General features: G+C 38.7%; 1 long non-coding RNA gene across 1 annotated transcript; it reads right to left on the bottom strand.

The window, feature by feature from the left end:
* Nucleotides 1-32,944: 32,944 nt before the first annotated feature.
* On the bottom strand, nucleotides 32,945-62,070 carry LOC148413198 (uncharacterized). Its single transcript, XR_015867804.1, has 2 exons — nucleotides 61,931-62,070; nucleotides 32,945-33,283 (listed from the first exon to the last, which is right to left on the bottom strand). It is a non-coding gene; the product is annotated as an uncharacterized LOC148413198 (long non-coding RNA).
* Between the last annotated feature and the right edge of the window lie 10,019 nt (nucleotides 62,071-72,089).

The following is a 72,089-nucleotide window of genomic DNA, read 5'->3' as shown; positions in this document are numbered from 1 at the left end:
TGTATTAAAATGAATAAACAATAGTCTCTTCAGTCATAATTCAATTTGAAGGTAATGCAAATGACAAGCCTTCACTATGCGCTCCAACTGTGCAAGCAGCACTCTCCTTCGAGTTGATCTGTCCTATCAATCAGATGTTCACCCTTTCATTTCCCATCTTTTCATTGGAGCCGTCAGGCAGTGTGTCCCCTCTCTCATTTTGTGTACATTTGGATCCCAAATAAAGAGTCTGTGAAGTATTTTTTTGCGATTTCTTACAGAATAGATTAAGCATGCCTGAAAATAATTTGTGACATTGTACAAAGACTGAGAACAATTCAGCACTGAATCGTTGAGATTTAGTGTTACACTTTTTCACCTTTTCAGTTATTCAGATTTTTGGTGGGCTTGGCTAAAAGAGGGTACCATGATGCATTTAGGTTTTTAGCATGATGAGTCGGGCCTCCCACCACTTTTGTATACAAGGATTTTGAGTGTCATCCTTCCAACAATGGATAACCGCCACAAAAAGCACATTTTCTCTGAAAAATGAGGTGCTTTGTGTCATTTGCCTTAGGTGTCTTTACATTGTGGGTCTCTAGAGTTTTATTTTGTCACACAGTGCACGGTACATGCCATGAAATTGTTTTTGTTATTATTTGTGCACAAAAACCAAATTTCATTAATCAGTCACCATATTTTTCCACTTTAGTTTTATTGTCATATGCATAGTAACACTCACATCCTCGAGCAGACTTACATTCCACACAATAGAGCAAATTATAGGGTAGGCAATAAAAACCAGAAATAAGACAATAAGGGCAGATGCAATTTAAAAAGAAAGCCACACCGCATTAGATTTTTCAGACCTCATCACCCTCCATAGTACATTATGTTGATAACAAATGGCTTGGGTGGCTTGGTTTCTTTGTGGATGCAAAGAAAATGGATGGCATAGGCTTTCAAAGGTCCAAGGTTTGATCATTCTTGATTTATTGGTATTTAAAAAAAAAAAAAAAAAAAAAAACTTCTTAATGTGAGATTGCCATCACTTTCAGAAAATATGCTTACCAAGATGCTTGATGTAGGTTGCGTCAACGTTGGTCTAGGTCTGTGGATCATTTTATGCCTTGCAGGGATTTCATTGAGTTGGCTAAAATAGCTAATGACTTTAATTTTTCAATTGCATTGCAAGTGAGAATGGAATTACTGAGTTTGTTTTCAACCCATTAATGAGATTTGTGGGTTCATATTTCTATTCCAAGAATCCGTAACCAGGTTACAATGAAATTTTAACAGAATAACAGGCAAAACAGGAGCTGCATGGTGAAATCACAATACAAGCCCACAATCTGTTGGCTTTTCTTTGGCTGTTGGAATTGATTTGATTTGGCCTGCATTCTCTTTAGACTTGAATACACTCCAAGTGGGCACCTGAGTAAACACAAGCTCACGCACCGTCGATACGCATTCTCATATGGCCTGAACGCACAGGTGTACATAAATGCTTGAGAAAAATGTCCCAGCCCCATATTTGCTAATGCCACTAATCTCCCTTTCTCACAAATACAAATATATATTTACTCACAATGTGCCTGTGCTGAAAAGATAACCCAGAAAGCATTTGCTGCTGCATGTTGAGAGGAAAGAAAACACCTTTGCTGTGTGTTTGTGCGAGACAGAGAAAGTGACGAGGAGAGGCACTTAGACACAACAGAATGCTTGTTAGAAAAGAGTTTTGAACTTGTTTACTACTGTTTGCAAAATAAGAACATGAAAAGACTTAAAATGTCATCCAAATGCCTTCTTTAGTCAATGTAAGCTGCATACAAACACCACTCAATTACATTTCCATCAAAATACAAAAAAAAAACTGTTCAAAAATTCTAATTCCTTGTGCCCCTGTCATTGTATCAGGGATGACATTTTATAAGGCTAAATTCTGGTGCAAGCGTGCTCTACATGATTGTCTGTTGGATTCCTGGTATTCACATGAAAAAAAAAAATAGGGTGGGCAGGTTTTCGGCACACTTCCAGTATCTATTCCAAGTATGTCACATTTATCTTTGTTTGTCATAACAATGGCAAGAGATTATGAATGAAACAGCTCAGTAGACAAACAAATTAAAATGCAACATTTCAGCCAAGATCATGTGACTTCTGATGTGGGCAAACAACTAAATTACTGTTGTATTTTTTGGACTATAAGTCACACCTCTTTTCAAAGTTTAGCTCAGTGGTACCAAACATACGGCCCACGGGCCAGATATTGCCTGTGAGGGGCTTTAATTGGGCCCACAAGAGATTTTGTTAAGCATTAAAAAAAACAAATTGTCATGCACTTGCGTGAGTTATAGTATTCTCTCAGTTGTGGTTCTGTCTATCTTTTATTGAAAGAAAAAAAGAAAAAAATGGTTAACAAAAGCATCATCACTAAAAAGTTATTACTTCATCTTTATATTTTTTAATGATGTACCTTTCAGCAATATGTTTATAATCTACCCCAATTATTCGCAAAGACGTGAGACCAAAACCGACATGCAAAATCTACATGCAAGTGACACAAAATGTTTTGGTGTTATGTACTATGATTTTACCATTTTGACATGCCAAATCTACATGCTAGTGACACAAAGTGTTTTGGTGTTATATACTATGATTTTACCAGTTTGGTCCACTTAAGAATAGGTTATTCACCATGTGGCCCCTGAGCTCAAATGAGTTTGAATCCCAGGTTCAGCTGATTCTTTTACTTTTATTAGACCTCGGTAGTGGAGTCTCCAGTGACCGCATAATGAAACCAACCAACAAAAAAAATTGAACATTAACCCCTCACCACTCCAACCCTGTCAATTACCTACTGATGGGCAATATGAGAAAGCAGAACGCGCACCTGATCGCCATACAAGATGGCTTGGCGTTCGCTTCCCAAATGAAAGTATTTTGACAAAAGTTCCTTCAGATCAGAGAGAAATTAGAAAATGAGCCATAGTGCAGATATGTCAAACCAAGGCAAACGTACGGTGGTTGACGGGCAAACGTGCTGCAAAGGCGCTGCAACTGGCAGAACGCGACAAACACAGGAATCTGGCAATATAACAAACAAACCAACTGCAAACCAAAAAAAAAAGGCAAACAAGAATGCACAGCAAACAAAAAGATGCAATCACTAAACTGGAATGGAAGCAAATTAACCGAAACTTTTAAAAAAAGTTTTAGTGAAAGATTTCTCGCCTCTAGTCATCCAATTCTCCCATTCAACACGGAGCGACACTTTAAATGCACGATTCACACTAATGTCAAGCGGCTGCAAATACTTCATTGTGCCCCCAGGAATCATAGCTGGAATGGAGTTTGTCCTGCGTCATATGCCTTTCTTTTCGCATTTTCCATGATGAGGGTATGTTCACGCTAATTTAATTTATGCACAAGACAGGAAGTTGCAGTCTTCCTCGACGCATATATTCCACCGGTCTTAATCTTACCTTTTCTACTCGAGCGCCCCTAGCGGCCGTTAGAAAAATTACATAAATTGGCCGCATCACTGAATAAGCCGCAGGGTTGAAAGTTTGGGAAAAAAGTAGTGGCTTATAGTCCGGAATTTACGGTATATATATATATATATATATATATATATATATATATATATATATATATATATGTAATGTTTTAATTTATTTTTTAATTCCATTCATCTATCCATTTTCTTAGCCGATTATCCAATTTTTGTCAATGAACCCTAAATTGTTCATATTTGATTTCAATTACCAGATAACTTTATGAGGAAGAGCGAAAAGCCGTACTCTCCCATTGGTGTACTGTCTTTAAAGAACAAACAAAATAGGTTTGAGCTATTTCTATCACATCTCTTTCATTGTATCGTCATATCTGACATGGTAACAGTGACATTATATTGATAGCTACAATTTTTTTTTCCTCTTTACTTTCTTCAATCTCACTCTTCTGAACTGTTGTTAAATACTGATCGTCTGCTTTCTGTAAACATCATCTCCAGGACATCGTTGCAAAAGAGATGTAAATCTCAATGCAGCTCTTCCTGGTTATATAAAGGTTTTTTTTTAAAAAAAAAGCAAAAACAAGCTATTAACTGTAATTCATAACTGTGAACTGAAAGTCATTCAAGGTCATAAAGTGGCGAAGCGGCTGTATAAGTAAACTCTGCCCACAAAATCTTATTGTAAAACATTCTTTTTTGATAAAACTTTTAAAATTTGTGCACAGCTAATTAGTCTGTCCAAAGTCAAAAATTTTCATGCAGTGAACGGACCCTGGATGAAGAGACACAGTAATGGACAACCAGTTACACTCACAAACACACCTACCATGCTTGTTTTTGGGAATGTGGGAGTCAACCGGAGTACCCATGCGCGAGAAAATATAAACTCCACACAGGCCAAAATCAAATCCGTGATCGCTGATTGACCTCAGAATTGTGAGCCGTACATGCTAACCATTCTTCTACCATACCGCCCTAATGTTTATATATATTACATGAGTGTGTTAATCATGGTTGGTGTATTTTATTGGGTTCATCTTTATCTCTTGCATTTACAATAACTGCTAGCCTATAACTGTCACCTGGTTGTCAGTTGTGTTGAGTGCTCAAGGAATCGACCTTTATTTATAGTGACATCCTGTCCCAGGTGTTGGACTAACAGCCTCAGTCACCTGGAAAACCTGCATGCCACAACTACCATTATGTCACAAAGACTGGCAACCTTGAGTTGTCTCCACAGTCCTCTACTGTGGCGTGATAGTATATTTAACATCAGCTGTGTTTTATGTTGACTGACTTATGGTGCTTCGTTTCTGCAGCAAAAAGTGGCATCCTACAGGACGCTCAGTCCAGAAGAATCCTTACAAAAAAAAAAAAAAAAAAAAAAAAAAAAATATATATATATATATATATATATATATATATATATATATATATATATATATATATATATATATATATATATATGTATATATATATATATATATATATATATATATATATATATATATATATATTATATATATATATATATATATATAATATATATATATATATATTATATATTTTATATATATATATATATATATATATATATATATATATATATATATATATATATATATATATATATATATATATATCACAACTGAGTGAAAATTTCAAGCAAATACACACGACTTAAGGACTACATAAGGTTCAGTAAGTATATCACATATTTATATAATTTATTTCTGGGAAATTTCACTGTATCACATATAATATTTTAAAGAGTTCAGCATGTTTTCAATTGTACATCATGAACATTAAGTTTTGGACTTTTTATCTTGTATTCACCCAGTATTTGTTCTTATAAGCAGCGTCCACATAATTATTTTCGTGTATAACTCGCACGAGTACTATGTAATGTGTTCAAGGTCACTGAAGTTGTTGCCTAAATTTCGAACGAGATTGTCAAATGTTCACTTGTACTGCTCTTTTTTTACTGCGCTCAAAAAGAGTGAACCTTGAAGGGATCAAAAGATATACTATCTTTGCACGCACTCGTCAATGTTCAGAGGGGTAGAGCTTTCAGAGCATGTCCTGAATTTTGCACATATTCTGTTAATATTTAAAATGGCATTTTTGTCATTCATCCAGTTAAAAACTCTGTTGTCTTATGTGGCCTCCTACTAGCACCGAAGAAAAATTGTGGCCCCCTCCAGCATTTTGACCTGTACAGAAAATAAAAGGTTTAATTATATATTGTTTTGTTTAAAATCCATGATTGTGGCCTATAAAGACATGTGTGAACTATTAATAATTTAGAACGATAAATGATTGTGGATGGAAGCTAATAACCAAATCCCTCATGCTTTAGTATGCTTTATGAGAAATAAAAACAAACCAACCAATCTTTCATGAATTTACAAAAGCTGTTTGTGTTGAAAATAAAAATGCAGACTTGATGGAATAGTTTTTCCTGCAGCCAAAGATGACTGTTTTAAAGCTTGTTGGAAATACCAGTGGCATAGTTGACACATCCTCCAAACACTACCAGACACAATTCTTTCAAAAAAAACAGTGAAATGCACCATTGCATAAATAAATACAGTTTCCAACATGACTGTAATGTAATACATTATCACTACCCGTCATGTCTACTGGATTTGTCTACTGGATTTGTTACAGTCGATGCATTTTCTTGCAAACAAACGAGACAATAGTTTTTTTTTCGTTGATGTTTACTCAGGTCTTCGACTTTATACTTTATATCACTTTATATCTTTACTTTATATCACTCGTTTCATCTGCACTTCCCACCAACAATTTACACCGTAGAGCAAACATAAAATTGATATTAGCAATGGCTAACATTGTAATTATTCACATAAAAACACACTAAATACCACTTTCGGCTGCCGCGTCCGATGTTAGCCTTGTTAGCACTGTAGCAATGACATCACACAGGAAGCATTTTGCGTGACCCCAAACTGAATTTATGCAAACTTCAAAATAATACAAAAAATATATATATTATTGCTCCTGTGGACTTATAAATGATTACTGGATCACTGGAAATGTAAGATAAAAGAAAAAAAAAACAACACACAAATGAAACGTCCTAAAAGGCTGTCTCTCTCTCTCTCTCTCTCTCTCTCTCTCTCTCTCTCTCTCTCTATATATATATATATATATATATATATATATATATATATATATATATATATCTTTATGCACTCATCACCAACACACCAGCGTCATCTCAAGGCAAACAAATGAACTGCATTCATATTGTCAATTGCTACAATGAATATGATTAATTTAAAGGGTTTAGGAGTGTTTTTTTATTATTCAGGACCTGAAATATTTTGATTATTATGCACTAATTCTAATATGTATTTGCTACTGTTGTTGATGCATTTTTACCATTTTATAATATTCATTTTAAGGGGTTATGAGCATTTTTGAGGGATTGGAATGGATTAGGCTATTTACATGTAAAAAAAAACGGCTCTACTTATGAAAGATTCACACAACGAAATCAATTCTGGAATGAATTCATCAGTAGAAGTATCACTGTAGTACAAATGCTGAAAGAATGGAAATATGTCATTAAATTTTACTGTAGGCTTATGTCTACCTAATCCAAGGTTATTAGGTGCCGTCAGTGGATCTAAAGAAGCATAATTTCACTTCAGAGATTTTTCTCTATCATTCGATTACATGAGTTACACTGTGAAACAAAAGCTATTCTATATGTACTTTGATTTAGAAACTGTATTTACGGTCCATATATTCCACAGAGAGTCACTTTCATGATCAAAATGAAAAACAGCATTGTCGCCATGACTGTCTGGAGTATTCCTCTATTGTTTCTTTGACACTTCTATGATGATGATAATGCAGTAGCATCTGTGCTACTGAAAAGCGCAAACAATTCCAAAGCAGCAGGACTCCAAATACTGATGGGGATATATTGGGGAAATTAGGACACCTTCCCTGAACAACAAAGCAGTGATAAACAAAATAAAATATTTCACTGCCTCTTAATATGGACAGAGATGGAAATGGGGATGGAGGGGGAACGTTCTCCTCACTTTCTTCACGCAAAGTACCAAAAATAATTTCCTTTGCCCTTTATTCGCACAAAAAGCAATCTATGATCTCTCCGGGTCGGGAATGAGGTCCTGCCCCAAGTGGAGGAGTTCAAGTGTCTTGGGGGCCTGTTCATGAGTGAGGGTCGGATGGAGCGTGAGATCGACAAGCGGATCGGTGCAGCGTCTGCTGTAATGCGAACTCTGTACCAGTCTGTCGTGGTGGAGAAAGAGCTGAGCCGAAGCTACATTGCTGCCCTCACCTACGGTCACGAACTGTGGGTCGTGACCGAAAGAACGAGATCCCGGATACAAGCAGACGAAATTAGTGTCCTCAGCAGGGTGTCCGGGCTCTCCCTTAGGAGCTAGTTAAGGTGGTTTGAGCATCTGGTTAGGATACCTCCCGGACGCCTCCCTGGTGAGGTGTTCCGGGCACGTTACACTGGGAGGAGGCCCCGGGGATGACCCAGGACACGCTGGAGGGACTATGTCCCTCGGCTGGCCTGGGAACACCTGTGGATCCTACCGGCAGAACTGGATGAAGTGGTCGAAATATGGTCTGGGCTTCCCTGCGGTGGTTGCTGCTCCCACGACTCGACCCTGGATAAGCGGAAGAAAATGGATAGATGCATGGATGGATGCAAGCTATGCAAAAGCAATATGTTAATTGAAACATAAATACATTCAGGGGGGAAAGTCTCCAATATTTAAAAAAAAAAAAAAAAAAGTATAATCGTCTTTCACAATGGCACCAGAAAGTATGTACCCTTGGTAACAACATTTGTCATGTTGCTAAGGCAAGGGTCTGTAACCCACATCACCAGCACTGCACGAGGCTCTTTCATCCTTCTGTGCCTCTGGTGACTTCAGAAAATAATGAAAATATTATCAAAACTTCAAGTAGCTTGTTGGTTTTCGTAATGTAATTGTAATCATGGAGATTATGGTACTTGTAACATTAAAACATTTTTGGATGTGAGCTGTCAGGACCATTCAAACGTGGAAAAATATGCATTTTTTTCCCCCACATCTCAAAATCATAGAGGTCCTCCAGCCTATGCAGCAATGTGAATCATTTAATAAAATCCAAAATATTATTCAATCCAAATGTTATCAATCAGCCTTGTGATTTGGATTTTGCTTTATGACCTAGAACAGGGGTGTCAAACTCATCTTTATTGTGGGCCACATTGTTTTTATAGTTTCTGTCATAGGGACGGTATAATTATGAATTCAAATACATTTTAAGAGTTTTCGTCACATATTTACTTTGTTTTGAAAGCATAAGCTTGTAAGAAATGATCAAAATATAGAGATTGGGATGAAAAAAAAAAAAAAGATTGTTTGGTTTTCCCTCCAAAATTGTAAAAGTCAATGACAACTTACAAATTTGCTATTTTAGCCAGAAACGCAGGCCACATAAAATGATGCAGCAGGCCTAATCTGGCACCGGGCCCGATCTTGACACCTGTGACCAAGAATGACTTTCGGTTCACAGCTGTGCATTGTGAAGAATGTTTTTACCTCTTAATGAGAGCACTGGAATTTGAAGGTGTTTCCAAGATTTTGCCTGATTCTTTAAATCACAGGTATCAAACTTAAGGCCAGATCAGGCCAGACATTATTTTACAGTACATGGCCCGCAAAATATTGATTTGACTTCATGGCCACACCCTATTGCCCTTAGGTGAGCTTGTGCATCTGGATGGTTGTCTGTGTCCATGTGCCTTGTGATTGGCTGACAACCAGTTCGAGATGTTTGATGCCTACTCCCCGAAGATGGCTGAGATTGGCACCATCGACCCTTTTGAGCATCAGTAGCTAAAGAAAACAGATAGACGTTATTCTCACTTTAGCGCCCACTGTTTTGTTTTTGTTTTTTCTAGGAGACAGTGAAAATGTCTCTGAGTATAAAAACTTGCCAAACCTTGCATCAAGTCAATGTTGGTGCTTCATCTTATGTCTACTGTGACATGAAAAAAATAAATAAATACAATTCAAGGGAAAAAAGATTAACTATGAATTAAGATTAACTGGGAATTTTTATGATTGCAGGGACCTCAAACTACAAAACAATCCTGAGTTTGGAAGTCAGCAAATGTAGAATACGATTGTAATTCAGGCCAAAATGAAAATAAAACTCTTTGAGTAGCAGTTGATCCATGATATTACATGAGATGGTGGTAGTGATAACAGCAATACTAAATTCAGTTTTAATTCATGCTTACTGTTTAATGTTTGTCAGATATTTGGGATGGATAAATGTTAAATTAATTTAATGGCATATAATTTATTATATTTATTGACATAACTTTAAAAGAATAGGACTTATTTGGTTTTACCACATATAGTGGTTAGCGGCTGATCAATTAGAACCAAGTTGGACAGTTGTCAAATCAGCCAGAACATACTGCAGAAAGGAAAATATGTATCCAGGAGAAGTTTTGTGTATGTGTCGGTGATTTCAATGACAACATGGTTGTTAAAGGAATGAAAGGCTTTGTTGCGGACAGAGACAGATTAGCTGGTTTGGCAGCAGCCAATTACATTGTTCATTTCCTCCTCTGTGTTTTTGCATTTACATATTTATTTTAACTCATCATGGCAAATGTTTGTACAAATGCGGTATAATTTTGCACGCAAAAATGTTTTTATAATCTAAAATAAATGTCTATTTAGCAAAAATAAAAAAAATTAAATCATATTTTTTTAGCGCTATAATGTTAATACCGCAATACCGTAATATTTTTGGTCAAGATTATTCTACCGTCAGAATCTGATATCCTCCCATGTCTAGTGTTGATATATTTTCTGGTTTCTGAAGTTGCATATTTTACCCACATCTGATATTCTGGTCCTTGTGGGGCAGTTCTTATTTCGTGACTCAATATTGAAGTCTCCCAAAAGGTACAATGCATAATGCTTATCGAGGACGATTTTATCTAACATTTCCTCTACAACAAGATCATGTTTGCAGCAAATGCTTTGCAACAGGGGGACTTTTCACTATAGCAAATCTATGTCTCGGATGTAAACATAATAAATGTGTTGTGCAATCAACAATCTGACTGAAGTTAAAGCAAAAACCACTCTACATTAAAAAAAAAAAAAGTCAAAATCTACAATAAGCATTTATTTTCATACTTACATCAATTTCTTGCATATTGTCTTTTACTTTGCTTCATCCTTTCCTCTTTATTTATTTTATCCTGAAGTAATCCACTGGGAGAAGTGTTGGCTTGGTTTAACTTATGCACAGCTGCACGTGTCAAAATGACGTTATTTTGGCAACCACACCACTCCGCGTGGAGTCCACGTGGACCAGATTATCCACAACTTGTTCACCATTTACGCTCAAGTTGTCTACTTAACAATTTAAACGTACACGTTTTATGCGTAAACCACGGAGTGTGCCGCTTCGAACGAGTTTTAAGTCTTAACGGCATAGAGTTTAGGGAATTTGAAAGAACCGGATTAAAATATTTTGTGAGTTTATCGACTGAACCAATGAAAGACGGAAAGGCAGTTGTTCAGAAAGTGCAGGTGTGGTTGATGAGTTAATATCATGGCTCTTAAAGCCTTGGTTGTGGTCAATAAGACCACACTGAGCTAGGGCTTCGAATTATGTAAGATAATGATCAGACATAGCGTTAGTATATGGCAAAATTGTGACATTTGAAGCAGTTAGGCCACTGGTAAACACTAAATCTAAGATACTGTATTACCATTCTGGTGTGTCGCTGCTTCTATTATTTGTGTAAAACCAAATGCATCGATTATTGCTTGAAATGCTACAGTAAGTGGCTCCGATGGGGAGTTCATATGAATATTGAAGTCACCCATAATTAATATATTATCTGCTTGAGTTATTAAATCAGCCATAAATTCAGGGAATTAATCTAAGAATCCAGATGCACATGCCGGTTTCATAGTAAAGGAATTTTATACGGTATATCATCAAAATACTTTGTATTAGCATTGGGAAGCCTATGGCAGCAGCTAACTTGATTTCACTGTGGCAACTGTATCTACAACCATAAACTATAGTTACTCAGGTTTCCTCCCTTATTCCACAAACAGGTATGATTGGTTGATTGGAGTTGATTAGACTGTAAACTATCCATAGGTGTGAATAATTTGTCAATTGGTGGTGTTTCCTGCCACTCTAAAAGATGTTGGGCCACTGGGCATCTTGTACCATCTCTGCCAGATGGCCAGTCCAGCTGTGCATGAATCTCATAAAGGCACATCAATTTCCATACATAGCATTTGCAAAACCTGCACAAATGCTTACACGCAAAGAGCTGCTACTTATATACAGTACCTTCCACTGCCATACCCAAAGATTATTATTGCATATTCATTTATTTTTCTTGTTCAGCTTCAATGTCCCAATTAACGAGTTTTGTATGGCCATTAGACAGGAGAAAATAGCAAGGCAATTTGAAACACTTGACAACAGTTCATACTCATTATATCTATTCATCATAATTTGATGTGTGGTCAAGTGTAAGGTCATGGGAATGGTACTGAGACAATATCAATGAATTGGCAGCCTCAATATTACAAGATTGAATGCAGTGAACCCTCATTTTTTGAAGGTTTACTTTTACAATTATTATATATTGGTACACTTTCTTTTTTTTTTTTTTTTTAATATGTAAAACGTATTGTCATGCCTGCCTCACAGTTCAGAGTCCCAAGTTGAATTCCAGCGTGCTTTAACCTTCCTGTGTGATTTTAACATGTTCTACCCATGCTCGCATGGCTTCTCTCTGGGCACTCCGGCTTTCTCCCACGTTCCAAAAACATGCACGGTAGGTATATTGGACACTTTGAATTGTGCTTGGGTGTGACTGGGTGAGTGAATGGTTATTCATCCCTGGATGCCCTATAATTGGCTGGGAAACAACTCAGAATGTCCCCTGCCTGCTGCCCAAAGTCATCTTAGATATGCACAAGCAAGCCAGCAACCCCAGTGAGGCTAAGGAATTCTGGAAAGTGCTGAATGGATGTATGTATGTATTAGGAATGTGTATAAGTACTAGGTATTCATACTTTACATATTTGAGACATAGATTACTACAGTACACATTTTTACTTAAATCTTTAATTATTAACCCTTATACAGGAACTGCACTCTTATCTAATGGTGTTTCCATTTCTTTGGTGTAGTCGGGGGACATGGAGGCCAGAGATGCCCTCAAGATAATGGCTCTCATGTGACAATCTCACACACTCCTCTCTTACTTGGATGCTATACACAGCTTCGTCACATAAAGTCTTGATAAGTGTAACACTACTGCAACTAATATTCAGCAACACTGCCAGAGAAGACGCTCTCTCACTTGACTTGTTAGGTTGACATTCACTTAGAGACTGCTACAGGAAGTGGACTCTCAACAGCTTGGACAAGACTGACGAGACAATCAGTCCATCAGCTCATTGGATTACAATCTTTGATGTCGCGCTGGGAGCCTATCAGGTGTCTAGATGTGTCCGCCGCAAGTGCAATTACTCGTCTTGGTCTGGCATGCAAGGAAAACCTTCACAGCGTGTCTTTTAACAGTGTGGCTTTATTTTTAATGAAGAAAAAAAAAGTCTAATCACTGAGGGCGTGAAAGATGACGCAAGAAGTGATGTGGGTTCACACAATATACCTATCCTGCATGTTTTTTGAAATGTGAAAGGAAACCGGAGTACTCGATAGTTCTCATCCTTTTTGCATCACAAAATCTGGGCCAAAGTATACTTGGGTTAGCCATAGTTACACTTGACCAGCAATACAGCCATACCCCTGGAACCTACAAATTAACAAACATTATTTTGGACCATCACAACTACATTAAGTAGTGAGGCGAGGTATGCCAACAACAGCTTGCTTGCCCAGATTTTTCAGTGCCTGTAATTAATGAGGCCATGTTGTTCATGTTTTGTTCTTCCCCCAGGAAAGTGGCAGAGGTAAACACTTCTGTGTAAGAGTCCAATCTTATCTCCTATTTATCAGTTGTAGCCATATTTAGCTGAGATTAAAAGACAGACCTTAGCTCTATTCAGTTATCGATTTAATTGTCGATGAAAGAAAAAAATCTGATTAAAATACAATGTCTAGAACGGGGGTGGGCAAACCTTTTGGCACGGTGGCCACATTGACTTGTAAAATTTGACAGCCGGGCCGGGAAAGCAACAAGATACAATACATACAAAAACAAAAACAAAAAAAATTGCATATGTTATTAATACATATCAAACAAAAACATAGCTGAAGTAGTAATGTAATAACATATTTTTGATTGAGAACAGTGTTACCCATTTTAGCCAGTGCATCAAAGTCTAGAGTTAATCCTGCTGTGGCAATTCTCAGAAAAGATCTGAGGTGTTCATCACTCATAACACTCATAATACCCAAAGACAACCTATGTTATTCATCCATCCATCCATTTTCTTATCCTCACAGGAGTCGCAGGCTTGCTGGCGCCTATCTCAGCTGGCTTCGAGCAGTAGGCAGGGGACACCCTGAACTGGTTGCCAGCCAATCGCAGGGCAAACAGAAACGAACAACCATTCACGCACCCAATCACACTTAAGGACAATTTAGTATGTCCAATGTCTGCCATGTATGTTTTTGGGATGTGTGAGGAAGCTGGAGTGCCCGGCAAGAACCCATGCGGGCTCAGGGAGAACACGCAAACTCCACACAGGAAGGCCAGGGCCAGGTGGATCTGAACCGGGACCTTTGAACTGAGACGGATGTGCTATTGCACCACCGAGCCTCCCCTGTGTTATTTAGCTCTGGAAAATTGTCAGTATCTTCAAGTAGCTCCAAAAATGAAATAATCTTCTGTTTGAGCTTCCAGACATGTTAACATACTTTTCCTAAACTTAACCAGCGTCTATTATGATTCAGTAATTGAAGCCACATGTTCATAATACACATCCAGAAGGTCATGTGATCAGCGTTAGTTTCTTTGAGAAAGAGAATAAACCGGTGATCCCGAAGTCCGCTTGCTCATTTAAAATTAACAGGATTTTTTTAAAGTGGTCAACCTGCAACACGGTTTTACGTAGTGCTTCCTACTGAATTCTGCAGTGTAGAAACATTACCTCTTGAGCATCTTGATATTTTTCCTGTCAGATGTGGTGATCCATCTGTGGTAACGTTTAGAGCATACTCCATGGTAACTTATGCCACTGTATGGCCGTTGATACGCTGTTAAATAAGTCCTCGCCACATGTTTTTCCTTGTAGGGATTGCATATCCAAAAAGTCCTGATAAATGATAAATCATTATTTTCAAATTATTATTTTCAAATTTGTTCTTGCTCTCAGGATATAAAATACTTGAGGTCTCTACCTTGCACTCTTTAGGAAACTCCTCTTCGGGGAAAGGCTTGCTGGCTTTTTCTAGTTTGAATGGCAGTAAATAACTTGGCTTTGTGTTTGCTACTTGGATTTGAAGTTCTTCGAATAAAGGTGTTTTGCTAAGCCTGCACGCGAGCTACCAACCTGTCAGTGGTAGAGTAGCTGTACATCCTTGTGTTAGATAGTCACCGGATTGCCTTGGTGGACAAGTGACATGTTACCCACTATGTGGATTTTAGTTTAAACTACATTATAACTGTAATGCGTTCATGGAGTCTCATTGTCAGTGTCTAAAAAAAGTCGTTGAATTTAGTCAATTTTATTTTTTCAAGCGGTTGCACAAAACAAAATTGTCAAAATCCAAATATGTTTTTCAAGTTGAGGTATTGTCTACTTTCAATTAAAACACTTTTTTTATTCAGTGAAGAAGTAACATGGAGTTTCACCAATTACAGTGGGCCCCTGTGTTACGAGATTAATCCGTTGCGCGGTTGGGGTCGTAAGGCGAATTGTCATATAACGGGCAATCCAAACCTATGTTAAATAGCTAATGCATTTAGAAACCTAGGTAAGTACATCAAAATTGGACCCACATATTAAAAATTGGTACCAAAATTGTATAGTAGGTGCTATGTATGTATAATATACATGTACACAATAAGAAAACATCATAAATAAAAATATAGATAGATAGATAGATAGATTTATTTACCTTTGAGTGCCACTTGTTATGCCTATATTCCCTTATAAGGGTTATCTCCAGCATTGTTTCCATATAAATCTTCTTACTTGTCTCTTTAACGTCACTAGCAATGCTGGGATCCATGGCTAACCCTTTCAACTTTGAATTAAGCAGAAAAATGCACTATAAATATGGTTTTGTAACCACTAATGATAGAACAAAGCTACATGGTTTCGAGATTTTAAACAAGTGAGGTTGACCAATAGCAGACCACCATCTCCATGAGGAGACGAGGACCAATAGCAGACCAGCATTATAGTCACGCGTTGCATGGAAGCAGTTAGACTGCATTTGTAAATAAGTGCAATTACCTATAAACGCCAGCAGATGTATGCAAAACAACACAAATACAGCCAAGCCTCTAGGGTCATGACAGCTATTTTGGTCGTATAACCGGGAAAATGTCATAAAGAGGGGATGAAAAAAGTCAGTATTCCACGTCGCAACATGAAAATGACGTAAATTGGGGACTTTGTAATACGGGGGTCCACTGTCCTATTTGTAACGTTTCACGACATTGAGACAAATGATGGGAGCACTGTTTTTCCAAGAAAATGACATTTTAGTTGTGGTTGTTTTTCTGAAACTGTAATTGATTGTTTTCCTCATTTTCCTCTTGAGCAACAATAGCAGTTTACTCGAATCTGAAGTCTTAGTATACGCCAGCGGAAATAAGACCAATACCACCAAAAAATACACAGACCATCTGTTCAGCTCTTCCACTCTTGTTGTTTGGAAATTTGGCTGCTGCCAAATTTCTTCTAAAGGCAGAGACTGTGCATCGGTCTTCTTGATAAACCCCACATTATAATAAACTGCTCCCAAAATGGAATAATCTCCATTTGTTTCTTTTGACTCTCTGAATCACTTTTGCACAAGCAGCAACCTTGGATGCAAAGTTGTCACGAACAGAGGTGGGCACTTCGGCTGCACGAACGAACTGTCTGTCCATCCGTGGCTGACAGAAGCCCTTTCACCCACGGACAAATGAAAGACTTTACTGGATTTTAATGGAGTTGTTCCCTTAGTCTCAGTTTCATAAACCAAAATTCATGCTGTACACAATAGTGCCGATCATAAGTTAAAAGTAATGTTTAGAATTAATTGTTGAGAGATTTGTGTAAATTTGTTATTTGTTATCTTGTGCAATCCAACTTGGAGTAGCCAGAATTCAACCTCAGCAATACTTTGTTTTACTTGTAGTGAACGGTGTGTTAGTGATGAAATTTTGACAAATGTTAATGAAACAGTCTTCTGTAGTTGTAAGGCAGGCGCTTATAAATGAGAACGGACATCTATCATTTGAGTATCATGTAAAGCATGAAAATGCCATCCAGTGGACATGATTGCTAATTGCACTCTTGTCCCACCAGCATTCCCTTTAAATGTGAGTGAATAAACATGATGTATTATAGCCGAGGGTTGAACCCCTTAGCTGGCTATGCTTTCATGTTACATCTATATTACTGTGTTAGGGTTAGGGTTGTTTTTTTAATTGCAGTGTATGTCATGGTTTGTTGGATTTTGGGTTGTGGGTTTATTTTGAGGGGTTCTGTTCCTTTCTGTTTACGTATATAGTTCCTGCTTCTGCTCCTTTCAGGTCTCCCTGCGTTAGTTTTGATTTAGTCCACCTGTCCATGTTACCTGCCCCTCGTGTGTCCTCCAATCCGCTCCCTTAGCCTATTGTTCCCTTCCCAGCTGCCGTGCGTAAATCTGATTAGTGTGTGAGTGTATTTAAGCCGAGTTTTTGTTTCAGCCCGTGTCGGATCATTGTCATACTGTCATAGGGTCTCTGTCGCATTTTCGTAGTCGTATTGACGTCTTGTAGTCCCATCTTGCCCATCGTCCCTCAGCTCCGTGTTTTCCTGCCAGCCTGCCCGTAGTGTTTGTTTTCTGTTTTGCCAGCCTGCCTGCGCCTTTAGTTAGAGTTTTTGCCATTCCTGTTTTTCCCGCTTTTGTTCCCGTTCGTTGAGTTAATAAATATGGATTTTATGAAGCCCCTGTCTCGACGCCCTCCTGCTTTTGGGTCCTCCTCCCCCGTGACAGTGTAACTGGACAACCACAGACATTGTGTTAAAATATAAGTACAAAAACAGAAAAAAAGAATTAGTATGAGTGCAGATAGAAGTAGACCAGCGCTTGACGAATGACGGAATGATGGAATTGTCATTTGTCGCCTTGGGCAACGCTTGGGCAAAAATACACAGACGGACTGACATCTGACCGACATCTGGCTTTAAAAAATGACGGGCCGGCGATGACGGAAAGGGGGCGGGGCTCTGACAAATGTCAGACCGGCAAAAAAAGGTTAGTTTGCCCACCTCCGGTCACTCAAATATTTAGTCATCATTGCATCAAAAATTAGGATATATTCCTGCAATGTGATTGTCGTTGTTGTCGTTGTTTTTTGTTAATCTGGTTTTGATTGGATTTGGTTTTGACATGGCAGCACAGTGGCAGAATTGTTAGCCTGTTAGCCCCATAGTGCAGAGTCCATGTCTTCTTTTCCAATTTTACCCTTTCTCTATGGAGTTTGTAATGTTCTCCCCGTGCCTACAGGACTTTCTCTGGGTACACCAGCTTCCTCACATATTAGAAAAACATGTATGGTAGTTATTTTGGATGTTGTAAATTGTCCTTAGGTATGTTTTTGTGTGTGGATCGATGTTTGTCTTTCTGTGGTCTGCAATTGTCTGGCAACCAGTGCCCCACCTGCTGCCCAGAGACAGCTAGTATAGGCCCCAGTGAATATGGTGACTGCTGTGTGTGTGTGTGTGTGGGGGGGGGGGGGGGTGTAGATGCGTGTGCGCATGTGTGTGTTCAAAATGTATAAACCTGATGTGCAAGCATCGTGTTAACTTAGCTCAGACCAGTAATGATTGAGGCTGAAGCCAGATGGGCCTTCAGCATTGCCGTGGGAACACTGATTAGCTGTGAGGGGAATTTAACCACCACTTGTCAGAACACCACCTTTTGATTAGGGTTAAACCCAGGTGTTAAAAGATGGGATTTTAAGGCAGGTGCTACCAGCTGTCATCATATACACTGCAACGCATTTGTGATCTCAAAGGGACCTACAGTAGCTTGGTTGTTAAATGTCTACCTTCCTCTGCTTATTGCATCCTGGTCACCCATCTGTTCACGTCAGTCATCTCTTTGGAACAAGCACAGCTCCAGTCTTTCAGTGCCATCATTAAACTAACTGAAACACTGACATTTCAGTCATTGGTGTTTAAATGGCAGTCAATTATAATTATCAATGTTGTATTTACATGTAATAAAGCATCTCTACTTACAAACGATTTACGTTACAAAGTTATTTCCGGAACAAATGAATTTCATAAGTAGAAGTACCACTGCACTTGAATAAATATATATTCAAGACAGGTTGCCACCTAATCCCAGTCAACTATTCACATTAAAAAAAAAACACACAGGTTTTTCCAAACGTGGAAGTTGTAATAGCAAGAAAACGCCACACAAGCACAGGCGGAACCTGCAAACTCAACACAAATCAACACAACTGTGAAGTAGACATTAAAACACACACACACACACACACACACTAAAGCAACCTTGGTTCTTTATACAACAAAGTGTAACAATGGTTCAAAAAGTAAATTGAAAGTTGAAATCAATTGAAATGTTGACTGGCAAAACCTAGTCAAATACAATCTTCACAAATGTCAAAGGTCAACATATCCAACACACATTCCTGTCCACCCCCCACCATACCACTCCACCCCTTTTGCATTAATTGCGGTTTTCATGTAATTTATTATTGCATACCCCAGATCTGTGGCTACGACCCTTTGCTGCACATTAAAAATAGAATATCCATTTCTCCGCCTACCTCTTCACCTTTTCGCATTCCATCTCAGATCTCCTCTCTAACGTCCTACTTTTTCTCAGACACCGAATCATCTCAGACCCCTTCAATCGTCTGCTTATTTTCCATTCTGCCTCCACTTATTTTATTTTCTTGTCATTCGCACTTTGCTCCAATGCGTTGTTTCTCATCCATTTGACTGAGGTGACCCTTACCTCTCTTTCCCCTCACTTAATTCTCCTCCATGATCCTCATTCATCTCATTTTTCTTTACTTTCACTCACTGTTCCATTAGTGATTCAAGTGTTATTTTTTTCTATCATTTGTCTATTGGTTTTATGTGCATCCAGTCGCTCTACCCAACTTTCATTTATCCCAATTTTGATTGCTCTCCCACCCTTTCATTTCTCTCCAATTATCTAAAATGAAACAAACACGGCAATACAAGATTTACTGACAATGACATTAATATGATAATAAATTGTCTTATGATTGTTAAATAAAATATAACTTACCATATTTGTCAGAGTACAAGTCGACCTCGATTATAAGTCAACCTTTCTTATTTAGTTGAAGTTTTACAAAAACACAATTATAAGTCGACCCCCGACTTTAGTGGTTACATAGATCAGTGGTTCTCAACCTTTTTTTTCAAGTGATGAACCCCCCCTGCGAAATATGTTTTCAGTCAAGTACCCCTTAACCAGTGCGAAAAAGATGAAAAACTAACCATTAGTCAACTTCAACCTCATTTGTATTGATTCACAATAAAAAATAATTAACATAAAGTGTCCTCTTTTGGATCATAGAAGAGATTTGTTATCAAAAAGAATTAACCTAATTTTCATAATTATTTGCCCACGAAAAAACATCACAATAAATTGTCAAACCTGTTCTCAAAAAGAAATAATTATAAATAAGTAATTGTCCACAGAAAAATATTAAACAAAGAGTTGTCTTTTGGGATTACAGTAGATATCTTTGACAAAAATAAATAATTTACTCAATTATTAATAAATATTTTTCCACAAAAAATAATCAACATAAAGTGTCAGACCTGCTCTTAAAAAGAAAAACATTATAGATAAATATCTGTTTATAAATAATATCTAAAATTTGGTTTTTAAAATAATAAATAATGAACAACCAACTGAACATAAAATTTGTTTCATGAACTTATTTCCCTGAAATAGTTAATTTATTCAAAAAACATTTTTCAAGGATTTTTGCATTTTTGTTTTATTTAAAAACTCAATTACCTCCTGGAATTCCTTCAAGTACACCCACGGGTACCTTTACCCCCATTTGAGAACAACTGACATAGATGATGGCTGTCCAATTAGAAGACATAGTGTGTGTTCTAAATATGACAAAATCATGGTACTTTGAGAAGCATTTCTTCATCGTATATCGAGTAACATAATGTTGTGGTTATGGGGCTGGCGCAGACAAGACTGCTCGGCAATGTATGCGTAGATGCAAATGCTGAAACTAATGGTGCAACATAAAAATTGACACAGCTGAATAGAATTTGTCAAAAAGTGGTAAAAGTCATCATCAATATCTGACCTCTTTACTCTTCCATGGGAAGTGATTTTCAGACCCAACTCAATTTGTTTCAAACGGTCTTCGGAGATGATTTGTTGATCAACTTACTTGGGATATTCTTAACCCAAAACCGTTGTGAGATCAGAGCGTGGAAGGCGCTTTGCTGCACCCCCAACCTCACCTGCTGCCATCTATGGCACACATCCAAGGGCCGACGGAGACAAGTCAATCCTTCTTTTACTTTATATAAAGCCTTAAAGTCCACCAAAAACATTTTTTTTAACCACACAGCCTGGTTGTTGATCAACAGAGGCAAATAGAGTGGTACTTGACAAAAGTGCATTTTTGCAATGTTTTCTGCAAACGCTCTAAAACATGTGGTGACTCTCTTTTTTAAATTGTTTATTCTGTGTTTTTATTGCATATTCTGTGTCTTAAATTGTATGTGTTATTGTGTATTTTCTACTGTGAAGCACTTTGCTCCACCTCTAGGTGGTTGTAAAGCGCTATATAAATTAAGCACATTTACATTTTACATTTAAAACTGCTGCATACTATATCAAAATTTGAGGTATAGATAATCATTTTTTGAATGGCATGATATTACTTATTTCACATTCAAATGAATGTTATTCAAACACATATATGTGGAAAAAAAGGGTCTCTTTTGAGTTATGCGGTTATAAGTCGACCCTCCCAATACAAGAGCTGAAAATGAGGGGGGAAAACCTGACTTTTACTCAGAGGAATATGGTCCTACTCAGATTTTGTATGCTCATTTCACAAAATATACAGTAATATTTTGGCTGCTGCGTATAATAATGCAAACAACTCAGCATTTACTTGAAAAGCAGCCAACCTGTTTTTAACCCAAACACTGGACAAATGTCCATAAACTATTGACTCATATTAAGGACACTAAGACTCACATACAATATGCACTTTAACTAATGCTTGAGATTTTCACACATCCTTAATTGCGTTAAGAATAACACTGTCTTTAGCCACATAATAGCAATGTATTTGAACTAACAAGTTCCCGAATAAAATGTTTATCTGAAAATGCATTAGTCTGATCGGGTTTGTTTGAAGCAGGGCTCACAAAAGCTCCTATTATATACAAATTCACGTCTCGAGTGATGTTACGTGAAGTCATGGGTGTGCCTTTACATAGGAATTCACTCACCACTCTCACTGGCTTTAAAAAATTGAGACATTTGAGGGTGCAAAATTTTGATTTCCATCAATTTTATTTAATTCACCACAATTGCACTACTTAAAATATACATAAAAACCAAAATGAATAATGTAAATAGAAAAGCAGATGGCCCAAGGATGATGTCTGGCCAGATGTTCCATCAGTAACAATTAGGAATAATTGTAGGTGGGACATTAGTGTCTGATGATTTTTAGAATTAATGTTATGGTCCTCTCTGGCATTCCATATTCACCAAGCTTGATTTAATGGGACAATTTGTGGTTTTCATTTTTGGTTGAATGTGTATAATTTCATCAGTGGTGTGTCAGGGACTTCAAAGCCTTCTCTGCCAACACAAACACTATCAGAAACACAGACCTAAATTTACAACTTACATGAAATGGTGATCATATATTTCCAACTGTCTTTGTCTTTATTTCATAGTCTGTGTCCTTGGCAGTTTTCAGCTTTGATGTGTTGCCATGCATATATTTATTCCCCTATGCCAGGGGTTGGCAACCTTTAACATTCAAGGAGCCATTTTGACCTGGTACCACGGATAAAAGAACACTGGGAGCTGCAAACACTTTATTTTATTTCTATCTATCTATCTATCTATCTATCTATCTATCTATCTATCTATCTATCTATCTATCTATCTATCTATCAAATGTACCATATTCTTATTGTAAAGCTAGTAATGGGGTGAGTGGGAGGGTGAAAGCGGATGGAATCAGGGTGTTAGCAGCCAGAGAAGTTGCTTTCCACAGCTTGTGTTAACCAAAGTTGTACCACATTATTTTCATTTAAAAAAAAAAAGAAGCAAGCAAACCAGACCAATGTCGGAATCCATCAATTTTCACAAACAGGGGCATAAAGATGAGATTTACTCTGTGCTAAGAAGTATTCAAGCGCCCCAGTTTGTATTATTTACTTACTTATCGTATTTTGGAGTAGTGCTTTTTATCTGGAAGGCCGCACTGTATTTCCTTTTTACGTCCTCCATTCATCAACTCTCAGCGGTGTGCATGTTAACAAAGGTTGTTACCTTCTTGCTTTCAACAAAAGAACTAGCAGACTGACCTAATGTTTGAGTCTATCCTTGCTCACACGTAGGAGGATTAAAATGACATGTATTCTGTGTAAAGTATTCTTCAAGCACTTTAGTTTTTAATGTTCAGTTATATCTCACAAAAATTCTGTGCTCTTAATGTGGAAGGCTGCACTATATTTCTGTTTCCTGTTTTCACTTTCCTGAAACTGATTGTCTTGCGTCACATTTCGCATCCCCTCACAGTCACACCAAAAATGTCCTATTGATGTCACCCAATCATGTAAATCTTATTGACTGCAACTCCAATGTGTTGCTTGCTACGCCATCCGTGTAGTCGATCTGAATCAAGCATGACTTATTTTACCAAATCACAAAGAGCCGCAATATAAGGATCAAAGAGCCACATATAGCTCCAGAGGCACAGGTCGCCGACTTGTTGCCAATTAGTAAATTGGACTTCATGAAATTTCGTATATAGTGAAGGGATTTATGTAATTTCATACATGATAATGAAGCTTTCATTAATTTTCTCTGGAGATATATCGTGTAATATAGGTTGGTAGCTTCTTTTCACTCTTGACTTGTGATAAGATCTGTTGGGCATTGTGGTCTGGTCAGCCCCCAGGGGGCCTTCCTGCTGTTACCGACGCCATAACAGAGAAGTGAAGGAAAGCGTCTGCACTGGGCATTGTTTCATTCTCAACCTCGAATACACATATCAGTCAACTGACGCCCAAGGGTCTCGGACTGTGGGGGACTCCAATGTATCTCCATGACCGTTCGCTGCTGAGGTGGTGAGATTCAAACCCTCCACTTGAAAGGGGGCAGCAGAGGACCGGAAACATCATTCTCACTGTGACACGGGAATGATCCAGAGATCTGTTTTGGACAATTGCCTTGTAAACTGCATTAGACAATTTGGTAATAAATCATTGAAGTGTTGTTGAAGCGATGAACGTGTGCATATGTGTTTATCCCGGCTCATACCCGAACGCGTAGGAATCTTTCACAAAGGTATTGTTGGAGAAATTTAGGAATCCTTTACTTTTATTGTGCAATGAATCAGTGTTTAATCGAATGTGCCAATCAATTATGACATGTTAATTTATGTCTTTAATACAGCAATCAGTAATACTCAGGGAAGTAAAGCACATGTACTAATCACTCATGTGTTAGCCATTATGTTGATCAGATATTTTAATTGATGAAGTGATTTAATAATGTTGTTGATTCACAGTGATTATACATTTGACACCTTGTCCTTATTATTAGGATAGCAACATGTTCCACACATTTCAAGTGCTAGTGTTAGTGGTTTTTGGGAGTCTTTTCAGGGCCCGTCAAACAGCATCCTGGACCGGGGTCACCTGGAAGGCTCCCCAAGAAAGAAGAAGTCGGGTGGGGAAGTGCGGTGGACCTGAGCGTTGGTCTTACTGGAACGTGTTGCTGCATACTACATTGTGCCATACACCTACACGCGCGCGCTCAGCTTTCACAAAGGTGTATTACAAGATTTTGGATTCCGGACGCATACATCGCTCCCCCATGCGTCTCTACCCTTTAGGGCCGGAACCTTCATGTAACCTAGGGACCTCTGAATAATAAAACTAAGGGGAACGAGGAAGTACCCCAGAGCGCGGCAGTACTGCGGCCTCTGTGGTCCTGTCTCGTTCTCCTCATGCATGAGCATAAACGTTGCCTTCTCTCTTTCTTTTAGTCAAGCGTTCGGATTGACGGTAATTGGCTTGGTGAACCTGACAGGTATGTAAACAATATAGCATTATTCAACTGGCTCCGGAATCAAAACTAAAAATTGATGTGAAATATCCAGCAATAGTTATTTTAAATTATTATTCATTCTTTTAAGTTTTGACAGCATCACGTATAATGAGAAGTTTTAACCGTTTTTTTTATGTTTAAATGCACAGGAAAATAGCCTGTGTAGCCCATTAATGTGTACATGTGCGCATGAGGGCTATTTATTCAAGTGTCTCACATGACTGAAGGCATGCATGTGAAAGTCAGGGACAGCTACTGCCTAACACTTAGCTCAACCAAATTTCAATTTAAATCTGTACTCTAAAAACAAGTTTTGAACCTCAAAAAGAGGCCTGAACTTGTGAGGTCCACAGAATTGGTCCCCACAAGTGCAGTAAATCCCCCAAAACAGTAAAACCCACTTGCAAACCACACACAGTTATGAAATCGCTGGGTCTTCTTTAAGCCATTGAGATTTTAGATGCACCTCTCTTTGTTTTGTCGAGTCCTGACATCATCACTTTGGTTCAACTATGTATAGCCTCTGATTGGTTGACCTCTATGTCCATCAAAGTTTGATTTACATGCAGGACAGTATCAGACATAAATTAGACCATGAAAAGGCTAAAAATAAACTGGACTTTATGAGGCGAGGTAAACAAACATTTTTGCATGGATGGCGTTTTTAGATCCGGAAACTTTGTTTTGGGCACTTTCATTTTCAGACACTCGGTGACAACAGAACATGAAAAAACAGGCCAGGAAACAATATCACAATACGTTCCTCCTGCCGGTTGTGTTGACATGTAAAAAAAAAACAACAACAACAAAAAAGCAGACCACACACATGAAAAAGGGCATCATAAAGATGAGCTGAGTGTAGTAATAAAAACATTAATTGACTGCTGCGCGTGCTTTTGTATTTTTAATGGTGAAAAAGTAAAATTGGTTAATTTTGAACAAAGAAACAACTTGGTTAATCTTGACAAGATACAAATCTTCCATTATGTTGAAAAATTAAACATCTTTGGCTAGGTTATGTTTGCATTTTTATGTATGAGGAAAAAATACATTATTTCACATCTATCCAAGTCAGTGTTATTTGTTCAACAGTTAAAAGTCTGTTTTTTTTTCTTTCAGTTTTGCTATTCACACATTTGGTTCAGTGATTCGTTATAATATAAAGAAAAAAATTCATTACGGTGCTATTCATTACTGATTATATGAGTATTTAAATATGCAGCAGGGCTACCACTTGTGCTATCATTAGTGATTGAGGGATGTAGCCGTGTGGACTATCAAAACATTCAGCCAACTGTGCCGACACGTTTACCAACACTAAATTTAGGTTCATTTATGCTATGGGGCGATCAACAGTTTATTACAATCTAATTTCCACCTACAAAACAAGTGATAGGACCACAGTGAAAAATGTATTAGAAATAGGAATGAACTTGTTTTACTTTGCATTAGTGCTTGTAAAAAATTAAGAATGAAAACATTGACAGGTTTCATTGGTTTTTATTCATGTTGGTTTTTGTGAAAAATCCTCTCACATGACACATATGACACTGGTGTAGAAAGATAAGTAGCAGCCAGTTTGGATAAATTAGGGAAAATATGTTTTTGTGGTTGCCAATCTTCAAAACGACACAAGCTGTGCTGGGGACTCCATTGTGTTTTGCTGTTTATTTTATGGTTCAAATAACGCACAGTCTACACCACAAAACCACTTCCTGAATCAGTCACATGGTAAGGTGCTTCAGGAAGGTTCAAAGGGCATTGCTTGCGCCTCCAAACCTCGCTTTGTTGTTGCGGCTGCACTAATTACTTGACAAACACTTCAAAGTCTCTGTTTATTTCACCCATCACTAGCACAGTGTGTTCAGAACAAAAGCATCAATAATGTGTTGCATTGTGCAACTTTCACATGAATTACTTTCCACTCTTAATGCTTCCTGAACATGGCTGAGACCTCATTGTTTGTTGAACAATACACAGTCATGATATCGTGACGTGAAATGCATACATGTACGATATGCAACCTTGCTCCACAAATTCATTGTACAGTTGGGAACAAGCCTTAAGAGATTTCTTTCTTCTTTCTTTTTTTTTTTTTTTTTTTACATATCTGAATGAATAAGTTGCACATAGCTGAGAATCGCATTCTGGGATGCCCTTCTTACCTCATATGACATGAGGATGTGATGACACGTGCAAGCGAACTACAAGCAATCAATGGTCTTATCTCATCTCTTTCATTGCACATTCCTCACTTCACTGTTTATATGCTCCCACCAGAATTCCTATCAAGGAGTGAGAATATTGACACGGAATCAAGGAGAGAAGTGGCAGAATTGTTTTGGTGAAAAGAGATGACAAAAAAGATGACAAAAAAATAAACCAAATGGAAAACTGCATAGCTAGTAACAAAAAAAAGAAAACCAAATATAAACTGACGAAAGACTTGACTACAGGTTCGTGAAAACTCAAGAATCGAAATCACGAGGGCAACGAGGAACTGACAGCAACAACCACATCAACTTTGAAAAGGGCCCAACAAGAACTGAACAAAAACAGGAAACTAAATACACTCAAAACTGATGTGACAACAAGGAATACCTGAGCATGACACAATAGATGCTGGGAGATGATTGGCACACACAAGGGAAGCTGATTAATGAAGACATGTGGACGCAATGAAACTAACAAGACACTGACTCAAAGGGAACAGAAATGTAAAAACATGAACAAGACCTCATCAACAAAAAACTCAAACACACATAAAAAAAAGCCCAGAGAATAAAATAAAACCCCACAAAAACCCAAACACAACAAATACCAACCAGGATATAATATTACATTGAATACATGCAATCAAAATTATGAAGAATCATTCAAACATTTTGTTAATATGACGAAATAAATAATGCATTTGATAAACAACAACTTAATTAACACCTAGAAGTTATTTTAGTGTGAACATGCTGGATTCTAAGAAAGTTCAACCCAGGGTCAAGTCTTTAATTTGGACATTAATTTGGATTTTATTAATTTGGTCTTTAATTTGATTATTAATGTATGAGGAACTATTGAACTACTGGCTGTAATGGCCACACCACAATATGTGAATCAAGATGATGACACAAATACACTAAAGTCTGTGTTCTATATACTCTATGTAGAGTCAAAATAACTCGAAACTATCTAAACTCAAATGCATCACTTATGCAAAACTTGGCATTTGGAACTAATAACGATGGCCAAGTAAAATGTCATGTATAACAAGTTTCCAAATTAGTTTATCGTATGTACGATAAGATATGTCAGGCTGGCGCCAATTCCACTGTTTCCTTGTTGTCATTGTGTGAGTAACACTCAGGGTAGCCAACCTAACTTTTCAGCAAATAAGATTGATATTGTTGCAAACTACGATATGTGTCAGAAGTATCAAACATCAGAAATACCTAATAGATTCCATATCCATCTCCGATGATCATCCTCACTATCGTCATAGGTGTGCTGAGGTCTAACCCTGTTGACTGTGGGCAAGAGGCAGGGTACACCCTGGACTGGTCACCAACAAATTTACTTATTTAAGTCTTTTTCCAGGTAGGGCCATGCAAACATACAGTAAAACCTTTCCACAGTACTGGTCATCCATCCATCCATCCATCCATCCATTCATTTATCCATCCATATCATCCATCCAGCCAGCCAACCCAGACTCCGCTCTGCCCCGCCTCTCTCTTGAACAGGGCCCCAAGTTACTTAAACTCCTCTATTTGGGGCAGGACCTCATCCCCCACCCGGAGAGGGCACCTCACTCTTTTCCAACTGAGGACCATGGTCTCAGATTTGGAGGTGCTGATCCTTATCCCGAAGATCAGTATTATTCAGGAGATCAGGACTGATCAAGTTGGGACAATTGTGGGCTTTTGTCTAATATATTCACCTCCTTTATTGGTTTCCATGACCTCCTGCTCACTGTCTCAGGACTACAAAGTCTTTTGCACCATATTTCATTCAGAGCTTGAAATTTTCCGTACATCTTAAGCTACTTTAGCTGTTTCCTCTTGATAGGAGAACTTGCCGCTCCTCCAAATCAGTGTAATTACAGTTCATTAAGAACTCATTTAGAACTTGAATATTGTTAATATTTGGGTTTATTTGCCATGTAGAAGGGTGCAATAACCTGAATAGGCTCAGATTCTAATTTTTAAAAATCTGAGAAAGACCCTTGGGTTGCCTCTTTGTTAACCTGAATATGTGATCTGTGAAAACATTTGCGTTACCAAACAAGAATTGGACATTTTGTTTGTATTCTACACATGCTCTAACGTGTGTGAACATGCTGTGTTCTTATTTTGTGAGCAACTTATTTTTAATGATTCAACCGACTGAAATGATTCAGTACACTTAAAAGAACTGTTCTGTTATTAGTAGCACAAATCCAAAATTTGCATCTATCTATCTGTCCGTCAGTCTATTGTATAGACACACACGTAAGGAAGTAATACAGTATGTTAGGTCATCTTTGTCAGGAGGTCAGAATCGGTTTTCAATCTTGATGCAGATGCTGAGTTAGCTGGCTGTCCAAACATTGTGCAGACAATATAGAGATGTTTTCATTTGAGGTGGACACTACTAATTCAATTCAAGGGTTTATAAACCTCTCACCATCCACACACACTTCACACACAAGCACAAACATGCATATTTATCCCTGGCTCCTGGCTTATCACAGCTGGCAGATGTTGCCAATTACGGATTTTAAGTATACTCCTTATACCCCCTCCCAAATTAATGTAAATTAGCTTTCCAAATAATCTAGTTAGTGTTCAGAAAACACATTCAATACCCATACATGTACAAACTCGAAAGTCTTGAGTAAAGGATAATGGAGCTACTGTTATTTTCATCCCAGTTAAGGTCTCTTGACCATTAATGAATAGCCGTGCTTTCAATAATCTTTCGGAAAAATTTGACATGCGCAATTATTTTTAAAAATGTGACTAATTTTAATACAGCAAGTGTGTTAATCAGATTGTTCTTGCATGTGATTCAAAAGCTGGCAGACAACTGAGAATTTTGTTGAAAAAAAAAAAAAAACTATTTCTAGTGTAAATTTGTGTTCCGGGCCATTGCGCAAGAAGTACGTCGAGAGGTTATTTTTTTGGTTGGTACCCTTCTGGAAATAAATGAATGACTAATAATAATAAAAGGGACAAATAATTTTAGGGGTTTTATAATGAATAAACACATAAATAAATATTGCATTGCTTTTGAATGGCGGCTCAAAATAATTATTTTAAAAAGCTAACTCATGAAACAGATGTGAACGTATTTTTTTCTGGAAAAATACAAAATATGCCTGAGATGAAGTTAAAAGTTTCCATCTTTGAATTCTTGTTGCCTTTTGTTATTATATTACAGCCCAATTACATACATCCCGTGTCCTATTTTGAAATTTTGAATAGTTGAGTCAGTGTCTCTTGTGTGAGGGCTTCTGGCTTTATATGAGTGAAGATGCTGGAGCTCCTTTAGTTGCAATGCCATTTTATCCTTCCCACCTATGTACTTGAACAAAAAATTGTTGTTGATTTGTTGTCTGTGGGTGAGTATCAGTGATTCTACTCTATTTTGGGGTTTGCTGTTTTTTTAATTGTGATATCGAATTGTAGGTTTTTTTTCAGGCGCTTAAATTCATGTTTTATGTTATGTTTTATGTTTCCCTCGTGCATGTCGTCACTGTGATTATATCCACCTGCCCTCGTTTCACCTTCTTCTCTTGTGTTGGCCAATCAACTCCCTATTCCAATTGTGTCTTGTACAGGTGCTCCTTGTTGCCTCGTTAAGTTTGAGTGTGTTTAGTTTCCTGTTTCCTTTCAGTTTTTGTTGGGTCATTGTTGAAGTGTCTATGTTGATGTGTATGTTATTTCGATTTCTGCCTCCGAGTTTTTGTTGTTCCCGTGCCTGATTGTCCAAGTCCTGTTTATTAGATTTTTTTTTTGTTTTCCGGATGTTTATATGTTACTTTGGTTACATTATAGACTATTTTGACATTCCTTGCCCTAATATTTTTTTTTTTTTAGCAAACCCTGACTCAGTTTTTTGGGTAGTTAGAGTTCATATCGTCCTTACCTCCCACTATGTCGAAACCTGAAAGAGTCTACCTTTAGCCACACTAATGCGCAATGTGGGATTCCTGTTCAAATATGCCATTTTGCACAAAGGAGAAAACCTTTCCACAGTTAGGGAACTTCATAATGCAACCCCACCTCGTTTTCTGCACAGCTAATCATTGACCCAAGGCGGCAAATGGAGCCGCACAAACCACCACTATTCATAAACGGGACAGAGGTGGAGAGGATGAAAGCCTTCAAATTCCTCAGCATCTACATCAGCGAGGATCTCACCTGGTCTCACAACACTCGACTAACCCTCATCAACAAGTCCCAAGAGAGACTTGAGGAGACTGAAGAAATTTGGCATGCCAACTAAGATGCTCAACAACTTTTACACATGTACAGTACAATCCAAAGTGTCCTCTCCACCCCCATTGCAGTCTGGTCGAGCAACTGTACAGCACAAGACAGGAAGGCTTTCCACGGTGTGATCATGACCTCACAGTGCATCCGTGGGGCAGCCCTCCCCTCACTGCAGGACATTTACCACACCAGGGTTCTGTGGAGGACACACAACCTCATCAGGGACAATTCTCACCCACAACACAACCTGCTTGAACTGCTGCCATCAGGCAGATGCTACAGGAGCCTGAGGGCCAGGACTGCCAGGCTGGCAAACAGGTTCTACCCAAAGGCCATCCGCATTCTGAACAAATCCCTCATGCACGGATCTACCTCATCATCAGTCACTTTACCGCATGTACACATGTTCCTGCACAGTGCAGGAAAGCTACTAAATATTTATTTTGCACAACATTGTATTTTGTATCATCCTCATATAATTACAATTTGTTCCACTCCATCTACTCCATAATATGCTCAGAATGAAAGTCTAGTCATTTGTTAGTGTTGCATTATTACTACCCTTAATGCTCTATTATTCTTTTGTTGTGTTTTTGTTTTATTGCCCACTTTATTATTTGCTCGATTGTGGAATGCAGTCTGCTCAGGAAAGTAAATAAAATTTGAATTTCTTTGTGTAGTATTACTATGGATATGACAATAAAAGTCTTGAATCTTGAATCAATACGGGGTGCATTTGGAAATTCACTCTGATGCCTGAGCACCAATCTGACAGTGTTAGTGGCAAGACAGAGAATGCGCCCATTTTGCTTTTTATAGTAAAAACCAGAGGTCTTGAATCTTGGTCTCGGATGGCTGGGCTCTTACATATTTTGCACGTCACTGGCTGTAACATACCAGTTTCAAATAATCAGACGATCGGAATGGTCTGCAGAAGCTGGATAACAATCCTGAGCATTTCAACCAAGCGTCTAACAGCATGTAAGACACATAAAATATGGGCGCTGATTTTTGGTGGGCACCCTAAATAACCAAATAGCACACTTGAACAATGTTATGACTTTCTATACCAGGGGTGGGCAACTCCAGGCCTCGGGGGCCGGTGTCCTGCATGTTTTCCTGTTTTCTCTCTCAAACACACCTGAATCAAATGATTAGGATTATTCTGAAGCTCCAGCAGAGCTTGTTGATGAGCTAATGGTTTAAATCAGGTGTGTTAGGGAGAGAAAACTGGAAAACATGCAGGACACCGGCCCTCGAGGGCTGGAGTTGCCCACCCCTGTTCTATATGGTCAGAATGAAGCAGTTTGTGTTTTCGAATGCGCACACTCTTAGAGCGGTGGTGGCACATCAAAGATCATTTCCTAACACAGGAAACAAGGAATTTGGGTACCATTACAAGCTTTTTATTTTCTTTGAATTTTTCTGTATATGTCACAATGTTCCCTCTAACCTGCACAGTTACACCCTCAGTGCATAGGAAATGTATACAGCACATTAAATAAAAAACAAAACAAAAAAAAAGTAATGTTACTAACAATGTTTAGATGCAAGTCTGGCGATCAGCACTCTGCAGATGGATATGTGGCAATTTGGCAGACAGATGTGAGCTGCCGCAGGTAGTAGTGGCATTCTGCACCATCTGGGAGTCAAAGCATTGGCTTCATTGGTCTGGGCTCCCATCATGCAATCAGATTGGCTCCTGAGCATCCCTTTAAATGTCGAGAACCTGGCTCACACGGAAAGTTAGATATGGGGTTATATTCAGATTTCACCCATAAGGTGTCCGATAAGCTTGTCCTGAAGAACAAAACATGACATATTAGTCCCAACTGTTGCATGGCACATTGTTGCATGGCACACTGAGACTGCAGTATAAGAAGTTGTTCAATGACATGAGGAAACTCCCTGAGCTCACAGAGATAAAAATTGTATTTCCTTTAATTATGAGCAGATGCAGCGCCCTTGGTGAAAGTATACGTATACAGAAATGTGATTCACGACATTAGAAATGCTGACCAAACACCTTTTACATTTGATTTACATTTCTGATTTCCAATGATTACTTTAACTTGCCTCTGAAATCCAGTGTTGTATACCAAACACTGGATTGTCCAGTGTTGTATACCAAACACTGGATGTCAAAGGCACGTTGAGTAAAAAGTCTTGGTGTTCATTATGCATGGGTACAAATATTTTTTTTTCAAATCTGAGGTGGGCATAATACACATGGTGCACTGAACATTGGGAATTTAGGTAATTTTTGCTGTACAGTCAGCCCCCTGCTTACGAGCATCCTGATTTGCGAACATTCCGCCTTACGAGCGTGGATCAGGGAGAATTTTGTCCTCCGCTTACGAGCAAACCTCTCGTCTTGCGAGCATTCCGTCAAACCAGCCATTGAGTATGTAGAAATGTTCTCGCCTAACTACGTCAATATATTCAGCAGTTGCGTCATCTACAATCATTAATAGATACTTATGGCGGTAACGTGAACGCTATTGGTCTTACAATCTCACACTGACTGTCTCACTCACGGTGTCTAAATATATTACCATTTAAGTGTAGTGTTTGTACAGCTAAAGGGAAAAACAGCTGACATGAAATTAAATGTGCCGATTGCAGGACAAAGAATTGTCATTGGTTTAAATGTGTGTTTTTTTTTTAATTAATTGTCAATACATTCCAACCGTTTAAAAAAAAGTGCGAATATTTATCAGTCAGTCAAGGAGACGCCAATATGCTATTGGTCGATTAAGGTCACCCGGTCTCACTCACGGAGATGCTATTGGCCGGCGTCACACGTCAATCACAGAAATGCCGATATGCTATTGGCCGAACGCCTTTATCTAGCTTGATGGGACAGGATGGAAGGAAGTAGAGAAAATGAGTGAAAAACGGAATGTTTTGAAGACTTTGCAAACTTTATCTGTTAGACATAGCTTCTAAAATTACTAGCAGCGGTAAAGGAAGAAATAAGAGGATGATGTTTTAGTATCTCCGTGATTTGCACCATGACTGAAAGAGTTACTGTAACACTGTAAGACCAATAGCCTATATGCGTTGCCGTATTAACTCAAGAGGTTAATCTCTGCACCCTATTACGGGTGATGATACAGCGCCATATAATGGTTGCTAGACAAGATTGCATGTCAGGTTAGTCGGCGATATCCCGATATGCATAGGGACAGCGTCATTGTTGCAATTTTGTGAGTTGTAACCAAAGGTGAACTGACGCTCGAACAAGCCATAAGTGTGCTGCCTAGCAAATGCAACACACACAACCACCTCTCCGCTTCCACCGTGCTCAATTCACGTCGGGAAAAACAGTTGACATGAAATTAAGTGTGCCGATTGCAGGACAAAAAATCGTCACAGATTTAAATGTGTTTTAATCAATAAAATGTCAATACATTCCAACCGTTTAAAAAAAAAAAAGTGCAAATAATTATCAGTCAGTCAAGGAGACGCCAATATGCTATTGGTCGATTAAGGTCACCCGGTCTCACTCACGGAGATGCTATTGGCCGGTGTCACACGTCAATCACAGAAGTGCCGATATGCTATTGGCCGAACGCCTTTATCTAGCTTGATGGCACAGCTGGTTGGGATGGAAGGAAGTAGAGAAAACCCTGACTGAAAAAGTTACTTTGACACTGTAAGACCAATAGCATATCTGATTTACCGTATTGACTTAGAGCATTCATCTCTGCTCATCTCTGCTTATCTCAGCACAAGTCACGTCTTTCCAAAGGTAAAAGTCATTTATCCTTTGCATTTGTTATTTAATGCAACTGTACAGTAGATTATGTCACTTAATAGTAATTTATGTATACAGCGTGATGATTTTACCTAAGGCTTCTGCGCGCGTTGCACGCACTCACGAATTAACATGGGTTTGGATTGCCCGCTATACGAGCAATTCGAGATACGAGCGTAGCCGCTGAACGGATTAAGTTCGTAACCCGGGGGCCCACTGTAATTTTAAAGTAAAGTTCTGTTTTTGGGTGACTGACACACTCATTTTTCTGTGCTGATAAAATGTGTGGTATCGAGCCAACGAGTGCAACAAGGGATGCTTTAAAGGTCACGGTGCAGCAGTTAATCTGAACATGGTGAAGCACAGCCATCTGGAAGCCAGAGAAGAGTTTATCTCCTCTCATTTCTTTGAACTCAAAGCTACGCTGTGTCATGAACAGGTAAGTGCTGCTAAAATATCTTTCTCCGAACTGGGTGCGCAGAGTGCTGCCAATGACCTAAGATTATAGATTGCAAATACAGTTCCCTACTACAGGTAAGGACAATGCACTCGAATCTGCATTAAGAATATTAGCTTAGTTCCTTGACAGATAGAGAAACTCTAAAACAGTGTTTCTCATCTATATTTTGCCAGGCGCCTGCTAGAAAAGAGAAAACCTTTTGCCCCCCCCCCCAGTCGATGCACTGACTATAAATAGGATTATTATTGAGGAAAATTGTTTCAGTATACCTACACGTATCCTTTTTAACATTAACAACAGAAAAACGCAATATAAAACAACTTTCAACAACTGTTAATTATTTTTATCACATTTATACGGGTTACAGCTTAAACGGAAAAAAAAGCAGCAAGTGCACCAAAGTGCCTGAAACTAAAAGAAAATGAAAAAAATTATTACTTTATTGGAATTACATTCCACATGACAAAAACAAAGCCTTTTTCATCCACGCCCCCCCCTGGCATTACCTCGCCCCCCCCCCCCCCCCCCCCCCCCCAGGGGGGGCCCGCCCCACTATTTGAGAAGCACTGCTCTAAAACGTTATCTGGGGTGAGCAATGCAAAATCAGGCAAGATGTGATAAATTACAATAGATTTCTACTTGGTTTATGTTATTATGTTATTTTTTTCACCAACGCGAGTGATGTCACGGATCTGTTTCATTTACGGTTGCAAGCACTTTCACCAGTATCCTGTGCTGGAACTTGTGGCAAAATACTACGTGTGTATTCCTGCCACATGAGTGTTAACTGCTGGGGACATATTAACCTCATATATGAGAACAGTTTTGAAATGGGCAATTCATTGAAGGTGCACCCTATACTCAGGTGTGTCTTATAGTGTGGAAAATACAGTAATCTAGAAAGAAATCCAACTTCTTGTGTTGGTGACTGATAAAATTGAAATTCAAAATGATTAAAAGAGCTATTGAAGTCATAGCTGAATAAATGTATTATAACTAGAAAATTCCAACAAATAATCTGTCTTTGATGTCGACAGTCTGAAACGGTATATCTGGTTTTACTGGAGCACATTGACATAAGCTTCTTTTTCTACAATGAAAGCCTAACTCCCCCAGAAAGCAGAGGGTAAAGGCAAGAGAGGCTGATGAAATTGGAACAGAAAAAGAAAAGCACAAGCTGAGTATAAAACTTTTAAGCTAGAAATTGAGAAGTAAAAGTATTAAATATTATTTTACACCCCATCACTGACTACAGAAATTACAATATTTTAGACTGCCTTATAGTATGTATAAGATGGTTGCGCTAACCGTGCCAAAACTTGGCCGGGGTTGGCTCCAGTTAGGCGCGACCCTAATTAGAGCAAGAAATGTAGAAAATGTATGGTGGTTTGATGGACGACTGCATTTTCACTACTTTATGGTGACGGTTAAATCTTCTTAACTTCACGCAAAGACTGGCAGTAGAGGCTGCGGGCTGTAATTTACCAAAAAGTGCTATGAAGCCGATAAAACAAAAGTAAATGTGAACTCAAAATTACCCAGAGGAATCATTCATTTCCATGGACTTGGCTAACAAGCCGAGAGCATCGTTTTCCTTGTTCCATGTGCTCCACTTTTAACTTGAAGCCCCTGCACCTTCAAAGGTCTGCCCACCCCTGCTCGTTACCTCGGGCCAATTTGAATCAAGATATAAAATTCCAATTTGCCAACTGTAATTAAAGAGATTGCACATTCCATTCCATCATGTGTGTTCTCCAATAGCTTTGCTAGGTTACACACCAGAAAAGTGAATGACCAAGCTACGACTGGCTGTTTTTATTTTTTTTCTTTTAATAGTAAATGGACTTTCACTTATATAGCACTTTTCTACCTGGCAAGGCATTGCTTGTAAGTCTTAGAAATCTGGCTTTTTGAATTTCAACCAAGCATCTGATGACACCGTGAGTGTCATGAGAAACAGGGTCTCACACAGACACACAAAAATGTTCTCTCCAAATACAACCTGAGCCAGATTTATTAATGTAACTGAATATTATGGACCATCAAGCCTCCTATTGTAAACCTTCATAAACAAGGCACCTACCAAGGCAAACAGCCAGCAGACTTGCACAGGAAACCTCATCATATTTCTGAATGTGGTGAAGGTGCTGACAGCGATAGGGGTGTCTGCAGAAGGAGAGGTAGCCCCAGGGTTCGGCTAGCACCTGTAAAAGTTCTGGCACAGCAGGTTGCCCCAGTGTTACTTCCAGACCAGAAGTGTCTCCTGGTTATTGATACACATTGCCTTCACTTGGTTGCACTGGCTGGTCCATTAATGGTATGGCCGCCCTTAGCAACTCCACTGCCATCAGGTCTGCTCTAGGGGCCAGAAGTGCCGCACACGCACTCACAATATACTGAGAAGCACATCCTTGCTAAGGAAACTTAGGAATTTAATAATATTTTTCACACCTTTTTAAGGCAATCACTGCAATCGAATGATATTTGTAAAGCTTAATGAGACCCCTAGATTTTTAACTATGTTTTAGTTCATCAGTGTTTTGAAGGGCCTATGCAGCTTTATGCTGGATAGTACACAACTGTTATGAAAGGAAATTAAGAAAAATACTTGTAATAATATATGAGGAAAAAAATCTGAAAATCAATCATTGCTTTTGAATTGTGGTTAAATGGACTTATTTATAATAAATAAACAAATAAACATAATGAAAAGGGCAGGGACAAATAAAAAATAATTTGATCTTAGGGTTTTGTTTCTCTACATGTGAACTTCAATTTGTATCACATGGCTTCAAACTTATAAGTAGTCACTCAGTATATTTAAAGTGACAATATGTAAGATTTAGACCGTTTTTCATTAAAAAATGAATACATTAAATAATTATAAATTTCAAAAACTTCATAATGATCAACAGTATGATTTAAATATAATCGTAGGTCTAGTTATCGATAAATTATATTACATGGTGGGCGGCACTCCTCCGGAAGTCGCCATGTCTGTTATAGATAGGGACAGCCAGAGGAGGAGTGTGTTTTGCTGCATTTACCAGAGTGCCCCAAAATCTCGCATAGGTGCATGTGAAAAATTACACACACTCGCTTTAAAGGGTGACCAGTAAAAAAGACATACTTTGTTTCACAAAAATGAGGGCCAAACTAATGAGTGCATCCTATAAACGTGAACTTTTTTTTTTCAATTCAAAACTATGCACGGGGAGGGGGGGGGGGGGTATCATAATCTGACGGTCTGATAGCCTTGAGCAAAAACATCATGGTATCCCAGATATATATATATATATATATATATATATATATATATATATATATATATATATATATATATATATATATATATATATACATGCTTTCTTTACCTGCACTATAGCTCGATAGTGTGGTGTTGGAAGAGTTGCCGTGGATAAGGTGGTGTGGGCAACTGCTACTTCGATTGAAATAACAGGAATGGCAGAAAAAGCAGCATAAGCATATTAGCCACTTTAGCCGAGGTAGTTGCAGTAGCTAACTTACAATGGTATTGTGACAAACCAGGAAGTTTGGCTGCGGCAACCAAAGAGTATGAGTCAAAACCTCGGCAGGAGGCTCCTGCTGCAGGTTGCAAATTGCTGGTTATGGTAGACGACGTGGCGATTTTTTAAATTACAGTATTTTTAAAGCTTACCGCTTTTGTCAGATTTGAACGGTTTTAAATAACCGTGCCTTCAAACTCGCGATATATTGCCATTACAGTTATCGGCTCATGCCTATTTGAAACTGTTTGAGGAAGTACGATCTGTCTGCCATATTAGCAGAGTTTTGACTCACAGACGTGCATTTTTGTACCGGCCATATTCTAACTTACAGTGAACACCGTAACAAAATGAGCTTGATGTGGATGTCAGTTGGCTGTTAGCAGCAAGTGCCTGTCACAGCTAACTAAAGCTCACGTTAGCTGATTGTTACAGCATGGTTTTCAATAAAAAGAGCAAGCAGACTAAACCACCATCTGACTCCATCCTTTTTCATGCACAAAATATTCTCATGTAAAAGGTATGATGTCTCCTGCTGATTCAATTTAGAGTGCACCATTAGAGACACTGAAAGGTATTCCATTTGACTTATTAATTGCAGTCTTTTGGCATATACACACAATCATAAACTTGGTGGAATATGGATGCTGCTCAACTTTGGGTACTTATGGTAAAATGAGCTCAAACCACGTTGCAAGCTAAAGGAAAAACAACTGCTTTGAGTGTGTCCAACATTACAGTACACTGCTGAGGCATTCACTGACTGCTCACAATGTGGAAAATCTGGAACACATTTAACTTAACGTGCAATAAATATATAACTTATGGATATGAACACAAGAAAATATGTTTACAAAAGATGAGTTTTATTCTATTTTTCCATAGTTTTTACATTTTTTCCAAAGTGTTGGGGTGTCTTATACATGGTAACATAGAAAATACCAGAATTTGTAACAAAATTAATTATAGACAAGCACTATAATGGATAAGTACTGTATATAAGACCATCTCCCAGCAGTTTAACATTTCTTTGACTACACTTCCACATGTTATTTAGGAGTTTAAGGGCTCCAGAGAATCTCTCTAGACATGGCAGGAGAAAAGTTGATGACAAATTCAAGTGATACATAGTTCAAATGGAAACAAAAGAGCCCAGAAATATGACAGTTCTAACAAAATATATGGTGAACTCCAAGGTCCTTTGAAAAAATAAATAAATAAATTGCAAATCACTGAAAAGCTAAGCGCAAAGTAGAGAGGGAACACTGTATATCAGGGATGTCAAAGTCATGGAGGAAAATATATTCCCAGGTGGGCAGAATCACTAAAATCATGGTACATATTTATCTAACATTGAAAAAACAACTTCACATGCATGATTCATTTTTGATACTGTCCAAAACAGTACAACATCACATTTAAACATAACACATTAACATTAATATTAATCATAAAACATTCCGAGTGGGATCCGAACAAAAGAAAATAAATCCATCACCTGCATCTTTTATCTTTGCACAATATTGTTGATGAACAGTTTCTCAAACTCTTTTCAGTTAACTGAGTTGTTTTTCTACTTATGATTCAATCTATTTAAAGCAATTTACTGTATGTTGCACACACTGTGCTTTGCTTACATTTAAGCAGAAAAACACCCACTGGAGGACGAGGGTGTAAGTTATCTATTGGCTTTAGAGGAAAAGTTTTGAAATGCCTCTCAAAAATGTCATGTAAATAATTTAATCTTTTGATCACTTCTCAATGTAATCATTTCATGCAACGTTTTCTAATGAAGACAAAACTATGTGCGTCTCTGACGAACTATTCAAGGCATACTGACAAGTCAACATTTTGCTGTATTAGGAACATCGTTAACTTTAAAGATGAAAAGATCATTGTAATTGGTTCTGCATTCAACCCATAATGCATGCAACACAGAGGAAGTGATATATGGCGTTCCTGCGTCGAATACAAAAAGAAAATAAGTGTTGAACCATCAAAGCATTTTTTTTCTGGCCAATTCTGTTTGAGATATAATATCTATGATAAAATAACACTCTCTTGGGAAAAGCCACACTAAATGGTAAACTATCGTCAGAAAAATCTTGATAAGAATGCCCCATGGGGTAATTGATATTAAAACAAAACAAAAATAGTAGCAATAATAAAACAATCAAACGTTGGCAGATGATGCCTCAGGAGATTAAATGTAAGCTTAATAGGATCTTCATCGTTGTTTTGCGGTTCACCGTTTTAGTGCAATTTCATCCGTTGAGAGTTTAAACTTCCCCTATTTTTTAAAGGCTTAAAATTTCAGATGATGTCCTTACCTTATATTGGAATTTACTTTTCAGAGGTCTTCAATTACTTCTCAAAAGTTTTAAGTTAATATTGTTTTCCCAAAAATCTAGTTGCTATGGAATTTTCAACCTGACAATTTTTGAGGTGCCACCATGCATTGTGTATCATTTTAAAAGAAATTAAGTGTAGGTTTAAAAAAAATTAAGAGAAAATGTTCCTTTTTTTTGGCATATGTGGATCCTTTTGCCATTGCTGGTCATAAATGTAAATTTGCCCATCATAGTACCCCGCCATCGGGAGCATGATGATGATAAACAACAATAAAATGCTTTTAACAGAAAAACTAAATACAATCAAAATAGCAGTGGCGGTCTGTGACTTTCACACGTACGCCTTCTGTGATGTCAGACTCTCGAATAAATAGCCATCATGCACAGACGTACGCATTACTGGGCTACACAGGCTATGTTCCGGAGCTTTCAAACATCAATAAACCCACATCAGCCATTAAAACGTGTTGTTATTCGTGATGCTGTCAAAATTTTTAAAAATTAATAATAATTTAAAATAAATATCCAGGAAATTTTATGGTCTAAATTACAAATCGCAGTTTAATATAAGAAGAACATCATTTTATTCTTTACTATCAATTGAATATGAATGAAATAAAATAAAACAAACATATTAAAAATGAAACATTAAATAAAGAAAAAGTTTGCATTCACTAAAACAAACGGCGGTCACAATCAATCAGTCTTTCCAGTATATCCTAATTTTTCTTGACCTCTTCATGCTTAAGCTTTCTCTTCACTCTGAGATGTACAGTGTATCCACTCGGGTGTTCCAAAAAGTTTTTTAAAAGCATCGTAGCGCATCGAGCTCTCTTTACCTTCAAATTGAAATGTACAATACTGTATATCCACTCGGGTGTCTCAAGAAGTTTTTAAAAGCACCGTAGTGCGTGTGTCCAGCCGTGCTTTGGTATCTCATTGCTGTCTTGGTTAAACAATTGAAGTTTGCAAATCCAGTGTAGCTCCAAACACTAAATCAATCCTTTGCAAAAGAAAAAAAAAAAAAAAAAAGATCCCCAAGAGAACTATTTGCCAGGGTTAGCTCATGTCCCTGGTAGCCCAGTCAGAAATATGGCCAAGTCGGAACAGGTTAGCTAATAGCTATGCTACCCCTCTAAAGCAATCAGACAAAGCCAACACAGCGTATCTTGCTTATTGAGCATTGCACCGCCTTCCCACAGTGAGCATCCACTCACGTCACGTTCAACATGAGGCCTCTAGATCTTATGACTTGGTTGGCTATTACAGCTGTTTATTAAGTTATACAGGCCGCTCACATATCCATCTGCGCTTGCGGAGAAGCCCACAACTGTTGAAGCGAGTGCCCTAGCGCCTCCGGGAGCAGGCGGTTTACATACAGCCTGGCAACACAAGTTAGCTAAATTCTAATTGGCTAAAAATTCCAACTTAAAACTACAACATTGGAAGGAGCGTAACCAAATGGATGTAATGTGACACGAAAAAACAGAATGAGTATAATTTTATGAATTAAAAAAATTATATATACATTTTGTAAAAATGAATTGAAAATTAAATTGCCTTTCATTACAGTTATTATAATTATTATAGTTTATTATAGTTATGATAACAATGTCAGGTTATGTTAGGCCAGCAGAGAAGGCCTTGCTGGGCCTGATGGTCCACCACTGCAAAATAGGCACAATACATGTATGTGTAATTTCCTTCATTAACCTTGTCCTCCTCCTTCACTTGTGCTTGCTTCCTCCAGACATTGAACTGCCAATGGTGAAATGCAGGCCTTTCTACTTGCCTCATGAGTTCGAGAGCTGTTGACATACCACCACAAGCTCACACCACTAGCGCACTAGGCATGCCGTCATCAGCAACACGAGACCAAACAGCCGGATGCTGTAGTCATCACAGTAAGGGACTCCAACCTCTACAACCACAGGACTGTTCTTCCAAAGTACCATCAGCACGTAAGCTTTCCAACGAGGTAAAATAACATCCTGAAACAACATGCTTACAAGGTTGGCCACATCTTCATATTCCTGTATCCGACCTACAAACAACTTCTTAAGCAGGCTCCCCTGACAAGTAAAGCTATTAAAGCTGCTAAATTGTGTCTTGTCACCATTCATTGGCTTTTAAAACCAAAAACAGCAGATCTCTATAGCTAAAAAGTTGCTCTATAAATAAAATTGAGTTGCATGGAATTGAGTATGCCATTCAGGGATGCGAGTGTCTCAGGCATTACACACAGTATGTTGAGCACCCAACACATGCGAACCAGCAATGAGAAAGACTGCACACATACATTCACACACACTTTTACTCTTCATTGCACTATGTTCCAATGACAGAGAGGGACGCTTGAAAAGCTAGCGGAACCTTTGTCATCACCAATAAATCACTTCAAGAAAGCCTATATCATCCATTGCATGCATAACCGTCATCACAGTCGGTGAATTAAGGACGGCTGCATACTAAATAGTTACCATAGCTTCCATATATTTCAGGCCAACATGACGTGAAGCACTGCCGAGATGAATAACATATGCACTTGAGCAGAAACAAAGCAAAATTTTCCACTCCAACATCGGTATGCGCAAGCCTCTAGCCAATTCATTTTGCAGAACTGAAACTTTGCAACCGGCCAATTTTACCACTGATGGAACTCTAAATAATCTAGTAAACACAAATTCAAGATAGTAACAATGCAATATTGTGTTTTGAGCTAAAGGTAAATAGTTGTATGGACAGCTGAGTAGTGATAAGTGAACAAATATCAACCATTGATAAGCTGACGTGGACTTCATTATGAACGACTTGGCGTCGACGAAACAGAAAAAATCTGTAGGCCACCCTCTAGTAAATGTGAATACACGGAAAGCAATCCTGGTGTGGATCATACAACTAGACTGAGACCCACTCTTCAACATTTTTTTGCACTTACAAATGCACTTGTTGCGATACATTTCCATGTCTGAACAGAAACCTCAGCAAATTTGTACATATTACAGAAAAAAATGCATTTTTATTTTTAATCTTAACAAGACAGTCATTGTGTGGGGGACAAAAAAAAACAACCTACAGTGAATGATCCTCCATGTTCTGTTGAGCCACACTGTTTGTTGGTCGGGGAATGCATAGCTCATCATCCCACGCGTTTGCCAACATTGTTGCAAAATTCTAATAGTGCAATGCAAAACTCAAATAACAGGAAAAAAAGGAAAAGATCACACACAGGTCAGGTAATGTGACCTGACTGGCTTGAGCTCATGTGGATCCCTATAGTATTAGTGAATAGTATGTAAATATCAGAACAATAACATTTAATGATGTAATACTGTGTATTCTAGAACCCAGGACTGAGTGCACATTCACCCAGCAACCTGACTTTACACAGAACTGTCTGTCTCGAATCAGAAGATATTTTTGATCTTGTATTTGGCTTTAACGTTATAGTTTGCTAAAATGATCAATTACTGTATGTGATTACAGTAAACAAAGCTTCATCCTGCACTGCCATTATCAGCAAACATGTTTTCTCAGTATATACATTATGTATATTAAAGGTTGTTTTTGTTTTTTTCCTCCCTTTACCACCAATTTTCTTTGTATTGAGTGTTTGTCAGTATTTTGGGGGGACTTTATAGGATTTAATTGTTGTTTCTTTTGCCAACAAATTTCAATGGGTGTCAATTGTATTGTGGATTGGACTAGTTCTTCTCCCCCAGAAATACCAAGGTAATACAGAAACTAAACAAGTTGTTTTCAGACTTATGCCTTTTCTGATCGAATTGGTGATCAGGTATCGTTTTTTTGTTTGTTTTTTTAATCCGCTAATTGACTCCAAAATCCTGATCAAGTGAAGTGAAGGTTACAAACATCACAGTAAAATCTATGGTCACAAAACCAGATTCATCATCATATGTTGTGACATATATAGTACAATCCCATTTTGGACAGTAGTTCCTTTCAACACAGGAGGGAAACAGGCGCAAGAGCAAGGGGTTTGAACTTCATACCTCGGTTACGGCATTGCAGAATACCCTTCTACAGGTAGTGTCATACCTAGTTTATGTGTGTCATACCACCTTAGAAGGTGAGGAAGTATTCTGGGTCAATTTCACTGCCCCATTCCATGCTGAGAGGATAAAAGTGTTCTTCTTGCTACCCATTATCGCGTAATTGGGGCTTATGATAATTCATGATAATGCACATTAGTCCGCATGGTAAGTCAGAGTGCATAAAGGAATCACTATTGTCTTGCAAATTGTATTATTAATTAACATGAAGTGACTGATTAAATGATCAGAATATTGCATTTTCACATTGTTAATCACATACTCTTTTTCAGTTTAAAATTATTAGAGGAAAATATCCATGGGCAAAAAGGAGTGGTTTTCACTTTGGGAACAGAATGTGCAATACCATATGAAGCCAAGTAAGTACATTGTGGCAATACTATACAGTAAGTAGGTAAGTACTGATAAATGGATAGGGCACATAATTCAAGTAGCAAGTTTGTGAGACAATGAATCAGAACAAGTAAAAACTGTCAGGTATTGCCCTCACACATCACACCTCACTTCTCTACAAATTGTAGAGGTTCAGAGCCTGAAAGAGGAATTCAGGAATTAGCCAATTCATTTTGCAGAACTGAAACTTTGCATAAGCATCAGAAGTGGAGGTTGCGAACGGCGAAGGAAGTGTTCCTCATTACTCGGATGTCCTCAGGATAAACCCTCCTCCACTTGCTAAAGCTTTAATCAGTTAAACACTCATATTTCACACAAGATTTGGCACTTTGATGTTGTATCGCCAATCTGGTTCAAGAGAAGTTCAGTGTTTTCCTTTAAGCATATGTTTGGTCTGCATAAATATGTGTGTACAGTACATGTTTACTGAATCTCTGAGGAAAGTGGAACTTTTGCTTCATCGACCATTCTCTCATAGATGGGCCATTAAAAAAAAAAAAAAAAAAAACTTGTGTAACTTTTTTTTTTTTTGCAATAGGAAATCAAACCCCTCAGAAACTATTAGCATTGGGAAGCTATGCAGTAAATCAGTAGCATCAGTGTAACTTAAATGTGATTTATTTTTTTAAATCACAGTTTGCTGTGTTATCCCTCTTTGGACTACAGTCAAGAGCCACATCCAATCGCGAGAAAAGAAATTCCTGTTTAGATTGACATCAATACATAAATTAAATCCATGTGAACTCTTCTGCTTTGTTGTTGGTTCAGTATAGCAGTTAACCATCCATTTCTATATATACTCTGCATAAGTGCAAGTGAGCTGGTTTATTCCAGCTGGTGGGGATATATTCTTCAAACAACCCAACATGCAAGTTTTGGAAGCACGAGGACCTTGAGAAATTACGTGTAACCACAGTGAGTAAGAAAATTTCATGCAGGAGAGGCTGAGCTGAGGTTTGAAACCAGATCATCCTGACCACAGGTGAGGCACATACATTTCGGACCTAGACTGTCATTGGTTCTTTAGTGACCAATCTACTCCTTCATAATCAAAAAATCAAGCAAAGAAAAATGGAAGAAAATGTATTCCAACCATAAAAAATTGATTGAAAACACAATGAAAAGGTGTCACAATGGGCCTTTTCTCACCACTGTGCCCTGGTTCCACAACTGGCGCAGACCTAGTGGAGCTGGAGGGAATCGCCGAGGGCATTCATGGGCAAACTATGACCCATTAAGCTTTTTAATCCGTCCCACCAAACTTGAAGGTATTATAATTCAGGAGGAGTGTGTTATTGTTAATACCCTGAAGCATTGCAGAACTATCGCTGTTTTAAAAAAGTAATTGCTAGCAATAAAAAAATAAGGTGTATTTTGGTCATTTAATCTTCAGCTGTAACAATCCATCCTTACATCCATTTTCTATAGCTGCTTATCCTCAGTAAGGTTGCAGGCTTGATAGTGCCTGTCCCAGCAGTCTATGGCCAGTAGGTGTAATGAATGATTATTATGTACAACTGTGCATGTGCAATAATAATTGAGTTGTATTAGTCACAATCAATGGGTTTGATGATCAACTAGTTTGGTCTCTGACTGATTGATTGTTTATGTCTGCTGGACAGGAAGAACGGGGGGAATCACGGCCAGATGCCTCATTCTTGCTTGAGCCACGAAAGAGGAGGCATATGTGTTTGTGTGTTCATTCGTTTCATTCTTATCCAGGTATGAAACTATCTTTGAAAACATTAATTGACATGAATAAGCGTGGAGAGAAGAGAAAGAAAAAGTTCTTTTTGAATTACAGCGACGTTTTAAGTGTGTTCGAATCGTTTTTTGGTACTTGCCGCCATGTCGGCCGAAATCGCCCTCGGCGACCATAACGTGTGGAATCAATTGTGAACGAAAGTTGTACCGTATGTGCTCTTTTTGTGAACGGACATTTTGTGAACGGAAAGTTGAAGTCAGATTGATGTTTATTATTTAAAACATTGTTCCTTTAAACATGCGGTAGGTTGCCCAGGTTAATACTGTTTAGTTTTGCGTTTGTATTCTGTGTTCTGAAGTTTGTTTCATAACAATTTTGCATATCTAGTGGATAAAAGTTGGATTCTTGCTTGAGCCACGAAAGAGGAGGCATCTGTGTTCGTGTGTTCATTCGTTTCATTCGTATCCAGGCTGTAACATAGGCGGGGGACACTCTGAGCTGGTTGCCAGCCAGATGCAGAGCACACACATGGACGGACAACTATTCATGTTATTAGGTTGTTTCAATAAATTGTTTGATACATGGAGCTTGAATGACACGGTTGTAATGCATTTGTTCATTTTCAATTGAAATTAAAGCTCCATTTCTCGATATCCTGCATTTTTTTTTTTCTCTTAAGCGTTAGGTTATCAAAACATTCCATTTGTCTGCTCCTGGTCCGGCCCTTCTGTCAAATTTTAGAACCAAGTGTGGCCTTTTAAGTCAAAAAGTTTGCCCACACCTGGCCTAGGGAAACAACTGGATAACACCAATTGCAATGAGCAAATCGAACATCTGTCCCCTGTCTTAAATGACAGTAATCTAAATCACTGGACGATCCAGCTGCAAACAGTACCTGCAGGGTGTAAGATCAAGTAGAACACTTTTTGTTGAACTCAAAATTAACCCTATAATTTGGGGTATAAATAAACCAAATTCAGGAAGAATAATTTTGCCTGGATGAGTGCCATTTGAAAACAGCACACCATTCCCTTCATATTTTTTTCGATCAAATATCAAATTTACTGTTCAAATTCAAGTGTCACTCGTTATATCGGTCACAGAAACCATCCAGTATCATGAATGCACTCATTCAAAAAATTCAGGCAGCTTTCCATAATTTACCATTTTAAACAAGGTTATAGTTTGCTAAAATGATCATTTATGTCATTACAGCAAACAAAGCTTTATCCTGCACTGCCATTATCAGCAAACATGTTTTCACTGTATATGCATTGTGATGACCTATATTAAAGTTCTAAGGTTTGCTTTTTTTCCCCTAGTCCTCCCTCTACCTGCCGTTTTCTTTGTATTGAGTGTTTGTCAGTATTTTTGGGGGACTTCATAGGATTTAAGGATTTAAAGTTATTTCTGTCCCCAATTGTATCAAAAATTCCGAAATAATTAAAGAAATATTAATGTGCTTTACACTATTTCTTATATACTAGTGAATTTGAATAATGATTTTAGCCATAAAATATCACTTCAATGGAAGAGCTTCTAAAACTGAAGAGAAAAGAATATATTTTTGGTAATTATCCATCCATCCATTCATTTTCTAGAGCTGCTTATCCCCATAGGGGTCACAGGCGCCTATCCCAGCTGGCTTCGGGCAGTAGGCGGGGGACACCCTAAACTGGTTGCCAGCCAATCGCAGGGCACACAGAGACGAACAACAATTCATGCACCCTATCACATCCAAGGACAATTTAGTATGTCCAATTTCATCTGCCATGCATGTTTTTGGAGTGTGGGAGGAAGCCGGAGTGCCTGGAGAGGACCCACACAGGCTCGGGAGAACATGCAAACTCTATTAAGGGAGGCCGGAGCCAGGTGGATTTGAACCAGGACCTTTGAACGGTGAGGCGGACATGCTATCACTGCCCCACTCAGCCGCCGTTATTGGTGATTATCTTATGGTACTTACCAGTAATTTGAGGCAGCTGCCACATAAGGCTTATTTTAGTTAGTGAGTGGTCTACACTACAAATGTAAAGTTGTAGATGAAATGTTAAAAAATATTACTTTACCTGCAATGCCACAAAGTATTGACTTGCACACTTACAAATTAAAAAAAAAAAAAATCAAGCAATTGAATACATATCCTCAGACTTGTGGTTTCTTTTTTGTTTTTGTTTTTTGCCAGGGGAAATATTAGTTTTAAAAAAGTGAACTCCTTTCACAAAGAGCTGCAGCATATTGTCCTTATCACAGTAAAATGACAAGCTTCACAAAATATGTTGCTGGTGTGCTGTACCTTGCCGTTTATAGTCCATAGCCTAATTCTTCTCATAAATGTATACTAATTATGTACTTAGCTGATGACCTTAGTTACTGTGTTAAATGAAGTGAGTAATAAGTGGTAATAATTTACAGAGTTTAAGGGTGTCAATACATAATGTGCATATACCTTCAATATCCTGCTGGTGTACAACTGCACATATGTCATATAAAAAATTGAATAAAATGCAATGCCACAGACTAAATAAAATGAATATATTTGAAGACAGGATAACTGGCTGAATGTGTTTTAAAGAAGTATTTCAAAGGTTAACGTCCTTATTGCATAGCAACATGACTGTACAAAAGCCTTGGTCCACAAGTTCTTGGAAAACGTTTTTTACAGCAATGATTTTCTAAAGGAATGGTGTGAATGGGACTGAATGGTTAACTTCACTTTTCAGTTTCTGTATTTCAGTTTCTCAACAGAACACTGAGTCAAAGAGCAGAGTCTTTTGTGTGTATGCATTCATCCAAGAAATGACGTAAGATTTATTTCTCTCCAATATTGCATTATCATGGCCAACATTTAACGTGTGATAAAGGTTAAGCTTCAGTTTCATTGACAAAACTGTATGACAAAACTGCATTGCCAGGCAAAATGAGCTTTTGAGCATCATAATGATGATGTAATATTATCATGGTCTAGGTTTGTTTGAATTATAGTTTTAATGTTTTCTTGTTTACGTCTTGTTAGTTTGATTGTGTCCACCTGTCCTGGTCAACACGCCTCCTTGTGTTAACATATCAGCTCCAAAGGTTCCTTGTGGTCTAATTAGCTTGAATGCATTTAGTTCCCATTTAGTTTAGTTTCACTTCTTGTGAGATCATTGTCTTGTCATGTCAGGTCTACCTACCTGTTTGTCCTTTCTCTTGTTTAGCTGCCTTCCTGACGTTTTTCCTGTCCTGTTGTTAGAATAATTATTGTTAGAAAAGTTATAGATATAGTGATTATACATTTGCTACAAAATATTAATGCTCGCAATGAAGAAATGCTTTGCTGCGTGAATGAATAAACACATACTGAATGATAATAATGAATGAATAAACTGCTGATGTACTGCTAGGTATGTTGATGGTACGCTGGGAGAATGAGTGCACTGTTTGTGGGAAAAGAACTGTCTCGTCATTGTTTTCTTTCAAGCAGAAGGAAGGCCGCTCAAGCCTGCCAGTCGGAGCGTTCCCACACCTGTGACTCTTATCGATGTTATTGCTATGCATTATCAGAATGTTTCGCTACGTATTTTTTCATACATGCATTAGTTTCTCACCCACATGCTCACACATAGAAGGACAAGTACACAAGGTCCCGGCCATAGACTTGCGTTTTTCCCTGCCCCTTGAGGGCCGGGACCTTCATGTAGTTAGGGATCTCTGTAACAAATAAAAGTAAGGGGAGTCGGAGAGATTGGCAGAGCGCAGTAGAATTGTCCTTGGCCGGTTCCTCTTCGCTCCCCTCATGCATGAGTTGGGAAGATTGCCTTGTCTCCTTTTTTGTGTACAATTTCTTACAAATGTCTGACAAATTAACCTGACATTTATTTGGTCCTTCGAGCCGGAGCGCAATATACCTGAGGTCTCCAGAGGCGGAGTCGACAACCAGGCAAGACCGTGGCCACGGCAGTAAGACCTTTTTCAGGGACTGGGTCCCGGCTCCGCATCTGGGGACTGAGGGTTGACGCGAAGCCGAAGGAGAGAAGGCATCATGGGGTGAGTAGGTGAACTCGCATGCTGACGTTGTGATATTGTGGTATTGTGAACTCGCATGCTGACGTTGTGATATTGTGGTGTTGTGAAGTCGCATGCTGACGTTGTGATATTGTGGTGTTGTGAAAACCTTGAGAATACTAGTCCCTGTCAAGTGAAGAGACCGAGTAGTCTATAAACAAAGGGCGGCGGTGTCCTGTATGTACTTAATAGAGTCCGCATTTAAAACGTGTGCGCAGGAAATTTGGAATAGGGCGGCGGTGTCCTGTACATACTTAATAGAGTCCGCTTAAACGCTGTGCGCTAAGCGTTGTGTGGGTGTGAATTGTGTGTGAAAGGAGACGCCGATCTCATATGAACTAAACGGGATTGTGTGTGAAAGGAGACGCCGATCTCATATAAATTTAACGGGATTGTAAGTGACAACTCTTTGTGGAAGCAAAGGCAAGAATACTCCGCCCTGTTGGGTAGAAGCTTGAGTATTACCACATTGAGAAATTTATTGTCACCCCGTTTTTTGTTGAATATCAGTCTTTAGGTAACCCTAGGTTCATAGACTGAGCTAAATTTGCATTAATGGGGAATACTACCGGTAGAGCAACAGCTTGCATGCAGAGATTGGAAATGTGTCGAAAAGCAATGTCCATCTAAAATAAAACACTTGAATTTGTGGATAACAAAATATGGTTTTGCTGGCCAGCTTAATACACAAAAAATAGACTTACGAGATAAAATAAGAATTACAAGGAAAAATAATAAAAATAAAATGGACAAAGATGGATATGTGGATACTGAGTTTTGGTTGACAGTAGCGGATATGTGGATACTAAGTTTTGGTTGATAGTAACTGGAGAATTTGGATATATAATATAATAAATGAAAATTATACATGATAGAAATAATAAATATAGACACTATGAGAAGTTAATGATTTAGAAATAGGAAATCATATCAGAGCATATTGTGTAGTGGCTACACAGCAAATTGAGGTTCAGGTAGAGATTATAACACCAAATATTGTGGTTGTTTCAGTAAGATGCAATGAGAAAATTAATAATTAATAACAATTACATGACTCTGATAACAAATATGGGCATGAGGTGGTGAGGATATGCCCACAAAGAATTGCAATTGTATTGTATTGTATTGTATTGTATAAGTAACACATTGAAAGGGTGTTTTCAGTTTGTGATTGTCATTGATTTAGTTTGATATGGCAGCTCTTTTCTACTGTGTGTGCTGTGTGTTGTGTGATGTGGGCCCGTGTGCATTTGTCTGTTTGCTTGTCTGGGTGTATTTGACTGTTTTTCTACATGTATTTGTGTTAGAAATAAACAACGAAATTTGTTGAAAGTGTGCTAAAAAGCATTGCTGGATGATGCTTTATGTAGTTTAATTGATTTAAAGTCAAAATTGCGAGTTTTATATGGTGTCAAACCTGAGGTTTGTGGGAAAAATGGTCCAGCCACAGGGTTAGTCAGGTGAAATGATGAGTACATATGGAGAAGTATATTATGGGATAAAGTGAGATTATATTATGGATTAGGAGAATGCAAATGTTAAATTGACTGATAATTGGTAATTTTCTGATAATTTTGAATTAGTCATCAACATATAAATAAGATTCCCTAAGTTTATGAGGACTCTGGCGACCAAATGCGTTTCTTGACAATTAGCATGAGAAAGCTATGCACAAGTCAAGGGTTTTTGTTTTTTGTAACTTCTGATTTCATATTTAGATAGGTTTGTTTTTGATTTACAATTGACCATTGGCATTTGGCGTGGAGTGTAAAAGTGAGTATTGTTCATGCCAAGTCAAAGGCTAAATCGGCGATTGATGATAAATGATAAGAAGAGGTATTGCTAGATTATTGGCATGGGCCATCCATAGTGGCAGGGGGTTGTGGGTTCAACTGCCGACTACTATGCCAAACTGTCCTTGAGCAGGACACTGAGCTCTAACTTTGCTCCTAGTGGGGCTGACTGTGCCCTGTGTGACGGCAGCTTACATTGGTGCACGGTATGAATGTGTGTGTGAATGGGTGAATGTGAGGTTTGTTGAGCTCTTTGTATGCCGTATGGTGTGGAAGGAACTATATAAATCCATTTTATTCACCATAAATTGTTTGGATCCTAAAGCAAAAATTATTTTCTGGAAATTCTGAAAAGTTAAAGAAAAAATTCCACTGAACTCTTAGCTCAAGCACAGCACAAGCATGCAAATTGATGCAAGGGAAAGTAGTTACAATCTACACCACAGGTGTCAAACTCAAGGCCCGGGGGCCAAATCTGGCCCGCCACGTCATTTTATGTGGCCCGCAAAAGCAAATCGTGTAAATTTCCATGACCCTTGCTAAACACTGTTTGAAAACTTTAGCTTGTTGTGTATAATGAAAATTAAAGTTGAGATTTTTTGGTTTGTTTTGTTACAGTAATGTAAACGATAAATGAAACTACTGGGTTGCTAGAACTAGGCTGTTTTACTTTTGATTTCAAAACAACTGAGCCAGCAATTTATTGTGTTCAATAATAATGCTATGGGACTATTTAATTTGGTTTTTTCAACATATCGGCCCAATGAAGGAATTTTTTGCTACAAAATGGCTCGTGACAAAAATGAGTTTGACACCTCATTTCTACACTGACAGTCAATATGCATTTTTTACTTATCATGTATTTGCCCGATATTGGAAAAATAGGGGGGTAGTAACCTCCACGGGAAAAGCTGTGACGCACACTGAATTACTGTCTAATTTGTTAAATGCAGTTCCGATGCCAAAACAAATTGCGGTCTGTAAGTGTGCGGCTCATGCAACCGGGACAGATCACATAACATTGGGCAATGCTTTTGCTGATAAGGTGTCAAAACGAGCAGCCGTGAAGCCCTTCTTGGGAAAGGCTGATAAAGTGCCGTAGGATGACATTGAAACCTACTGATATTAAATGGATTAATGGTCTCGTTTAATAAATATTCAATTTTTAATATTGTGTGTAATCTGTTGCCTCATTTAAATGAAAAAAAAATAAATAAATAGAATGTGTGATAGAGTTGTTTTTATATTGTATGTTTTATATCCTATAATAGTGTTGCAAGCAGAGTTATTTTTTTTAATAAAAACATTGATCTAATAAATTTGCTGAAACGGTTGGATTACAGTGATCAACAATACACAATTTATGGATCCAATCCTTACTTTGAGACTGGCACAATTATAGGATGGGAGGAAAAAAAAATAAATAAATAAACACATGCTTGGAAGAAATTAACCGATAAGCTTCCTCTAATTTCCACAAATTGGGAATTGGACAATGAGGGCAACCTAGCCAATTACATGCGAGGGACATTAGAGAAACGAGACGAAATGGAATGTCCAGAAAGTGGTTGTATTTCTGTTCAACATGATGTGCTGGTTGTTCCAGGGGGCTGAATTCTGATCCGGAGCATCAAAAAGAAGCGTTGGCATTCTCCAAAGTGGGAAGGCCTTTACCAGGTGCTGCTGACCACACTGACAGCAGTGAAAAAATTGCAGAGAGCAACACGTAAATACATCTCACACACTGTAAAAAGGTCCTCTCTACTGAGTTACCCATGCAGGAGGCGTGAGCAAAGTCTAACTAAACGGTGGGAGCAGATTTATAGTATCTGATAATACTGACGGTTAGTGAAGAATTCCAAGACACGCTTCTTGATTAGGGGTTGCTCAGTAGACATGGCTATGGTCATATGGGTAAAATATGTTCTTATAGGCTTCACTGTCGGCGCGGTACAAACGACTGCCCTCTTTTGTAGAACTGACATAGGTGGGCCCAGTTTGGTGGAAACAGCAATCCATAATTTTTCAACAATCATTTAAAACAACCTTACAGTGTGTGATAGCTTTATCCAAACAGCAAAACAATAGCCCTGCACGTCAAAGGCGTGAGCTGAAAAGAAACACAACTAGAAGAACAATTTGACCTTCTGCGCCCTAAAGCCTTATAGCGAATACTATGTTTTGCTTTTTTGATAACAGTGTTGGAACTATTGTCATGTCGTGGGCTCTGATATTGTTGACAGAGCCATCCTTCATTGGCAGTTGTGTTCATGTTCACGTTTTTTGTTATTTCGATAATTAACTAATGCTAATTCGAATGTTCCACTTTCTCTCACTGAAGCAATCCACAGTTTATTTGCCACAAGCACTGCAATTGGTCACTTTTGCTTGTAAATTGCAGTGCTGATCTGTGCATTGCTTGCTAATATTTGGTGGTGTTTTACAACGTTTGTTCGTTGTTGCCTGGCACAAAAAGCCTGCGGGGGGAGACTGAGCGTCAGTTAGCAAGCACAAGCTTGACTTGTGGCTGAAAGCAGCTTGGGATGACACACTTGTTAACTGTTTTTTCTATTTTCTTTCAATAAAAAAGCGATCAGACAGGACCACGACTGAGCGAATGCTTTAACACATGACATTTAACGACCTTTAACAACACAGGTCTTTACAGTATCATACGGAGCTGACTAATGGGCTTGGCCCTATTGTTATTATTTTAATGTTTTTGAAATCATCTTAAACCTCCTCGAGCTGTACGTTTGGCACACCTGGTCTAGGACAATACCAAAATATAACAACTCCAGCCGCACGCAGACTGCACTTTGTGCTACATGTCAAACTTGCAGTGTAATCCTGCCCATCAGCATTTTACAAGTTTATCAGGATAAAACCTTATGTGACAGATGAATAATCGTGTTAATCTTCTGCTGTTACCCACCAGAGTCATTTTTACGCCCGTAGCTCTTCCGTGCTATTCCCCTTTCCTGATTCCTTTTGAGATACTAATTACCATTATGTTTTTGCATTGACAGCTTTGGTTACAATTGCAGAATTTAATTAACTTTTATTTAGTAGCTAGATATAGGAGACGGGATGCATTAGTTGCAAAAACGAAACAGGTCTGGGCCAACTGGACTACTGTGCGTGATATTTCTGGCCCCAAATTAAGTTACAGGACTTAAATTGACTATTAATACTACAAGGTGGGGTTGTGGTGCTGAACCACCAGCTGCTTTTATGTTTTTATGCACATGGAACTGATCATTATCGTATAATCATTGTTTGTGTGTCGTGGGCTTTAGAGAAGGAATACATACATATTGTTGATGAATTTTTGACTATCACTGTGGTTTGCAGTTGACTACAGCTGTGTACTATGTATGGGCCCAAGACCACTAGTGTGAGTAATTCCAGCTAATATCCTTTTGAATTGGTGTTTTAGAACTACTGTATTGATTAGGTCAAATAAGACTTGCATTCCATGGAATGATGTATGTCCTGCGGCTGAAGACGTACCAATTTTTCTACTGATGTTGCTATGGATAACTTTTCATGCATTAACTCTATCCGGACTGCAAACAAGATTGTAACCTTTAATTTTACGTGGCGTAGGACTATTGTGGGCCAGACAGGCTCACTGCTGCCTCGTGGTGATGTGTGATGGTGGCGTGGCAAGAATGAGTTATATATGTACATGATTTTTTTACAGACGCATCTGGCATTTGACGATTAGGTTGTTACAATACAATTTGTTTGAGGGGTCAGTGGGTCCTCCATTAGTCACCTGAAATTGGTTCGAAATGCTTCTGCAAGGCTTTTAATTGGCGTGTGTAAATACGAGTATATTTTTTAATTTTAGCTTCATTCAGGCGGGCCTCTTCTTTATGTTTTTAGAACTTTTTAAGACTCACCATTTCTCTATGGCTTTCGTCGCCTTGCAGAGCATTGACTGATCTTGCTAGGTCTTATTGTATTTATTTTGCTTGGTTTTATTGTTTAATTGTGTTTTTACTGTTGCCCATTTATTGCATCTTGTTTTTTCCTGTACAACACTTTGGAAACTTTGTGTTTGTTTGATATTTTAGACGTTAATGTTAAAGGTTTGGGTCTGTGCTGTATGAATGAAATGAATTGGGTTGTATATTTATGTCACTGCTCTTACCAGTGTCTATCTTTCCATCCACAGCAGGGGACTCAAATTGGCGGCCTCTAAGATGTAATCGGGATTCCGCGCGGTGTACCAGATGAGTATAAGTTGGTGAGCCAAGTTGCAACGGGGTGGGAATCTATTTCAATATAGATCGCACCTAATATAAAAATGTAGATCAAGTCAATTGCATCCACTACAATGTACAGAAACTGGGCAATTACACTGCAGAGGGCCTTGTTGCCGTAAAGGAACAATTGGCTGCTGTCTTGCTCATGGCTTTTCAGACCCCTGATTGCGGTTGACGTGCTCCTGGCAAAGGAAGGAGGCATGTGTGCCATGTTTGGGAACCAGTGTTGCACATGGATCCCTTACAACACCGCTCCTGGTAGGTCCCTGTCGAGGGCCATTGAGGGTCTGCGCACCCTGAATCGCAGGATGAAGGAGCATTCTGGCGTGGAGACTTCCGCTTGGTCTGAGTAGTGGGGCGACATAATTGGTAAATATAGTGCTCTGGTGTTTTCTGCCCTGGTTTCTGTTGCGATGTTTACAGCTGTCCTTGCATTGTGTGGTTGTTGTTGTATTCCCTGCATTTGCGCATTCACCCGTCTTATCTCAACTGCTATAGCCCCAACTAATTTGAGATTTCAAAGAATGTGCCATCTACTTGTGCGAGACGGATGGCACTGTTTTTTTTTTACGTTGGTACCCCTGCTGCTGATGGTGAGGGTTTTTTTTTTTTTTTTTTTTCTTCCTCTTTTATTCTCATCTTTGTGACCAAATTTGTTCTGTGGATTCGGTCTTTTGCCGTCGGACTAGTTATTCATTGGATTAAGCCTGGGGGGGGAGCCCTCCTTGGTGATATTATTTTGGGGCAAATGTAGAACCAAAAGGGGGGAATTGTTAGAATAATTATTGTTAGAAAAGTTATAGATATAGTGATTATACATTTGCTACAAAATATTAATGCTCGCAATGAAGAAATGCTTTGCTGCGTGAATGAATAAACACATACTGAATGATAATAATGAATGAATAAACTGCTGATGTACTGCTAGGTATGTTGATGGTACGCTGGGAGAATGAGTGCACTGTTTGTGGGAAAAGAACTGTCTCGTCATTGTTTTCTTTCAAGCAGAAGGAAGGCCGCTCAAGCCTGCCAGTCGGAGCGTTCCCACACCTGTGACTCTTATCGATGTTATTGCTATGCATTATCAGAATGTTTCGCTACGTATTTTTTCATACATGCATTAGTTTCTCACCCACATGCTCACACATAGAAGGACAAGTACACAAGGTCCCGGCCATAGACTTGCGTTTTTCCCTGCCCCTTGAGGGCCGGGACCTTCATGTAGTTAGGGATCTCTGTAACAAATAAAAGTAAGGGGAGTCGGAGAGATTGGCAGAGCGCAGTAGAATTGTCCTTGGCCGGTTCCTCTTCGCTCCCCTCATGCATGAGTTGGGAAGATTGCCTTGTCTCCTTTTTTGTGTACAATTTCTTACAAATGTCTGACAAATTAACCTGACACCTGTTCTCCCATCTCCTTGTTCTGTTTATTAAAAATGGACTTCAGGATCAAATCCTTGCCTCTGAGCTTCGGGCCACAATCGTCATAATCACGTCGGCTTTCGTCCTAGCCACGCCGCCTTATGACAGAATCAGCCGATCAGGATCCAGCAAGAACCTTGCGGTGGCGAGCAAGAGACCGCTGCGCCGCACGCCAACACCCTCAACCATCCATCCTGATTCCCCTCATGTAAGCCACTCGTTCTGTTCTACAGTGCTTCTGTCTCCCACGTCCTCTATTAGCCCTCCCGAGCTCCCATATCCAACAATTTCGTCTCCTTACTGCCTTCTTCGGTCTGATTTGTCTTATTTGAACTACTGTTAGTCCCCTCACTGATTTGGAGTCCGACCCTGATTTTGGTTTTCCTGGTGCCTTTTCTTTTTACAAATGTGATTCTGACTGACATTTTTGGTCCAAGTCTTTTACCCCAAGTTAATCGTGACCTGTACTCGGGCACCCATTTGGTCATATACCTTTCATATTGTGGTCATATTGTGGTAAACGCCACAATTTCTCATCATCACAACCCACCTTTTTCAGGACATTATGATTCCCAACGACTCCCCCCAGTATCTGTTCCCTTTGTCATGTCGCTTCCAGCCTGAGTTTGGCGTTAATGGTGAGGTCGTATTCTACGTGCACTTTATATCTGCTATTCGCCCTCCCTCCTGATCAAATTATCAAACGTTAATCTATCCGCTCACCGATTAGCTACCTTTTTGTTACCGAACCCATCAGAGTGAAGAGAGACACAAACTGAGGGCTCCCATTAGTTTCTTGATAATGGGGATGTCACAGGACTAGGCACTGAGTCTAATAAGCGGTGGACAGGATGCAGGTGAAAGGAATGAAAATAATTTTATTACAAACTAAGGGAGCACGTAACACACAAACAAAGTAACAACTCAAAATCTGTAAGAGCAGTTAGACAGTACAACCAAAAGCAACACTATGAAACCAGTGTAGACGGATAGTCAACGAAAATCACACTTACTACAATTGGATGAGACGGATCAGTCGGGAGGTCGCCGTTGGGATCTGCGGAGGCTAAAGGTTAGCGGGAGGAGAGGCTCACAACCAAAAAACTTGGATTGCAAGCAAAGTAGTTACCAAAAGACACGGGGAATACTCAGGCGCGAGTTTGCGGGTAACTGCCCTAGTCGTGATAGTCATTAGCCCGACCTCATAGAGTGGGTGGCTGAGGCAGTGCAGGTGCGCACCCGATGGCTCTGCCTCCTCCACTCAGTCAACCACACAGCAGAAACGGGTTAGGCATGTCGCGCGACAGGTGAGCTCATATTTATATTCAACCTTCCCCTCTGTTGTCGACTATCAAATTGCATTGATTATCCCACTCCCCCCCAGTCTGCTAGAAAAATTTAGAGTGGTGACTGGTAAGTGGTGATAAAAAGGTTGGGGACCCCAAATTTTCTTTGTTTTGTCTTTTTTTTTTTTTTGCAATCCTTCAATAAAACATATATGGGCAAAAAAAGCCTCCAATGTGAAAATATTTCGCATTGAAGCCTTTCCCTCTTTCTTGCGTCCCGTTAAAATGAAAAGCCGCCTGATTTGCGTAATACGAAATATGTTTTTTGCATTTGCCTTGAACTGAAATTCCCTATAGCGAAGACGAGCCTCAAGCAAAAGTAAATCCATTGTCAGCCTCTGTCAGCAGCTGCTGCCACAGCTTTGCGACAAGCAGAAAAACAGGCAGAGGTAAACCAGGCTACTTCAATAGCAACCACCACACTAGCTTCGAGCACATGCATGCAAAGTACTACAGGAAGTATGTGTCTGTATTTGTAAATATCAGCATGTGTGTTTACAGTCCACTCAGACTGTACTGTTATTTCAGACACAGCACGACCACAGAAGGAAATTACAGTAATTTGCATTGCTCACTATAAAATGGCCACAAAACGGAGTTGTGAAGACCATGGCTCTTCACAAGAAGTTAAACGAAAACACTCTTTCACTTGAAGACAGAATAAAAGTAATACGGATGAAAGATGGTGGAAGCAAAGTGAAAGACATAATGCAAGAAATTAATATAAGTATGAAAATGAATACTCTCATTCAGCTACCTGTGTGTGATTGACTCAGAGAGCTTCCTCTGAAATGACAGGCCAGCCAATCTGTCAATAAGCTCAGAGGCATTCCTGCAAGACACATGATTGGCTCCCGGCGTGACAATCGCTCAATGAGTTCAGGAGTTGTAACCCACTCCCACTCAGAAAGTTTAATCCACTTCTCATTGGTGCCAGTGTCTTGTAGCTTGAGCTAATTGACAGATTCCCTGTAAACGTTGAGGTCGTTTTATTATTCTAATATTAAAACATAAAAATGAACAATTGTTATGGGAAAATGTACATTTTTAATGGAGTTGCATTATAATTCTGGACAGTAATAGTTACCTAATAACTATGCACGCAGAGATTTACCTTAGAAGGCTAAATCTCCCTTTTACTCTTAAATATTCAGGTTCGAGGTTTATTAACATTTTGAGTCCACCGAGAATCCTGTAGTTGTTCAAAAATCCATCTATGCAATAATACCTTCCGCTTATCCGGGGTCGGGTCCTGGGCGCAAAACCGTCAGTCGGGAAGCCCAGACTTCCCTCTCCCCGGCCACTTCGTCCAGTTCCTCAAGGAGGATCCCCAGGCCAGCCAAGTCATAGTCTCTCCAACCCTGGAGGAAGCCTCAGGAGGAAAAATAAAATTAATCTTCAAAAATACAACTTACCTAATAAGTGTGCCCACAGTGTATGTGCAATGTAAAAATGATTGCTTTTTTTGTTTTTTGAGGAAAAAAAAGAGCTCATAAAGAGCTTTGCAGATCACTTGCAACTTGTGTGTGTGGTTTGTGTGTGCATGTATTTTATTTTTTTATATAGTGCTAATTCACAGTTTAAATCTACAGTAATTTCTTGGACTGTCCTGCACCTTACATGACATCAGTCGATCCGCTTTTATCCTGATTTTGTCCTCTTCCAACAAAGGACACCAAACACCCGACTTATGCCTATTAAAATTCTATGTAAAAGTTTGAGGTTTTGTTGAAAATGAAGTTTTCCCAATAATAGGCTCCAAAATAAGTCAAGACCAACAATATTAATATTAAGCATGTTCAATAATTATGACAAAAAATCTTTATAGGGAAAGCTGACTTTTTAGGAGCTGGTGGGATTGGACTGGAATGTGACCAACAAGAAGGCTGCACTAAAATATGTCCGACCCAATATAATTTTTTTATAAAAGTGGGGTGACAGGAAGTATCTTCAAAAACATTTTTTTTTTACTGACTATCTTAAAACACTTCTGTATCCATAACACTTTGGAAACATTCTGTGAACATCGCCGCATCCCAGTAAATGTCTTCTCATCCTTCTTGTGTGTGAGTACAAGTGTGATCATGTATGAGCTCGGACGACAAAATGATAATTTAGATGAGTGATGGAGCATAATTTTTATATGTGTGGTGTTCAGTGTAGAGGCTGGAGTAGTCCCCAGACAAGAGGACAAAACCTATTCAAATGATTACATTGGCTGGATTAGTTGAGGACTATGACCCACAACTCATGCTCAGCGAGATGATCTGTATCAAGGCAGTGGAACGGGTTTTCTTATTGTATAATATTCATCATGAACAAATGTACTTAAAAGTTCAAGTGCAAATTTAATTTCCTCTCCAAAAATATTCGACATGTTCAAATACATGCAAGGAAGCATGGGGGCAAAAGGAAGAGGGAGTCATGACAGTGATGGTTTAGTGGAAAGACCTAAGGGTAAATGTAAGCGAGATGAGTATATACGAGAGTAAAATAACACTGAGACAATAAAAGCTTATGGCAGGCCAACATTTTAAAGGTAGAAGAGGGAGCTATGGAAAAATGAAGTGGTGGGAGGGGGGTATTGAGGAAAGAAAGGATTTATGAAATTGTAAGCAGAGAAACTAAATCTAGATATGGCAGAGAAAAGATGGAGACTGAATTGAAAAAAGGGCCAGTTCACACAGGTCATGAGAAATGATGCAAAACTTCAGAGGGAAATAATTAAAAAAAATCTGAAGTATAGTGAAATGAGTTGAATCAGAGGTGGAAATCATTGAGGCAAAAGAAAAGGACTGAGATCTTATATAGTGAGAGTAAATGGCAAATTTCCAAAGGATGTTGGGTGACAGGAAAACAAGGAAATAAGGAAGAAAGATAAGGTGGATAGATCAAAGAGCAAAGTAATGGTAGACTATCTGCCTACTCGTATGTGTGTATGCACATGCACACGCACACACACTTTCACACCCCCGGGAACAGAGGGAAATTAAGTGAAGTTCCTTCTGTCCAGAGGGAGCCATTTTATCTTCTGTGGGACATTAGTTCTCACACAATAGGCCAACGGCAGAAATGTGTGGATGGGACTTGAGTGCAGCAATGCATGTACTGTGATTCATTCCTGGCGAGAAAAATAACCATAATCCTCCCACCGTATCATCCTCTGATTTTATTCCATGATAAATCACAATGAAGAAACCTAATAATATGCAGCATTACAACAAAATGTTGTAAAAATGTACTCATAATTTGTGCTACGCGTCTTTGCAGAAAACAACGATGCACGAGTTTGTCCTGATCTGAGAATTGTTTAGGAGTTTTGGGTATTACTTTTTATCTATTCTTCCATTTTCTATAGCCGCTCATCTTAACTAGGGCTGTTGCCCTGCTGGTGCCTATCTCAGCTGACTCAAGGCAGTAGGCGTGGGGCACCCTGAACTGGTTGCCAGTCAATTGCAGGGGACACAATCATTAACCCACCCAATCACAATTTAGTATGTCCAATACAGATGCCATGCATGTTTTAGAGTGTGGCAGGAAGAGAGAACCAATGCAGACTCGGCGAAAACATGCAAACTCCACACAGGAAAGCCGGAGCAAAGCGGATTTGAACCCTGGTCCCTGAACTGTGAGGTGGATGTGCTAATCAGAGTCGCCTGTATTACTTTCAAATGAGATCAATAATATGTCACTAGTCCAGTGCTTCTCTAATAGTGGGACGAGCCAATACCGGGTGGGGGAGGGGGGGGGGGGGGGGGGGCGCAGATGACCCCAGGGCTTTGTGAAGTGTAATTTTCATATATATATATATATATATATATATATATATATATATATATATATATATATATATATATAAAATATGTGCTATCATACAAAACATTGACTTCCATTCCTTACTTCGAATTGCAATCAGCAATAGCGATGAGTAATGACTTTTCAAGGGTGTTCTGAACGTCACTATTCACTTACATTTTTTAGTTTTTTCACAGGTGTTCAACAGAATTACAGGATGTACATACGGAACATACTTGTTGCATTATTCTCTATTCTGTACTACGGTGTTTACGCAAAAAAAATATAAATAATTAGTGTAAAAACTTTTTTGACTGATTGTTTACAGATATTTTATAAGCTCAATGGCAAAGTTCACAAAAATTCGATACAACATTCATGACAAATAGAGCTGACCTACTGAAGTACAAAATGGAAGATTTCATTTTAACTGCATAATGAAAGCTCCCTGCTGACAACTCACTCGCTTTATTAAAAGTTATTGCTCAAATGGTTTGATGTATCACTTCTAATAGCGACTCCTTAATTGCTCTCACAGTAAGGAACGGTGTGTTATCATTCATTTCCCTTGCCATCTTCTTCTGACGGACTATAAACTTTTTGTCATGAATTTCCATGATTCAGGAGCAAAATAATTGCCAAGGATTAATTTTTTGGAATTTTATTGACACCATCGTTAAAACATTTTTTTTGTAATCTTTAAAAAAAAAAAAAACTACATTGTACTGTGAGACGGCCGCAGGTTGCGCACCACCGGAGCAGAGCCACCCACAACCTGCAGCTTGCACTACATACACAGTACTGCACACACATGAACATAGTTTTGGATTGCCCGCCGTACGGCGAATTCGCGTTACGATCCCAACCGCAGAACGCATTACGATATTAATGCAAAACTATCAAGACTTTGAATGAGCCTCAATTCAGATGGATTCAGAAATGTACTCAAAGTAAAAAAAAAAAGGGGGGAAGGGGGGGCAGGAAGTTGACTTTTACACCGAGAAAAACTGTGATAATTATACAATTGTATTATTCGCTGATGTTCAGGTGACATGATGATCAACTTCATGACAATGTATAGTATGTTGCATATGTCGCACTTTCAGCCACGATGACATACAGTGATCCCCCCTACTTCGCGGTTAATGGGGGCTGTCAACCCCCCCCCGCGAAGTCTGAAACCCGCGAAGTAGGGTATCAGTTCCTAGATTTCTATGTACGCTCCAATATAGCCGCAATAAACCAACAATCCCTTTTTTTTTTTTTTTGTATTTTTGGCGTATGTTATTTCCTTTCTCCTATTATTTAACATTACATTATCCTTATTAACATTATTTTATATTCATTAAATAACTAATATTACTTAGTTTGTTGAGAATTTGTTCTCAGGACTCGTTATCTGCACCCAGATTCCGGTGAAAGAGTACGCAAGTCATCATGTTGAACTTCACATTTATTAGACCTCGAAGTCGGAGGGATCACTGTATTCCAAACAGCTGTATATCCCTATGGCTTCTGTTCAATGTTGTGCGAAAGGGTCACTATACAGTAGTTTTTATTTTAATCAATTGCTATGTACATTTATATAAATCGTTTGTGAAATGACATTTGAGACAAGGAAGGTAGCTTGATGGATAAAAATACTTTAGCAATGGGGCCCATTGACAGTCTATCCCCTATTTTCATGGACTTTATATTACAATTCCATATTGAAACTTTTGTCTGCTGGGAAATAAACTGTTTTTGTAGACATCCCAAAATGTGCAAAATTCATATTTTTGTCGATAACTCAAAACTAGTATCCGTGACATATTTGACATATTCTGACATATTGTTAGTAATTGAAAGAGGCTCATTGAAGAGATTATGCATGCTACGCAGTTGTGAAAGTTCATTGTGGGAATGATAATTGTATTTGATGCGCTTTTTCCTGTGGAAGAAGTAATCAGTCTTGGCTTAATTCATTTTTGTAGCGAAATGTTTCGTCTTCGCAGCAAGATAATGAGGCCCCGTGCTGGACATCTGGCAAAGGACGAAAGAGCTTTTAATTATCAACCGCCTCATGCCAGGCCAATGAAGAGGGTTGTGAGAGGGTCACCTGAAGTGGCCGAGTATGTCAAAAAAGCCCCCTGGTATTGTTGAATCATCCCTTCTCTGCTTCTGCAGATATTGATGTCTCCACAAAGTGCATCCCCAGGGTGTGTGCAAGAGACTTCCTAAGAAGCAGATACAGTGGGAAAAGCAGCGCATGCCCAAACAGTTCTTCATAGTTAATTTAAGAACCACGGATATTAGATATTTATGCCCAAGTCAGTTTCGTCCATGTGCCATCTTGCTATCTTTAATTTTGCAGACATATGTTGCATGCATTTTCTTGTCCTTTTGTGATAAACTGCCTTTTGTGATCGCATGGGTGTAAGAGAGTAATACATCATTTGGAATTTTAGTTACAACCACAAGAGTTTTGAACCTTATTAAGATTTAATAACCTTCCAACTGATAGTGCCAGACATGAGAACAGCCTCATCTTCACCTTGAAGGGTTGGAGTATGTTAAAAATAAACTTAATACAGTATCAGCACTGTGCAGGTGCAATACTCTGCTTCCTCTCACCCTTGTTAGTACGTTGATAACTGTGACTTTCACTGGTAATGGAGCAGGATGGAAAGACAAAATAACCTGAATTCATGTGGTGACAGGCATGCAAAGGAGGATTTGAAACAAGGCCTTTCACATGAAGACGAAATTACATTTACAACGCAGCTTTTGTTCTTTTGATCGCTATGGTAATCGCACAATTATGAAATATGTGCATCTATCGCTATGCTATTGCTTCATGAAAGTTGCATCATATATCCACTCTTCACCATGAATGGTATTCTCCTACTGTGAAAGAAAGGCACGTTTGTTCAATTAAGTGTTCAAGTTACTGTAATGTGTCCTCTGTGATTCTTTCACTTGTGAAGGCCTTTGAAACTCTGTTGTGATTAAAGGCTGTATAAATAAATTTGACTCGACTTTACAACTTGTTTACGTTGCAGTCATTAACAAACAAAGGTAGGATCATTATCTCATAGTGGCTATGATAAATTAAAAAAGAAAGAAAATTGCAATCATCGTTTGTAAATACTTGTAACACTAGCTCTTTGACATTTTAAATGGTGGCTCAATTTAAATATTGCTGTCAGTGCTGTCATGTGGTTGGGGTTTGTTGTTTTTTGGGGTTTTGTTCATGTTCCTAAGTTCATGTTTGTTTCCCTTTGCATCTGCTTTTGCTCGCTGTGTCATTAGTTTATTCCCCTGCCTGTTTACCTGCCCTCCTTGTGTCATCCAGTCAGCTTCCCCTGCCTTTCGTCTCTCTCCAGCTGTGTTGTCTTCTCGTTAAGTGTGAAATGTATTTAAGTTCCCAGTTTGCGTTCGGTTCTTGTCGAGTCATTGCTTATTTTCTGCGCCGCCTAATCCTTGCTGTTATTGTTACCTGCCTCTGCCTTGCCCTAGCTGTCTTGCCGTCGCTCTCCCCAGGATCCTCGTCTTCCCCGTGTAGCCCCAACCTTCCCGTGAGGTTTTTTTTCCTGTTCTAAGTGTTTCTGTTGTACTTTCCTATCCTGTTCAGTTCTTGATTAAATCATCTTTTTGAGCCTCAACCTATCAGCCCCTACAGTTATTAGTTCCACCTTTCCCACCTTCCTCACCAATATGCCTCACGACCATGACAAATGCAGCCATCCATCCATTTTCGTAGCCGCTTGTCCTCACAAGGATTTCAGCTGATTCCAGGTAGAAGGCGGAATACAACCTAAAGTGGTTGCCAGCCAATCGCAGAGCACGCATAGACCAAAGGTGTCCGACCGTCGGTCCGTGGCCTGGTAGGCTAAATACCGTGGAAGAGCCGCCATCAGAAAACCTTTCATCTCGAAATGCTAAGAAGCGGATGATGTGGTGCGGAAACCACAAAACCTAGTCCCCACATCAGTGGAAGTAAGTAATCTTCAGTGATGAGTCCAGTTTTACCTTTGTTCCGACTTTGAGGCGAGTTTACGTGTAGAGGAAACCCGAAGTAGCTATCAACCCGGACTGTCTTCGTCCCACGGTGAAGCACAGAGGACGCTCAGTAATGGTTTGGGCAGCCATATCGTGGAGTTCTCTTGGTTCACTTGTTGCCTTGCATGGTACAGTATATGATTATAATGAAACTTGGATCAATATTTTGGCTAAAACCGTCTTTTTAAGATAAAGTACTAAAAAGTGTAGTGTTCCAATTATTCTGTCCAACCCCTTTATCTACTATAGCTCAGCTAGCCATCCATCATATATTTTCTTCCAATTGCATCTATCACATAACCGAAGGGGGAAAAAAAATAGATTTGCTTGCTGTTGGTAGTCCACAGGTGAAAAATTGTGTTGTTTTATTTTTTTTTAATATGAATGAAGCTTCAAAATCTGAAAGTTTAGTCAAACAAACCACTCCTCATTCATCATGCTGGTGACAAAAATAAATTTGATTAGATGGTTGTTTGTCCCTCTTATGACTTCTCCTATAAATGAGTATGATGAACGTAGTCCTACTATTTTATCCACTGCCTATATTATCATCCCAAAACTCCCATTCTCTCTCTCACTCACTTGCTTTTTGCTGATGATTGATGGGGCTGGCCTTGCAAGTATCATTCTCCATCTCTGTCACTCATTAGTATCCCTCTCACTCACTACTTTGCCTCGGTTGCGCTTGCACTATGATGGATGGGAGCCGAGCAGCCCCTTGCTAATCAATCTGACTGTCAATAAAATCTGAAAATGCTTTGAGCAGCTAGGTGCAACCTGGGTGCGTTATGGTCTGTTCAAGTGTGTAATGGGTGGAAACAGACAGATTATTGTGGTGTGTAATAGCTTGAAAGGCACATGGCTGAATTTCTGAAGCAGAGCATGTCATGAGCTGGCGAAGGAAGGCCTATGCATGATGAACTTTGTATCATACCACGCAGATATACATGTGATAGAGTGTGACATAAAATCTATAAAAGGTTTTGTGTCATTTTGTTTCACTCAGAGGGAAAAAAAAATATTATCCAAAATGGCTATGTGTTTTTTAAATGATAAAGTTCATTTTCTTGATTTCAGTACCCAGTGTGTGGAAAGCTGATGAAAAACATTGGATAAAACACTTAACCGTGCATGTACTCAGTCAATCACGATAATGTAAAACTTATGTGATTCCACCCCCAGATGTGAGGATCACCTTGTTGCTGTGGTGCCACAATTTGCATCTTCCTTCCATCAAGTTGAGCAAAATGCTAATTACAAACTCCCTGTACAAGTTACTAGAGATGTATGACAAGCAGGCTCTTTGGCATACTACGTATGTTTCCATTTCTTGTTAAAAGTATTCACTTATTCAGGTCACATACACCATAATTGTCATAGATTGCATTTTACTCAATAAAAAGAACAGATTTGGATATTTGGTACCAATTTGATGTAGGGAAAAATTTTGAATTAAAATCTCCATCCATCCTTCTAATTTCTATAGCTACTTATCCTCACAAGGGTTATAGGCTTACCGGTGCCTATCCCAGCTGACTTTGGGCAGTAGTCGGGAACAGCCTGCCCTGGTTGTTTTCCAAACTTCTCTGCCACTTTCCACTATTGTAATTTTGTTTTGTTTTTTTTTTCCAAGATGGTATCGTCTTTTTGAAAATCGTGACACGTGATCATGAAATGATCATACAGTTCAGTGACGAAAAAAAAATGGAATTATGTCAATTCAGGCTGCATAATGAACCTCGCCTTAGTGCGTCCAATACACCTGCCATGCATCTTTTTGGAGTATGGGAGGAACCCGGAGTCACTGAAAAGAACCCACATAGGCTTGGGAAGAACATGCAAACTCCACACACAGGCCGGAGCCGGCTGGAATTGAACTCAGGCCCATTAACGACCTACCAAGATAAAATTTACAATTGGAATAGATTGAAATGTTCAAAGTAAATCGAAATGTTTGACTGGGATCAGATAGTCTTTTTTTAAAAAGTATTCTGTACGTACAAATTCATTGCATAACAATATTAGTTGATTTGAATGAGAGAAATCTGTGAAAATAAGCACATCAGGGAAGAAACAATGAAGGGTATATGCACAGTCAAACGGAAAGGATTAGACTGCTCATTCTCTTCTCTCTTATTATCTCTTAATCCTCTTATCACCTCCACCCTCAGTGGATTGGTTTGCTACAGCAATGTTGACATGACCCTTTATTTTGTTCAAACCAAAATAGGCATCATCACATTAAGATAAATCCCCAATGCACCTGATATAATCCTTGCTAGACAAACAATCTTGCACCTGTGACTGTGGCGGTCGGGGTTACACTAAGTCAATTTTTGTGACCATGCTTTAATTTTTCATCGCAAAGGAGGGCAAGACTTGGCAAACCATAAACACAGGTTTGATAATAAAGAGTGTATTGGTTGGTCATGCAAATGCGGCCAGCCTTGTAAAACTAAAGTCCCACACTTAAAAGTACTCCCATGCAATTCTCTATTGAAAGGATGATGCTTGGCTCAAAACACATCCTGCAATCCAGTAGTCCACACGGCACTCTCAGGATCCATTGGGAGAAAGGGGGAGGAACGGGCAAGCCGCCCACTTCTCCAGATAGACAATGAAATCAGGGCTGAATTGGGAAATTCAACGTTGATGGCGTATTGATGGGTTAGACTCGAAGTGTTTGTGGCAGAAGGCCCAGCCTCTGCCACTCATGTTCACCATCTTCCAATACACCACTGCCCGGCCAGAGATCAAAAGTTGTCATGGGTCTGGGGATATTACTTCATACAAAAACAGCCTAGTGATTTAATCAACTGCCATCATGACCTGCGGTAACACTAACAACCCTAACATTTAATTGGTTTGCATTTTTCCAGTCTGTGTAACCTGACTTGATAGAACAAAGGATGATGTTTTTAAATGTCAAGCAATTTCTTAAAGTGGCCACTTTCTGCTTAAATTCTAGGTCTGTGCCCTTTTAAATCAAGTATTTCAGATTAATACGGAATCTGACAATTTAACAAAATGATGACTTTTTTTAATATTAGATATTTAGATGGTTGTCATACACAATATTTAGTGTTAAACCGTCCAGAATACATTAGGATTTTGCAAGGCATAGGAAAATATATGATTGTGTGATTAGAATTTTTACACAAAGTTGTTAGAAAGAGAAGGGATGAAGAAGACAGAATGTGCCAAAAGTTAAAGCGCAAATGTGTGAGGAGAAAATCAATTGGTTCACTCTGGCTGCCACAAGGTGTAACATTGTTGTTGAGCTGTAAAGGTGTGATTGACGGAGAGAGTGGATTCAAGAAGCAAAATAATAATAATAATAATAATAAATAGAGGCTAAGGACAAAAATGGAGGGAACAGAAGGTAACACATTTTGATTTGGAGGATGTTGTAAAATTGTAAACAGCTTTAAAAAATAAGAAGGGCAGGAGTTGTAATCTACTCCAGCTCTGGAGTTGTAGCTACTCCTGCTCTTATTGGACGACGGTCACACCGGGAGCCAATCACATATCTTGTAGGAGGCCCATCTCCC

Source organism: Hippichthys cyanospilos, chromosome 14 (genome assembly GCF_059441005.1).
Source record: "Hippichthys cyanospilos isolate Australia breed blue-spotted pipefish chromosome 14, RoL_Hcya_1.0, whole genome shotgun sequence".
NCBI lineage: Eukaryota > Metazoa > Chordata > Actinopteri > Syngnathiformes > Syngnathidae > Hippichthys > Hippichthys cyanospilos.
The sequence above is the reverse complement of the archived record's forward strand: the minus strand, read 5'-3'. Positions and strand labels throughout refer to the sequence as shown.